This window comes from Hippopotamus amphibius, chromosome 16 (genome assembly GCF_030028045.1).
Source record: "Hippopotamus amphibius kiboko isolate mHipAmp2 chromosome 16, mHipAmp2.hap2, whole genome shotgun sequence".
In the NCBI taxonomy this organism is placed as follows: domain Eukaryota; kingdom Metazoa; phylum Chordata; class Mammalia; order Artiodactyla; family Hippopotamidae; genus Hippopotamus; species Hippopotamus amphibius.
This window is the reverse complement of record NC_080201.1, coordinates 29279957-29351745: the sequence shown is the minus strand read 5'-3', so window position 1 is coordinate 29351745 and position 71789 is coordinate 29279957. Positions and strand designations below refer to the sequence as shown.

The following is a 71789-nucleotide window of genomic DNA, read 5'->3' as shown; positions in this document are numbered from 1 at the left end:
ACCCAGCCCACCATAGCCCTTGTGCTCTGCCAGAAGTTTGTAAGTGTGCACCTCATTTTATTTCCTGGGAAGGGAGGCGTGGGGCGAGAAAAACCTAACTTGTCACTTGATTGTGTCCAAATACAAGGGAATTCCTGGGCAAAGAGATTGCTGTGCTTCATAGATGGAATTGCTGTGCTCCAAATTGGGACCTAAAGAATGGATGGGGGGATAAAGGCCAGCAAAGGTGTGTGGAAGCTCAGCTATAAGTGTGCAGGATGGGGAGGGAGCCATCCCAGTGCACAGCATGGCTGGTATTGTCACAGTTGCTGGAGCACAACTTTGAGGCTTAGGGAGAGCTTTTATACCTTGACCTGTAGGAAACAGAATTCTTTCTTTAGAGTCATCCATAATCTATCATCTATATCTATCTACCTACCTACCTGCCTATCTATCATCTATCTACCTGGGCCCCTTTATAGGCATACCTCATATTATTGCACTTGACTTTATTGTGCTCTACAGATACTGCATTTTTTACAAGTTGAAAGTTTGTGGCAACCCTGTGTGGAGCAAATCTATCGGTGCTATTTTTCCAAAAGCATTTGCTCACTTTGTGTCTCCATGTCACATTTTGGTAATTCTCACAATATTTCAGAATTTCTTCATTATTATATCTGTTTTGGTGATCCGTGATCAGTGATCTTTGATCTGTTGTAATTGTCTTGGGGCACCAGGAAACATGCTCATATAAGATGGGGAACTTAATAAATGCTATATGTGTTCTGACTATTCCATTGATGGACCCCCATTCCCCTCTGTCTCTCCCTCTCCTCAGGCCTCCCTATTCCCTGAGACAAAACAATGTTGAAATTTAGCCAATTAATAACCCTACAACGGCCTCTCAGTATCCAAGTGAAAGGAAGAGTTGCACATCTCTTATTTAAATCAAAACCTAGAAATGAGTAAGCTTACTGAGGAAGGCATGTTGAAGGCTGAGACAGGGTGAAAGCTAGGCCTCTTGTGCCAACCATTAGCCACACTGTGAATGCAAAGGAAAAGTTCTTGAAGGCAGTTGAAAGTGCTGCTCCACTGAACACACAAAGGATGAGAAAGCAAAACAGCCTATTGCTGATATCAAGAAAGTTTTAGGGGTCAGATAGAAGATCAAACCAGCCACAACATTCCTTTAAGCCAAAATCTACTCTAGCACAAGGCCCTGACTTCTTTTAATTCTGCAATGGCTGACAGAGGTGAGGAAGCTGCAGAAGAAATGTTTGAAGCTAGCAGAGCTTGGTTCATGAGGTTTAAGGAAAGAAGCTGTCACCATAACATAGAAGTACAAGGTGATACAGCAAGTGCCAAAGTAGAAATTGCAGCAAATCATCCAGATTATCTAGCTCAAATCGTTAGTGAAGGTGGCTACACTAAACAAGAAATTTTCAATGTAGATTAAGCAGCCTTATATTGGAAGAAGATGCCATCTAGGATTTTCATAGCTAGAGAGGAGAAGTCAATGTGTGGCTTCAAAGCCTCAAAGGAAGGGCTGACTCTCTTGTTAGGGGCTAATGCAGCTGGTGATTTTCAGCTGAAGTGAATGTTCATTCACTATTCTGAAAATCCCAGGGCCCTTAGGGATTATTCTAAATCTACTCTGTCTGTGCTCTATAAATACAACAACAAAGCCTGGATGACAACACATTTATTTGCAACATAGTTTGCTGAAAATTTTAAGCCCACTGTTCAGATCTACAGCTCAGGAAAAGAAGATTCCTTTCAAAATATTACTGCTTATTGACAGTGCACCTGGTCACCCAAAAGCTCTGACGGAGATGTACAAGATTGATATTATTTTCATGCTGCTAACACAACATTCATTCTGCAGCCCATGGATCAAGGACTCATTTCAACTTTCAAGTCTTGTTATTGAAGAAATACATTTCATAAGGCTGTAGCCACCACAGATAGTGATTCCTCTGATGGATCTGGGCATAGCAAATTGAAAGCCTTGTGGAAAGGATTCATCATTCTAGATGCCATTAAGAACATTCATGATTCATGGGAAGAGGTCCAAATATCAACATTAACAAGAGTTTAGAAGAAGTTGATTCCAGGTCTCATGGATGCCTTTAAGGGTTCAAGGCTTCCGTGGAGGAAGTAACTGCAGATGTGATGGAAATAACAAGAGAGCTAGAGTTAGAAGTAAAGACTGAAGACCTGACTGAATTGCTGCCATGTCATGGTAAAACTTAAGAGATGAGGAGTAGCTTCTTGTGATGAGCAAAGAAAGTGACTTCTTGAGATGGAATCTACTCCTGCTGAAGGTGTTATGAAGGTTTTTAAAATGACAGCAAGGATTTAGTATATTACATAAACTTAATTGTAAATCAGCAGTAGGGTTTGTGAGAAAATTAACTCTTTTGGCTGCGTTAGGTCTATGTTGCTGCGCGTGGGCTTTCTCTAGTTGTGGTGAGCAGGGTCTACTCTTCGTTTTAGTGGGTGGGCTTCTCATTGCAGTGGCTTCTCTTGTTTCTGAGCATGAACTCTAGGCGTGTGGGCTTCAGTAGTTGTGGCTCTCTGGCTCTAGAAGTCAGGCTCAATAGTTGTGGCACATGGGCTTAGTTCCTCCGAGGCATGTGGGATCTTCCCGGACCAGGGATTGAAGCCATGTCCCCTGCATTGGCAGGCTGATTCTTAACCACTGCACTACCAGGGAAGTCCCTTAACTCCAATTTTGAAAGAAGTCCTACTGTGGGTAAAATGCCATCAAACAACATTGCATGCTGCATAGAAATCGTTCATGAAAGGAAGAGTCAATTGATGCAGAGACTTCATGGTTGTCTTATCTTTTAAAATTTCCACAGTCAACCCAAGGTTCAGCAACCACCACCCTGATCAGTCAGCAGCCATTAACTTCGAGGCAAAACTCTCTACCAGCCAAAAGATTATGACTTGCTGAAGGCTCAGATGACGCTTAGTGTTTTTGTAGCAACAAAGTATTTTTAAATTAAGGTGTGTACATTGGTCTTTTTAGACATAATGCCATTGAACACTTAATAGACTACTGTAGGATGTAAATATAACTTTTATATGTACTGGGAAACGAAAAAATTCAGAAATTGCCCGTCTGCTCACTTTCAGTCTCTGTGCATCTTTAGATCTAAAGTGAGTCTCTTTCTCTTCTTGTCTTTCTTCAACCCATATATGAATGTTATTCTACTTGCTGTTGTCCTCTACGTCCCTTAAGTTGTCTTCACTTTTTAAACTTATCTTCTTTTTTCTCTTTGCTGCTCTGTTTGGGAGAGTTCCACTGCCCTGTCTTCCAAATCACTGATTCTTTTCAATGCTTCCTCTAGTCTGTGGTTGAACCCCCCCAGTGTATTTTTCAGTTCAGTTATTGTATTCTGCACCTCTGTGATTTGTTTGGTACTTTCTTACATTTTCTCTTTGTTGAAGCTCTGCTGTGTTCATCCATTCGTCTCCAAAGTTTGGTGAGTGTCTTCATGACTATTACTTTTAAATTTTTATCAGGTAAATTACCTATCTCTGTTTTATTAAGGTTTTTTCTGGAGGTTTAGCTTGCTCCTTCATTTGGAAAATATTCCTCTGTTTCTTCATCTTGCTTGGCTCTCTGTGTTTGTTTCTATGTACGAGGCAAAACAGCTCTCCCTCCCAGTCTTGAAGGAGCAGACCTGAGTAGGAGATGAAACTTATTATTTAACCTTGACCTAGCTCTTGGTCATCTCTTAATCATTTGTGATTATATAAGCAGCCTGTGTTTTTATTGATAGGTGACAGTTTTTTAGGGTGTCAAGAACTTTCTGATTTTTTCAAACCATGAGACCCAGAAATATACTACCCCTTGCCACCAGAGTGAACCAGGGGGTTATCCCCACCAATGGGGTATCCCCATTATGGCTGCGTGTGTCTGCTGGCTTTGGTGGGGCCACAGGAGCAATGCAGGGGCAGGGTACTTGCCAGCCAGGTTTGGTGAGACTGTGGGAACAGCACAGGTGCAGGGCACACACACAGCTGGCTTTGGTGGAGCTGCAGAAGTGGTACAGGGGTGGGGCACTTTCTTGGCCAGCTTTGGTTGAGCCAAGGAAGAGTCTCAGGTGTTGGACATGCCCCCTGTTGCTCGCAGGTCAGAGGGAGATTATTAAAAATGTGGCTGCCAAGCTGATGCTAGGAAGGTAGAAGGAGAAGCAAAAAGCGTACCTACCAGTGCCTATGTCCCCAGAGAGTGTCCCAACAGGTTTCTGCCCCTCCGGCACATGCTTTAGGATTAGCAAAGAAATCTTCTTCACATATGGTCTAGGCATTTTTCAAACTGCTGCTTTTGTGCTCAGTCTCAGGGCAAATGAGTCCGTGTATGAGCTCTTAAGGAGATAAATTTCCATTCCCTATAGTCCTATGATTCTCCTGAATATAAGCCCTGTTGGTTTTCAAAACCAGGCATCCTCGGGGGTGTATCTCCAGTGCAGGTCCCAAGGGTTAGCGTGCCTGATGTGGGGCACAAACCCTTCACTCCTCAGGGATAAGCAGTGCATTTGTGAGATCCCTCCTGCTTGTCGGTCACCATACTGGGAGTGCGGTTTGGGAAAGACTGCGACTGCCTCTACTATCCATCTCAATGTGGTGGGGCTGATCTAAAACCATTAGTGTATATTTACCTTTACCAGTGAGATTTTTCTTTTTTAATTTTCATATGTCTAGCTCTGGTCTTTTCTGCTTAGAGAAGTCCCTTCAGCATTTATTGTAAAGCCAGGTTTCTGGTGCTGAACTCTTTTAGTTTTTGCTTATCTATAAAACTCTTTATCTTGCCTTCAAACCTGAATGATAGCCTTGCCATATAGAGTATTCCTGATTATAGCCTTTTCTCCTTTCACGACATTACATATATCATGGCGCTTCCTTTTGGCATGCAGACATTCTGTTGAAAAGTCAGCTGATAGCCGTATGGGAATTTCCTCGTTCATAATTAGATACTTTACCCTTGCTGCTTTTAATGGCTGTCTTTATGATTAACTTTTGCAGTTTAATTACACCTTGTCTTGGTGTGGACCTCTTTGGTTTGATCTTGTTTAGGACTCTCAGTGCTTCCTGGATCTGGATGTCTGTTTCCCGTGAGGAAAGTTTTCAGCTATCATTTCTTCAACTAAGTTTTCTGCCCCTTTCTCTCTCTCTTCTCCTTCTAGGACCCCTATACTGCAAATGTTAGTGTACTTGATGCTGCCCCAGAGGTCTTTTAAACTATCCTAATTTTTAAAAATTCTTTTTTTTCCCTGTTGCACTTTGATGATCCCCCTACTCTGTCCTGCAGTTCACTGATTTGTTCCTCTGTATCATCTATTCCACTGCTGATTCCTTCTAGTGTATTTTTAATTTCATTTATTGTATTCCTCAGCTCTACTTTTCTTTGTATGTTCTAACTCTTTGTTGTACTTCTCACTGTGTTCTTCCACTCTTCCCCTGAGTTTGTTGAGCATCTTTATATTCATTCCCTTAAACTCTCTATTAAGTAGATTGCATATCACCACTTTGCTTAGTTCTTCTTCTAGGGTTTTATCTTGTTCCTTCATCGTAACATATTTTCCTGTTGCCTCATTTTGCCTAACTCTGTTTTTATGATTGTGTTTTAGATAGGTCAGTTACATTTCCCAATCTTGGAGAAGTGGCCTCACGTAGGGGTTGTCCTACGGGGCCCAGCAGCACACTCCCCTCTGGTCACCAGCATCGTAGGCTCTAGTGGTACCACATATGTGGCCGCATGGGTCCTTCTATTTTGGCAGGGCAGACTACTGTGGGCCCACTGGTAGGTAGGGCAGGTCCCTGGCCCAGGTGGCTGCCAGTGTGTCTGAGGGCAGAGCAGTCCCAGGGCTGGTCCCAGCCCATTAATGGCATGGCCATGTGCCAGTGTGGTTGGCTGCTGAGGCTGGGTGTTTTTATGGCTGGTGCTGGCCTGTTGGTGGGTAGGGCTGGGTGCTGGGCCTGCTGATGGGCAGGCCTGTGTCCCAGGGTGGCTGGCTGCTCAGCCTAGGGGGTCCTGGGACTTGTGCCAACTAGCTAGGGGACAGTTAAGACCCAGTGCTAATAGACCAAAGGGAGGGCTCCAGAATGGCACTTGCCAGCACCAGTGTCCTTGTGGTAGAACAAGCGCCCATAAATGGCTGCTGCTATAATCTCGTTCTCTGGGGGGAGTCCCTGTTGCCTCCTGCTTGTTCAGGAGGCTCTCCAAGATCAGCTAGTGGGGTCACATCCAAGTTCCTTTCAAATTACTGCCTCTGTGCTGGGTCTAGGAGTATGTGGTATTTTATGTGCACCCTTTCCCACAGCCCTCCAGCTCTCCTGTATGCTGGCCTTCAAAGCCAGAGATTGTGGGGGCTGGTCTTCCTGGTGCAGATTCCCCAGGTCGGGGAGCTTGATACAGGGCTTAGACTCCTCGCTCCTTGAGGAGAACCCCTGCAACTGTCTGTCCTCTTATATTGTTGTGTTTCCTTCTTTGTATCTTAGTCATGGAAAACTTTTTCTGCAGGTCTTCAGGTCATTCTCATTGATAGTTGCTCTATTTGGTGTGCCTGTTGGAGGAAGTGATCTCAGGGTCTTCCTACTCTGACATCTTAGCCACTCCCTTACAAAATTGTTTTCTGAAAATAAGTTACTCATTGGGAACAGCATAACACTAATGGTCAGCTAGTGGACAGGACAACCTTGTCCACCGTCATGACCACTAGGTAGGTGACCAGGCGTTGTCTTCATCAAGGGTCACCTTTACTACAGCCACTTCCTTGAACTTCAGGAAGCTTTTCCTTTTGACATCCAAATCTCTGGACAGAAATCACATTATGTTGATGCTGCCAAGGTCCTTCTGATGCTCTGTTGTGATCAGGTGATTGGATTCCCCAGGTTCAATCCAGTTCTAGGACTGGCAGAAGCAGGACACATGTGGGGAACTTTGGCCTGGGTGGATCTTGGAGGGAAGAGCTGCACTCTCGATGTGCATAAGTTGGGGATATCTGCATCCTGTGCTTTCACAGCTACCTGGCACCTCTAATGCAGAGGGTTGTTCTGCTGCCTCCATTCTGCATCCATTTTTGGGGGCCCCCTCCTCCCCATGGATCAACTTTCCCTCTATCTGCCCTAAAAGCAGCAGTCATTGTTCTGTCATGCTTCAGCTTCCAGAGTGCTATTGCCATCATCTCATCTTCCATTTTGTTTGGACACATGGTCTTGTGCCTTTACAGACTTTATTTTGCTGTCCTTTTAGAGAAACCTGTGGGGAGAGGGAAATAAATGCAAGTTTTGACCCTTCTTCTTTAATAGCAAGTGCAAAACTGCTTTTTTAATGAACATTTAAAAACAATATTGTATATGTTTCTACATTTTTAACTGGTACATAGCATCCCATAGTAAAAATACTTAATAAATTATTTAACCATTTACTATCCTTGGTCACAGGTTATCTCTTACTTTTTACTACATCAGTATCATTGAGGTGAACAATCTGATACAGACATCTTAGGGCTCATTAAGAATTATTCCTCAACAGAAAATAGCTAGGGCAATGAAGATACCCTTTGCAAGCATTTGGATAGATTTTGCCAAATTGTCCCAAGAAAGGCTATTCTAATTTATCTCCTAAATCAGTGGTGAAAGTTACTGTTTTTTCTACGCTCTTGCCGATACTTGGCACAACCACTAAAATAGTAGGGAGGTGATTCCTTGTCAATTTGATAGGTACAGTTTGAGTATCTGGTTTTAATTTGCACATCGTGATGTTCATGCTTGTTGTATATTGAAATGACATTTTATATGTGTGTAGCTTGAAAGGTACTTGAAACCTGGGTGGTGGGTTGGGGGAACCGTGCACTTAGCCTTCCACAAACATTTGTGCCCATCCCTCAATGTGCCCCCAACCTGCTTCCATAGAAAGACACATAAGCACAGAACAGACAATGATTCAGGGGATCTCAGTCGATTACAATTTCCCATGGCTCCTGTGACCTTTCAGAGTGAGAAGTGAGAGCTCACATCAATAGGCCCTGGGATTTGGCAAAACTTTTTGCCATGTAGCATTTTGGAGACGCTTATGTCATTATTCTTGCTGAGCCCTGTGGTAGCCTCAAAGGCCAAGCTTTCACCTGCAGAGAACTTAGCCATCTTTAGAAAGGAGAGCTTACCTTCCACCCTCCCAGTGAGTGTTTGGGTGATTCCTTCTCAGAGAAACCCTCTTGGGCTCTCCAGTGGCTTACCTGCTTCTGCCAGATTCTGCTTTTGGAAACACCCTTGTTATCTTGTCATTTCCATTGCAATGACTCCCCATTGTCACTTCAGGGTGGAACCAGTTCTCCTTAGCTTGGCACTCATGCCCTCTGTCCTTAATTCACCTTTCAGCCCCTGCTGACCTCCCCAAGAAGCCTTCAAAACCACCTTGCACTGCTGCTAATGTCCTTACTTCTCTGTCCTCCAAATTCTGCTCGCCTCTTAATGCCCAGTATGATCAGAAGCCATGGACAGATTTGGGCATTTGTATATATTTATGTCTATATATATGTGTGTGTGTGTGTACATATATATATATATACAATTCCAGGGTAAGAAAATAGTTCTCTAGTTGGAGGTCACTGTATTCACCCAGATGTCTATTTAAAAAAATCTGTAATAATAATTTGAACTTTTTCAGAATATAAATCAATCTTAACTTTTCTGAGTCTAAATTTTTACGTCTTTCTCATTCACCCTTTTTCCTTTTTTACTCTTAAAAGGCTGAAGGAAAGCTTTACAGAGCAGTCCTAGCAATTAGGAACTGACTAGATTCACATTCAGGCTACTGTAATTTAAATTAAAGAAATAGAAAAACTCAGTGTTTACCAAAGTGTAGTACTTATTCCCAGAGTTATGTAAGGTCATTTTAGATGCTGTGCAAACAAACTTTAAAGGTTTAATATAATGGTTACATATTTATTTTGCAATGAATTAGGGAAAAAAATCTTAAACATCAAATCCGTGATTTTTTTTTTGTAGTATTTTCTTTTTTGCTTGTTTATTTATTTATTTATTTATTTATTTATTTATTTATTTATTTTAAGCTCTTTATTGGAATATAATTGCTTTACACTCTTGTAGCAGATTTTGAGATATACCAGAGTGAATCAGCTGTATTTATACATATATTCCCATATACCCTTCCTCCCGTGACCCCCTCTCACCCTCCCTATCCTGGCCCTCTAAGGCATCACCCATCATTGAGTTGATCTCCCTTTGTTATACAGCAGCTTCCCACTAGCTATCTATTTTACAATTGGTAGTGTATATTTGTCAATGCTACTCTTTCATTTCATCCCAGCTTCCCCTTCGCACCCCCCCGTCGCCACAGCCCTGTGTCCTCCAGTCCATTCTGCGCTTCTGCATCTTTACTCTTAACCTGTCACTGGGTTCATTAGTACCATTTTTTTAGATTCCATATATATGAGTTAGCATACAGTATTTATTTTTCTCTTTCTGGCTTACTTTGCTCTGTATGACAGTCTCTAGGTCTATCCACCTCATTACATATAGCTCAATTTCATTCCTTTTTATGGCTAAGTAATATTCCATTGTATATATGTGCCACATCTGCTTTATCCATTCATCTGTTGATGGGCATTTAGGTTGCTTCCATGTCCTGGCTAATGTAAATAGTGCTGCAATGAACATTATGGTACATGTATCTTTTTGGATTATGGTATATGCTACAAGGCTACAGTGATCAACACAGTATGGTACTGGCACAAAAATAGAAAGGTAGATCAATGGAACAGAATAGAGAACTCAGAGGTAAACCTAAGCACATATGGGCACCTTATCTTTGACAAAGGAGGCACGAATATACAATGGAAAAAAGACAGCCTCTTCAATAAGTGGTGCTGGGGAAATTGGGTAGCTACATGCAAAAGGACGAAATTAGAACACTTCCTAACACCATACACAAAAATAAACTCAAAATGGATTAAAGACCTAAATGTAAGACCAGACACTATAAAACTCCTAGAGGAAAACATAGGCAGAACACTCTATGACATACATCAAAGCAAGATCCTTTTTGGCCCACCTCCTAGGATAATGGAAATAAAATCAAGAATAAACAAATGGGACCTCATGAAACTTAAAAGCTTTTGCACAGCAAAAGAAACCATAAACAAGACAAGAAGATAACCCTCAGAATGGGAGAAAATACTTGCCCACAAAGCAATTAACAAAGGATTAATCTCCAAAATATATAAGCAGCTCATGCAGCTTAATATCAAAAAAGCAAAGAACCCAATCCACAAATGGGTGTAAGACCTAGATAGACATTTCTCCAAAGAAGACGTGCAGATGGCGAACAAACACATGAAAAGATGCTCAACATCTCTAATCATTATAGAAATGCAAGTCAAAGCCTCAATGAGGTATCACCTAACACCAGTCAGAATGGCCATCATCAAAAAATCTAGCAACAATAAATGCTGGAGAGTGTGTGGAGAAAAGGGAACTCTCCTGCACTGTTGGTGGGAATGTAAGCTGGTACAGCCACTATGGAAAACAGTTTGGAGGTTCCTTAAAAATGAAATTACCATATGATCCAGTAAATCCATGATGTAATGGCTATTATTTGTGGCAAGAATTGCTAGCTGTCCATTAAAATCCATCCTACTTTCTTTGGTGCACAATCAGACCACATTTCCCAGCCTTCAATTAGACTGACCATGTGCCTAAGTTCTTTCTAGTAGAACCTGAGTGGAAGTGAGGACTGTCGCATCCAGCCCTGGCCCAACTTTCCCCGATGTTCACTCCTTCCTGCTCCTCCCCATTCCAGCTGGACTAGATGTAACACCTACAACAACTTAGAAACGATGAATTAAAGATGGCAAAGCCACCATGATCTAGATCAGGGGTCAGCAAACTGTAGCCCATGATCCAAATCTGGCCCACCACCTGTTTTTAAAGTAAAGTTTTGTTGAAACACAGCCATGCCCATTTGCCTAAGTATTGTCCATGCTGCTTTTGCTACAACAGCAGAGATGAGTAGTTCCTTGGAGAACATATAACCTGCAAAACCTAAAATATTTGCTCTCTGGTCCTTTATAGCACGTCTGCTAACCCCATGGTTTGCTCCCTGAAGGACAGTCACCTTGTTGACCTGAACAGCACCAAGTTCTTAATGTAACAAGAAATAAGCCACTAAATTCTGAGCCTATTTGCAACCATAGTTTACCCGACTCTCACAACACATTTTCACTCAACAGGAGCTAAACTAGGCAGTCCCATGTGATTGCCTGATGGAGATGGCATGAACACCAGTTTTTTTGTGCCATGTTGGGTGACCACCTGTGCCCGTGGTGAGTGACTCTCTCCCCACTGGAAATCACCTCCAGGCCAAAATTTCCACAGGTATTCTGCCTTAGTCAGTCCTAGGACCAGATTGACCCCAGGGTGTCTAGCAGTACACTTACAACAGAGTATGAAAGGCATTGAGAGGTGTGAACATAATGTGATTCCTGCCCAGGGACTTGAGTATCAGAAGGAAGAAGGTCCCTGAAGCTCAAGGAAATGGCTACAGTAATGACGACCCTTGATGAAGCCAGTGCCTGGTCACCTGACAGGTGGTCATAAGGTGGACAAGTTTGTCCCTACCCTTATATTACTAACTGACCATCAATGTCCACTGTTCCCACTGAGTGTTTATTTTCAGGTGTACACTTTTGTAAATCAATTAGAACTTATTCACTTTTTATTTTTACCATTATTTTAATTTTTAAAAATATAACATATTTTCCATGTTTACTTTTAATACATAGTAAGTTATACAGGTCTTCCCTTTATGGAAATGGTATAAAAAAATTTTTTGAATGAGTCTGTTAAAGTAAAAAGAATTAATCTATGTAAAGAAAACTGGTAATAGTGGTACAGATGGTATACTGATATGGCAAAAAAAACCCATGATGTTATTATGAGACTAACTGAGGTTCCAGAAACACTGCATATGTCTAGGCTGCATTGGAAAATGCCATATAATTCTAGATTCACAGAATGTTGATCCAGGGTAGGTGGTGCATGAGAGATCACCCCACCCATAGCCACCCCGCCTCTCACCACTCCCTTTCTGGAACAGGCAGCTGAATGTCACCCAGTGGGGTTGCCAGGTTTCTGGTCTCCCAGGGCAGTGTTCTTCATCATGAAGGCTTTGCCTGATTAATCCCATGATTAATGGACAAAGCCCAGTAAAGGGCCCAGTAGGACACAAGCTCATACTTGTCCAGTGCTTGTTTTAGTATGTGCTCTCCATACATCTTTTGAATAAATTGACGGAGATGGAAAGGTTTGGGGGTAGCTAATTTGGAGCCCCCACGGGTGTCTTCTCTCCTAAGACCTGCCCAACTGCTTAGGAGTTAAGGTTAGCTCCTAGGATGTTACTTTCCAGATCATTTAGTTTCACATGGAAAACCTTAGAGAGTTCCCCAAAGGAAAAGTGACAATCCCAATCAACTGCCACAAACCTAGGGGCTGTATTATTTATAGCTAATGTGATGCCAGAAGATTATACACATTGAGTGAAACTGAGGTTCGGTAGACTTCAGCCTCACCCACTTCTGCAGAGTCATCATGAGCCAGGCATGGGTGTCCAGACTGCAGCCATTCACAGCGAGTCTGGGAGTGGCTGCCTCTGTTTTGAAAGTATGGGTGTCACAAGTGGGTATGTGATCGAACAGTGAGATTAGGAGAATAATTCATCCCTTCTTTTTATATTTTGCTAAGACAGCATCCTGCAAGCTTCATAGGCTAAGAACTAGGGCTGTGTTCCTAGGTAAAAGGCCAGATGGCTAGGGTAAAAGGCAGCATAGTTATTGCTTGACAGGTGTGTGAGTTGTGTCTTTGTGAGTGTAACTTCGTGTGTGTGTGGTGTGGTAAGTGATTAGAAACAGTTTTGTTTTCTGCTGAGGAGGACCACCTGATTGTCCCATGTGGGTAGAAATAAGGGTGCTCTTTATTCCTTCCCAGATAAAAGTAAGGGAAGAATCCCAGGCCAAGTCAAACTCCATAGAAGCAATCTTCTCTGAGGGCTGACTCCAATGCTATCACAAAGACCCCATCCCTAATGCAGGGCTCCCCCTTCACTGGCCTGCCATAGTGGCTACAATGAGTGAAAATGGGCATCCTTTCTAGAATTTTGGTCTCCAGAAGGTACATTTCAGCTATAACCTATGCCCTTAGCCAAGAACTCATAACCTTTTCTTGTGGTTGTCTTGTGTTTTATACCTGCTCTTTGCTAAACACTCTCTGATATCCGTATTGGTCTGGCCTGGACAAAAGCAGATTTGCTAAATGAAACTATGAAAGCAATGTGAGTATAGAGAAGGTACAGCTGCCTCTTTCTGTGCTGGGCTGGATAAAATTTTAAAATGAAACTATAAAGTCTCTTTGCATCTGTCTGTATGTTTATTGTGTAAATATGTATGTTGTAGATGTGTGTGTATTTTCTACCTCTAGGTGGTATTTCCCAAATTAATTTGTAAAAAGAGCTCTATTTAATTGGTTTGTATGATCTAAAATAATCTTTAGTAAATAAAAGCTAGCTTAAGTTTGTTGGGTTTGTTAGTAACATATCTTGTGCCACGCTGAGAAGTTTACTATGAAAAATTATGTTTCTAAAAAGTATATTAAGTGTAATTTTAAATTTTTAAGTATGCTGAATGAGTTCTAATATCAAAAGGAAGCTGGTACAAAATTAAAGTTTGGTTTTGTCATTGTTAAAAGGACAGTTTTGTTGGACTGTTCTTCATAAGAGATTGTGAAAGGTTTATCTTTAGCTTTTAAAATAATCTGCCTAGAAAACAAAGATCTTGAGACATTAAAAGAATCACCTATGTTCCCATGTTGTTTTTGATTACTTAAGTAAAACTAGTCCTCTCAGTAGTAAAAAGAGCTAAGTTTTGTTCAAAATATATCACCTTCTGGGGGGGGGGGAGTCAAGGAAGGGAGGGAATACGGGGATATGTATATAAAAACAGCTGATTGAACTTGGTATACCCCCCAAAAAATAATAAATAAATAAATAAAATTAAAAATATATATATATCACCTTCTATATTTACCTGAGAATTCTTTGTCACTCTGGTTAAGTGGATAACTGAGTATTGTTTCACAGTGACATGTGAGCCTATTTGAGTGTTTAAACCTTTTGTTATTTTTGACAAACTTCCCCCAAATCAAAGTCTAAAGGAAATCTTTTGACCTCAAACTAATTTTGGGATTTTCTGGAGGGTTCTTGAAACACCTTAAAAAATTTATGCTCTCAGCACTATTTACAATAGCCAGGACATAGAAGCAACCTAAATGCCCATCAATAAATGAATGGATAAAGAAGATGTGGCATATATATACACAATGGAATATTACTCAGCTATAAAAAGGAATGAGATGGAGCTATATGTAATGAGGTGGATAGACCTAGAGTCTGTCATACAGAGTGAAGTAAGTCAGAAAGAGAAAGACAAATATTGTATGCTAACTCACATATACGGAATCTAAAAATGGTACTGATGAACTCAGTGACAAGACAAGAACAAGGATGCAGATGCAGAGAATGGACCGGAGAACTCGAGGTTTGGGGGGGCAGGGGGTGAAGGGGAAGCTGAGATGAAGTGAGAGAGTAGCATAGACATATATATACTACCAACTGTAAAATAGATAGCCAGTGGGAAGTTGCTATATAACAAAGGGAGTTCAACTCGAGGATGGATGATGCCTTAGAGGACTGGGACGGGGAGGGTGGGGGGGAGTTGAGGGAGGGAGGGAATATGGGGATATGTGTATAAAAACAGATGATTGAACTTGGTGTACCCCCCAAAAAATAATAAATAAATAAATGAATAAATAAATAAAATGAAAAAAAAATTATGCTCTCTCCTCATAAAAAGAAAGATGTTAAACTAATTAGGTTTATTTAATATATTAAGTTACATGGGAAGGATTGTCAGAAAAGAAGTAATACTAAGCTCTTTAATGTTGTATTTATTTTGGTATGTGTTATAAGCATTCCAGAAATTGCATGAAATTTCTAAAAATCTGAGATGTCCTAGTATGGTATCATTTATAATTCCAGTTATTATCTTAAACTGTTGTCTGTGTCACAGAAATAACTATATTTCCATATTGATTGCATTGTAATGAACTCTAATCAGATCTTTAACCATGGTTATTTTAAGTCTTTTGTCATTTACAGATAGTTATTGTTTTACTCTGTTGCTTTTGCAAAAGCGTTCCTACAAAAGCATTTCATATTCAGAGAAATTCATAGAAAGGATTCTTTTTTTAAAATATTTTTTAAATTAATTAATTAATTTTTTTGCAGATAATTTATTTATTATTTTTTGGGGGGGTACACCAAGTTCAATCATCTGTTTTTATACACATATCCCCATATTCCCTCCCTCCCTCGACTCCCCCCCACCCTCCCCGTCCCAGTCCTCTAAGGCATCATCCATCCTCGAGTTGAAATCCTTTTCTTATACAGCAACTTCCCACTGGCTATCTGTTTTACAGTTGGCAGTATATATATGTCTATGCTACTCTCTCACTTCATCTCAGCTTCCCCTTCAACCCCTGCCCCCCCAAACCTCGAGTTCTCCAGTCCATTCTCTGCATCTGCATCCTTGTTCTTGTCTTGTCACTGAGTTCATCAGTACCATTTTTAGATTCCGTATATGTGAGTTAGCATACAATATTTGTCTTTCTCTTTCTGACTTACTTCACTCTGTATGACAGACTCTAGGTCTATCCACCTCATTACATATAGCTCCATCTCATTCCTTTTTATAGCTGAGTAATATTCCATTGTATATATATATATGCCACATCTTCTTTATCCGTTCATTTGTTGATGGGCATTTAGGTTGCTTCCATGTCCTGGCTATTGTAAATAGTGCTGCAATAAACATTATGGTACATGTTTCTTTTCAGATTATGGTTTGCTTTGGGTATATGCCCAGTAGTGGGATTACTGGATCATATGGTAGTTCTAGTTGTAGTTTTTTAAGGAACCTCCAAACTGTTTTCCATAGTGGCTGTACCAACTTACATTCCCACCAACAGTGCAGGAGGGTTCCCTTTTCTCCACACCATCTCCAACATTTGTTGTTTCCAGATTTTGTGATGATGGCCATTCTGATCGGTGTGAGGTGATACCGTACTTGTGGCTTTGACTTGCATTTCTCTGATGATTAGTGATGTTGAGCATCTTTTCATGTGTTTATTGGCCATCTATATGTCTTCTTTGGAGAAATGTCTATTTAAGTCTTCCGCCCATTTGTGGATTGGATTATTTGCTTTTTTGATATTAAGCTTCATGAGCTGTTTGTATATTTTGGAGGTTAATCCTTTGTCCGTTGTTTCATAGGCCACTATTTTTTCCCATTCTGAGGGTTGCCTTCTAGTCTTGTTTATGGTTTCCTTCGCTGTGCAAAAGCTTTTAAGTTTTATGAGGTCCCATTTGTTTATTCTTGATTTTATTTCCATGATTCTAGGAGGTGGGTCCAAAAGGATCTTGCTTTGGTGTATGTCATAGAGTGTTCTGCCTTTGTTTTCCTCTAGGAGTTTTATAGTGTCTGGCCTTACATGTAGGTCTTTCATCCATTTGGAGTTTATTTTTGTGTATGGTGTTAGAAAGTGTTCTAATTTCATTCTTTTACATGTAGCTGTCCAATTTTCCCAGTACCACTTATTGAAGAGGGTGTCTTTTTTCCATTGTATATTTGTGCCTCCTTTGTCAAAGATAAGGTGCCCATATGTGTTTGGGCTTACCTCTGAGTTCTCTATTCTATTCCATTGATCTTCCTTTCTGTTTTTGTGCCAGTACCATACTGTCTTGATCACTATGGCCTTGTAGTATAGTTTGAAGTCAGGAAGCCTGATTCCACCAACTCCATTTTTCCTTCTCAAGATTGCTTTGACTATTCTAGGTCTTTTGCGTTTCCATACAAATCGTAAGATTTCTTGCTCTAGTTCTGTGAAAAATGCCATTGGTAATTTGACCAGGATTGCACTGAATCTGTAAATTGCTTTGGGTAATACAGTCATTTTCACTATGTTGATTCTTCCAATCCAGGAACATGGTATGTCCCTCCATCTGTTTGTGTCATCTTTGATTTCTTTCATCAATGTCTTAAAGTTTCCTGCATACAGATCTTTTGCCTCCTTAGGCAGGTTTATTCCTAGGTATTTTATTCTTTTTGTTGCAGTGGTGAGTAGGAGAGTTTCCTTAATTTCTCTTTCTGCTCTTCCGTTGTTAGTGTATAGGAATGCAAGAGATTTCTGTGCATTAATTTTGTATCCTGCTACTTTACTAAACTCATCAATTAGTGTTAGCAGTTTTCTGGTAGAGTCTTTAGGGTTTTCTATATATAATATCATTTCATCTGCAAAGAGTGACAATTTGACTTCTTTTCCAATTTGGATTCCTTTTATTTCTTTTTCTTCTCTGATTGCTGTGGCTAAAACTTCCAAAACTATGTTGAATAATAATGGTGAGATTGGACACCCTTGTCTTGTTCCTGTTCTTAGAGGGAATTCTTTCAGTTTCTCCCCATTTAGAATGATGTTGGCTTTTGGTTTGTCATATATGGCTTTTATGATGTTGAGGTAATTTCCTTCTATGCCCATTTTCTGGAGAGCTTTTATCATAAATGGATGTTGAATTTTGTCAAAAGCTTTTTCTGCATCTATTGAGATGATCATATGGTTTTTATCCTTCAAGTTGTTGATATGATGTATCACGTTGATTGATTTGCATATATTGAAGAATCCTTCCATCCCAGGGATAAACCCCACTTGATCATGATGTATGGTTTTTTTAATGTGCTGTTGGATTCTGTTAGCTAGTATTTTGTTGAGGATTTTTGCATCTATATTCATCAGTTATATTGGTCTGTAATTTTCTTTTTTTGTGACATCTTTGCCTGGTTTTGGTATCAGGATGATGGTGGCCTCATAGAATGAGTTTGGGAGTGTTCCGCCTTCTGCAATATTTTGGAAGAGTTTGAGAAGGATAGGTGTCAGCTCTTCTCTAAATGTTTGATAGAATTCGCCCGTGAATCCATCTGGCCCTGGGTTTTTGTTTGTTGGGAGATTTTTAATCACTGCCTCAACTTTCATACTTGTGATTGGTCTGTTCATAGTTTCTATTTCTTCCTGGTTCAGTCTTGGAAGATTGTATTTTTCTAAGAATGTATCCATTTCTTCCAGGTTATCCAATTGATTGGCATATAGTTGCTTGTAGTAGTCTCTCATGATCTTTTGTATTTCTGTGTTGTTCGTTGTTATTTCTCCTTTTTCATTTCCAAGTCTGTTGATTTGCATCTTCTCCCTTTTTTTCTTGATGAGTCTGGCTAATGGTTTATCAATTTTGTTAATCTGCTCAAAGAACCAGCTTCTAGTTTTATTAATTTTTGCTATTGCTTCCTTCCTTTCTTTTTCATTTATTTCTCCTCTGATCTTTATGATTTCTTTCTTTCTGCTCACTTTGGGGTTTCTTTGTTCTTCTTTTTCTAATTGTTTGAGGTGTAAGGTTAGGTTGTTTATTCGATATTTTCTTGTTTCGTAAGGTAGGACTGTATTGCTATAAACTTCCCTCTTAGAACTGCTTTTCCTGTGTCCCATAGGTTTTGGGTTGTTGTGTTTTCATTGTCATCTGTTTCTAGATATTTTTTGCTTTCCTCTTTGATTTCTTTAATGATTTCTTGGTTGTTTAACAGTGAATTGCTTAGCCTCCATGTGTTTGTATTTTTTGCAGTTTTTTTCCTGTAATTGATATCTAGTCTCATGGCGTTGTGGTCTGAGAAGATGCTTGATATGATTTCAGTTTTCTTGAATTTGCCAAGGTTTGATTTGTGACCCAAGATGTGATCTATCCTGGAATATGTTCCGTGTGCACTTGAAAAGAAAGCATATTCTGTCGTTTTTGGATGGAATGTCCTATAAATATCAATTAAGTCAAGATGGTCTAATGTGTCATTTAAAGCTTGTGTGTCTTTATTTTCTGTTTGGATGATCTGTCCATTGATGAAAGTGGGGTGTTCAAGTCTCCCACTATTATTGTGTTACTGTCAATGTCCCCTTTTATGGCTGCTAGCATTTGCCTTATGTATTGATGTGCTCATATGTTGGGTTCATAGATATTTACCATTGTGATGTGTTCTTGGATGGATCCCTTGATCATTATGTAGTGTCCTTCCTTGTCTCTTGTAATAGTCTTTACTTTAAAGTCTAATTTGTCTGATATGAGTATTGCTACTCCAGCTTTCTTTTGACTTCCATTTGCATGGAATATCCTTTTCCATCCCTTTACTTTCAGTCTATATGTATCCCTTGGTCTGAAGTGGGTTTCTTGTAGGCAGCATATAGAAGGGTCTTGTTTTTGTATCCATTCAGCCAGTCTGTGTCTTTTGGTTGGAGCATTTAATCCATTTACATTTAAGGTGATTATTGACATGTGTGTTTCTATTACCATTTTCTTAATTGTTTTGGGTTTGTGTTTGTAGGTGTTTTCCTTATCTTGTGTTTCCTACACTTGTTGTAAGGCTGGTTTGGTGGTGCTGAATTCTCTTAACTTTTGCTTGTCTGTAAAGCTTTTGATTTCTCCATCAAATCTGAATGAGATTCTTGCTGGGTGGAGTATTCTTGGCTTCAGGTTTTTCTCTTTCAGGACTTTCAGTATATCCTGCCATTCCTTTCTGGCCTGCAGGGTTTCTGTAGAAAGGTCAGCTGTTATCCTTATGGGTTTTCCTTTATATGTTATTTGTTGCTTTTCTCTTGCTGCTTTTAATATTTTTTCTTTGTGTTTAATTGTCATTAGTTTGATTAATATGTGCCTCAGTGTATTTCTCCTTGGGTTTATTCTGTATGGGACTCTCTGTGCTTCTTGGACTTGATGAATTATTTCCTTTCCCATGTTGGGGAAGTTTTCCACTAGAACCTCTTCAAATATTTTCTCAGACCCTTTCTTGTTTTCTTCTTCTTCTGGGATGCCTATAATTCGAATGTTGGTACGCTTAATGTTATCACTGAGGTCTCTGAGACTGTCTTCTAATCTTTTTATTCTTTTTTCTTTTTCCTGCTCTGTGGCAGTTATTTCCCCCATTCTATCTTCCAACTCACTTATTCGTTCTTCTGCCTCAGTCATTCTGTTGGTTATAGCATCTAGAGTATTTTTAATTTCAGTTATTTTGTTATCCATTGCTGTTTGTTTTTCTGAGTTCTTATGAACTGTTTCTTGTACTTTATTTTGTTATCGAGATTTTGTATCATTTTTACTATCATGACTCTGAATTCTTTTTCAGGCATTTTTCCTATTTCCTCTTCATTTATTTGGTCTTGTGGGTTTTTTTCCTGCTCCTTTGCCTACATGGTGTTTCTTTGTTTCCTCATGATAGTCCAAACTTTTGGGGTTGCTTGTCCCAGTGATAGAGGTGTTTATAGAAGACTGTCCAAGCCTCAGACTAATGTCCGAGTGTTGGGTTAAACAAATACTAAGTCTAGGAAACACATACATGTATAAGACTCATAATTACTGAATCCATTAGGACTTAAGACTCTGGAAAGACCTGACAGAAGAACCCCAGTATGCTATCAGATATTCAAAGAGAAACCCTACAGAAATTAACAACCAAAACAGAACAAAACAGAAACAAAAGCAAAAACAAACAAACAAATAACACCTTACACATACAAACACTAATCTAGGGAGATTTTGTAAGCTAGGATCAAATATAAAAAAGAGCTAGGGTACCACCAGACAGAATGAAGATTCTCAGAATGAAATTAGACAATTGTACTAAGAACTAAGATAAAGACAAAAACCTAATATTAAATACCAAGGCAGTGCGTCATCTGGAGAATAGAGCAAGGAGTCTGAGCAGATCAATAGTGTTGCTTATAAGTATGTTAAGATAAAATAAACTAAAAATGGTTGGAAGACAGGGAAACAGAAGAGCGTAATGTGATTGGAAATATGCAAATAAGAAAGGAATAGAATTGTATAAAAGATAGGGATGAAAGGAAGGTATGAGAGATATATTGTCCATACTACCAAAAACTTATCTAGAAATAGAAGTATATAAAAAGGCAAAAAAATAAAAATAGAATAAAAAATAGAATTTAAAAAATATATTATAAAACTTGTAGATCCCTTAGGACTAAGATCGTAATTAATAAAGGAAAAAAAAAAAAATCCAGAACTGATCTCAGAATGGACCAGTTCAATAGAATTGATACTAATATTTCTGTTTCCTTAGAGTCTCAGCTGTAGGTGTCCTTCTTCTCGCCTTGGGTTTTTTGTATTATTCTGTGACCAGCAGAGCTTCCTTTATTATTGGTCTGTAAGCGTTGGTGTGTGGGGAGGGAGAGGGTACAATAGTGGCTCCTTCCCCTGGGAGTGAGTGAGCAGTGGCACACTGTTGTTTCAGTCAGGCTTGGAGGTGCCTGTTGCAGAGGGACACCAGTGGCTCAGGTGTAAACAGAAAGTCTCAGAGTTGGGCCTCTCTCAGGTTCCCGCCCCCCGCCCCCTGCAGCCTCCCTGCTGCCTGCATTCCAAGGGGTTTTAATCTAGCCCCGCCCAAGTGCCTGAGGGTATTTGTTATCCCTGAGCACCTTAGGTGGCCCACAGGGCGTCTCTTCACTGCCCGCTGCCAGCACCAAAAGAGAGAGAGAGAGGCTATGCCTATGGCCCCTCCCTGCCACCAGCGAGCCTGCAGCATCCAGCTGTCATCATGGTCAGGCAGCTCTCAGGGGCAGGCACTCCTCGCCGCGGACCTCTTCCCTCCTGTCCTCTCGATCCGTCACCTTTCTGGCAACAATTTTTCTCACCCTGAACCAGCTCTCTGGTTCCCACACTCCCACTCCCGGACCCACTGTTCAGCTGTGAATCGAGGTCTTGGTCCGGGAACGCTGAGCTACGCTGCGAACCCTCCGTATGTTTCTCACTCCCTCCCATCTGCCACAGCTTTGCAGTTTCACCCTCTTTGATCCATCGTAGGTGCCTCCCTACCGGTTATGTCGGGATCCTTGTGGTCCTTTCTGGTGTCCGAGGCCATCTGCTGGTGTTCAGTTGGTTCTCTGTGGGAATTACTGCGTCTTTTGGTGCATTCCCAATGCATCTGTGGAGGGGGATAGCATTCCATGTCCCTCTACTTTGCCGCCATCTTTCTCCGCTGATTAATTAATTTTATTGGCTGTGTTGGGTCTTTTTTTTTTGGCTGTGCACGGGCTTTCTTTTAGTTGTGGTGAGTGGGGGCTACTCTTCATTGTGGTGCATGGGCTCCTCATTGCCGCAGCTTCTCTTGTTGCAGAGCACAGGCTCTAGGTGTGTGGGCTTCAGTAGTTGCAGCACATGGGCTCAATAGTTGTGGCTCACAGGCTCTAAAGCATAGGCTCAATAATTGTGGCACACAGGCTTAGTTGCTCCACAGCATGTGGGATCTTCCTGGAGCAGGGATCGAACCCGTGTTCCCTGCATTGGCAGGCGGATTCTTAACCACTGCGCCACCTAGGAAGCCCAGGAAGGATTCTGACAGATACTCTAGAATACAGATTCCTGATAACTTCCAGATCATAAAACAAAACTGACTAAGAATTTGCAGAACTCTAAGGAAAAACTACATTCATAAAATTGCTACAAAAGATCAAGATCAACGAGAGTTAATTACAGGGACTTCCCTGGTAGTGCAGTGGATAACAATCTGCCTGCCAATGCAGGAGACACAGGTTCAATCCCTGGTCTGGGAAGATCCCACATGATCCCTGGTCTGGGAAGATCCCACATGCCGTGGAGCAGCTAAAGTGGTACACCACAACTACTGAGCCTGCACTCTAGAGCCGGGGAGTCACAACTATTGAGCCTGTGTGCCACAACCATTGAAGCCCACGCACCTGGAGCCCAAGCTCCACAACAAGAAAAGCCACTGCAATGAGAAGCCTGTGCACCACAAAGAAGAATAGCTCCGACTCACCACAACTAGAGAAAGCCCATTTGCAGCAACCAAGACCCAATGCAACCAATCAATAAATAAATATATTTCAAAGCATAAGAATGAATTACATAAGACTAGATGATTTGATAAAGATCATTGTAATTTTTGGTGATGACTTTTTGTTTGAAACGTTGCTGGTTCTCTTTTGTTTTTCCAGATTTATGGAAACATGTTTTCTCTCTCTTGAAGCTATTAATTTAAATTGTTATTACCTTTGTGAACAAAGATGAAACACTTACTTTTTCTCCCTATCCAATCCCTTCAAAATTCAGAAACTCTAGAGTATTCTTTTCATGGCAGTATAGTTTGTTGTTTTCATAAGTTCAATAAGAATCTGTTCTCCTTGTAACAGAACACAATACCATTAGATATATTATCAAAGTTTTTTAAAGTAATTTACTTATTTATTTTGGCTGTGCCAGGTCTTCATTGTGGCATGCAGGATCTTTAGTTGTGACACACGGGCTTCTTAGTTGCAGCATGTGGACTCTTAGCTGTGGGATGCATGTGGTATCTAGTTCCCTGACCAGGAATGAAACCCGGGCCCCCTGCCTTGGGAGCACAGAGGCTTACACACTGGACTACCAGGGAAATCTCATATTGCCAAAGTTTTGATGAGAATTCCATATTTAAAAGCGATGTATAAAGGCTCAAAATGACCAGACAACTTTAAGGAGTTACTTGAAATAATTGGCCTGGTACCTTGCTTGCAGTTCCCAGCAACCTTACCAGGTGAGTAAGGCAGGTAACTTCCTGGCAGACCCAGGAACCTCAAGAAGAGCAGAATGTATGCAAACTATAGGTATTCCAGGTAAAAACTGATGGTGAATTCTTGGCTTGGCTTCTTGGCCTTAGAGGCTTTTTAAGAGTTCGGTCTGATTCCTTATGAAAAGTGCCAAAGAAGCAGTCTCAAAAAGAACTTATATGGTCCACAACTATTCTTGCAGCACGTATGTAAGTGATCAAGCCAAATTCAATACAAACAAATTAAGTTTTCCTGTGATTATCCTTGGAAAAAAGAAATGGGGATGGTTGTAGAGAGAAAAATTATTTTTGCATAATCATGATAATTGCCTTTGGAGTTTTGCTATATACCCGCTAATCGGAGTGGATCCTGAAGCCTTCTAGTTTCCTCAAATATCTAGCCACGAATCTCCAAACTAATGCTTCCAGTTGTCTCCCTCCCTTCTGATTTAGAATCACTAAGAACAAAGACTGCCCTTGGATCTCCTTGAAAGGTACTATACCAGGTCTTCCTCCTACGACCCAGATGGCAGCCAAACTTCAGGAACCTGAACCTTACCTATATATCTCACAGCTAAAACAGGCTCCACCTGTCACCTGGTCCTGTTCAAATGCTGGAGGGCACCAAATCACATTGACTAGGGAGAGAAGCAGCTGACACCAAGGCTTCCGACAAAGATGTTGGATTGAAACTTCTTACTTTAACTAAGTATGAAACTTTTATTTCTTCTCTTTCTTTCCTTTACTCTGGCATTGGCTTGGAAAGATGATGCCTTTGTCCATATCTCCAAGACCATTGCTGGGGGGTGGGGGGGGAAGTTTCCAGATTGCTGGATATGTCATTTAAAAAACTCTTATCTGTCCATAATGCCAGGGTCACCCTCATCCATTTCCTTATCTCTGGTTAACAACCCCAAACTTGGGAAACCTTATGTCCAGGCTTTGTGCAAAAAAAGTACATGAGGAAAAGGTAACCAGAATAAAACTAACTCCTGTGTGGTCTACAGACCCTTTTACTGGTCTCCATGGCTGTCACCTTTCCAATCCTGACCAAGATTTAAGTGGGAATTACCAGGAGGCATTCAGTTTTCAAGGTTTGCTTCCTTTGAAGGAAGGCCCCTATTTCCCTGGATAAGAGTACATGTAAATGAGGCTATGATCAGGAACCTCTCCTTAACTCCTGATAGTATAATAGAATCTGCTGCTAAAGCAATAGCTGCCCAAGAAAAATCCTCAGACTCTCTGGCCAAAGTTGTTTTTGATACAGGATAGCCCTTGATTATCTTTTCGCTGAGCAAGGAGGTATCTGTGCTTTGGCCAACACCACTTGCTGCACTTGGATTAACGTTTCTGGGGACATAACATAGTTACCTAAGATCAGTTATATGAGATCACTGAGCAAGCCACTTGGCTTAAAAAGGTGATTTCTTCAACAAGTCTTTCTTGGACTTACTTGATTTTGATTGGTTTGGGTCTTGGGGACCATGTCTCTAGAATGCACTTCAAACATTGAGACTTACCCTGCTAATTTCAGCCATAATCATTTCCATGGTGCACTGTACCTTCTCAAAGGCTTTAAATACATGTTCCCAGCTGCCAACGGCCAAGCAAGTGGTCTCACTAAGACTGAAATGTCAGAAAAGAAGGAAAGAGAATAATGATGTAGGTATTATGAACCTGAAGCCAAGACCTGTGACTGTCACGGTCTTAGACAAAAACATGATGAGCCATGGATACCACACAAAGGATCCACATGCAGTCACTTGTGCTAAGCCCTTGTCACCAAATGAAGATTTAGCACCTCACCTAATGGCAGTTTCCACCTTCCCCAGCACTGCAATCTTAACCAGTTGGTCTGGAATTTCCTGGTCAGCACTAGTGAGATGATATGCCTAATAGACCCTTTTGTCCCCTCAAAGAAGGTGACCCTGCCAGAAACCATCATTTTTGTTTATGACTTCCTTCTCTGCCTTGCCTTTAAAAACTTTTCTGCTTGCTAGATGGGATGCCTCTTTGTTCATGAATCATTTGCAAAGCCAATCAGATCTTCAAATTTATGAAGTGGAACTTTGTTTTTTAACATGGGATACTATACATGATGGGATTTTTAAAATATTTACTTTAATGAAATATAATCCACATACCATAAAATTCACCTTTTTAAAGTGTACAATTTAGTGGTCTTAGTATATTCACAAAATTGTCTACCCATCACCACTATCCAATCCCAGAAATTTTTCATCACACCTAAAAGAAACCTCATACCCATTAGGAGTCATTCCTTATTCCCCTCGTCCCCAGCCCGGAGAAACCTCTAATCTACTTCCTGTCTCTATGGATTTGCTTATTGTGAACATCTCATAAATAGAATCATACAATATCTGGCCTTTTGTGTCTGGCTTTTTCCATTAGCATGCTGTTGTTAAGATTCCTCCACATTGTAGCAAGTATCCACATTTCATTTGTTTTTATGCCTGAATAATATTCCAGTGTGTGGTTAGAGGTCTTTGTCCATTCATCAGTTGATAGGCATTTTGATTCTTTCCACTTTCAACTTCTTTGAAGAATGCTATTTGAGTACAAGTTTTTGTATGGACATGTTTTCAGTTATCTTGGGTACATGCTTATTGAATGAGATTGCTGTGAAATAGTGACTCTAAGTTTAATTTTTTTTCTAAGTATAATTTTTGACAAATTTCCAAACTGTCCTGAAGCATCTGTAACTATTTTATAACCTGTTTTTTTTCCCCTTCACAATGGATCATGACTGTATTCCCTTGTCCACACATAGAGGTGTGTGTCACTAGTTTGAGTGAATGCATGGTATTGTCTTAGCCAGCTAAGTATCAATGTCACAGTGTGTTTGGAGAATTCTCTTTTGTTGGACATTTATGATTCAATGAAACAGGCTCTGAGCCTCTTCCTTGCGTCCCCATCAGGTAAATGCCACTCTCCCAGGTATACCCAGAGCACTTTATTTTCCTTTATTTTGGTGTTTTCACATTGCATAGCAAGCCACCCCTTCCCCCATCTATCTTATCTATTACATGGTGAGCTCCTCTGGGCACTAGAACGTGTCTTAAATTTATCTTTGTACCTATACTACCTAGCATAGAGTCAGGCATTTGGTAAATGTTTGAAGAATGAAAAAATAAAGGGAATAATGAATAAATGGAAGGATGGATTGTTAGTGCCAAGGACTATGAAGAGATGGAGTTCCTTTACTGTGAGAACATTTTGTCCAAAGATCCCTGCCTGGAGAGGCAATGAATTCCCTGACCCTGGAGGTGAGCCACAGGAGGCTGAGTTCATTGGCAGGAATACTGAAAAGTTAATCTAGGCATCAAAAGGGAAACGGGATGAAATTTAAGATGCTTCCAAAGTGGAAAGCGTGGAACTCTTTGAAATAGATCAGGGAAGCTAAGAGATCTGCCCTAAGTTCTCCAACTGGGCAGCTGTGGGGCTAGGAGTCACTCTGAAAGTTTTCAAGTTGTTCTGAGGACCTCGGACCAAAGGCATCTAAAGGCACCTGTCTGCTTGCGTCTGCCTTGGGTAGCTCACAGCGCACCAAGGTTAGAGTTCAAGAAGGGAGAACCACTTATGAAAGGAGTTGTTGAATGAGTAGGTGGCTATCTGTAATCAGAGAGTTTAATCCAGGCTCTTTTGATAAAAGCTGGTAAAGTCTGGGGGAGTGGGGCTTGAAGGGGCTTGGAGGCCCCAACAGCCACCCATTGCATCTTTGGAAGAGGCGGAGCTATTCTATTGTCTCATCATCAGGCTATTGGGCAGCGGGGGCGTGGCTGGGGGGTGGAGCTGGTGAGGGCGGGAGCTGGGGGAGCAGACTCATAAGGCCCTCTGTGGGCACAGATACCTGCTGGCTGGGAAGTTGCTGTCCTTCCACGATGTGGCTTCTCCCTCTGGTCCTGACTGCTCTCGCCACTTCCACAGCTTGGGGTGAGTCCTTCTGAAATGCAAATAGCTGGGGCATCCTTGGAAATCCTCCTGAGGGACAAGGTGGAGGAGATGCATACAGGGCAAAGGAGTGACAGGCCGGGTTCTGCCGCAGCGCCCACTGTCAGGACTCTGAGTCTCTGCCCAGCCAGCCCAGGTGACAGGAGACAGAGGGGAGGGTAAACACTCGGAGACACAGCTGCACGGGCTATGCTACATGCAGGAGGGCAACCAGCTAACCTCATGCCTCGCCACTGAGGATTTTGGTGAGTTCTGTGTAATTTCCCCATGATTATTAGTCCAGTTATGGCCAAAAGTGTGTTAGCAGAATATTAATATCCACTGTGGAGTCAGTGTGTGGGTTCGCATCCAGCTCAGCACTTAGTCGCTATGTGTTCTTAGACAAGGGATGTCCCTTTTCTGTGCCTTGGTTTTGCATTTCTAGGATGGGGGTGACAACTGTATCTACCTCACTGGGCTGTTGTAAGGTTGAAATGGGTTGTTGTTTCTAAAGAGTGTCTGGAATGGAGAAAGTGAAAAAGGATTCATAAATAAAAGGGTTGTTTTAAAATACAGCATATTAACAGAAAATTTGAGGTGTGGTAAGGCCACAGATCAGGAGCCAAGTGCCACTGAAATGATAGTTTGTTACTCTTGGTTCCCCAGAGGAGGGGGCGTGACATCACCATGGTGGGCCACAAGGTGAAGCACCAGGTATGTCATGAGGCAGAGGAAGAAAGGAGGAATTTGGGACAGGAAACTTTATCTTGTTTATGGGGGCATGGGTTGGGTGGGAGGCAAAGGTAGAGGTGAAGCAGTAACAGCAAAGTTTGCGATTGGCAAACTCACCAATTGCATTGAGCTCTGGGGCTTAGGGAGTTCCCACAGTTGTTAGTTACTTGAGCTGGAGTGATTAGGGCAGGATGATAATGGCCAGATGTGGAGGGCCCAATAAAGAAGGTGCTTTGGGTTCAGGCTCTGGCATGCTTGAAGGGGAAGTTCATTCCTATCTCTAACTGGAAAATTGGCTAACTCTGGGAAGAGCAGTCCCTCCAGAATCAGCAAGGCCCCAGATGTCAGAGCATTAGAATACAGAACATAAAAGACATGGTTAATACAACTGTGCGGCAAGGGACCTCAGAATGCATCTGTGCCATTTTTAGATGGAGAAACTGAGACTTAGAGAGGGAAGTGCACATGCCCAAGGTCAACTGCAAAATCATGCTCTGAATTTTATCTCTACCTCTTGAGTCCAGTGCCTCTGCTCTGGCCATCGGTGCTCTGACAGCCCAGGCTCCACTGGGTTTTCTCTTCCTCCTGGTGCTACGACAGTGTAAAAGGCCTGGCACTGAGGGTAAGAGCAGAGTAATAACCAAATTAGGAGCTGATTATTCCCTTACTGCTGGTTGCCCCCTGGCAGGGCCATGGCAATTCCACATTTAGAAGGTCCATACTAGCTGTGTCCATTTCCTCAGTTACCTCATCTGTAAAATGGCCATATTCATGTCTACCTAGCAAGGCTTTTGTGAAGATTAGTTTAAAGGAACTGGAATGCCCACTGGCACATAGCAAGTGCTCAATATGCAAACGTTACCTATAACACAAGTGGTAACTGCTGCTGTTACCACTATTGCCTATGCCTCTCAGCCCATCGCCCACTTTTTCACCCTCGCCAATTGGATATATGTCCATGTCATCTCTCTTGTAAGTTATCAGTACATTTGTCTATTAAGACCAAATCTGGGTTATTCTTTTCTGTTCTGGTCATATACTTTGAGGGAGAATAAGACATTTTGTCTGTATCTAAAGGGGAAGAACTGGGAAGATGAGAGGCTAGAAGTCGTTAGGATGCTTAAATAAACTGAAGCTTTTGAGGAAGGACAAGAGAAGACTTGAGGGATGGGCATAAACATGGGTCTCTAAGGCTACCTGCCACGGGAAGGTGAAGGATGGTCCCAGAGCACGTAGGACCAGGAGTGACGTGGCAGCTGCAGGGAGATGCACTTCAGCTCAGTGAGAAAGAACTGTCTGCTCCACAAGAATGGGACATGGAATCTCGCTCCCACTGGAGGACCCTGCTCAGAGCCAGCAGAAGGAGCCTCTTCAAGATGATTGTGTCCCTCTCTCTTACTCCGGGACAGTTTGCTGCTGCTCATTTACCCACTAAATAAAACCTGAATCGTTGGCCTGGCATTTGAGACCCTCCCAGGCAGGAACCTGTCTCATCCAGGATTATATGCTGCCCCCATTGCTCTTCCTGCCCCACGTGGGCCCCTCGCTCTTCCTCAGGCAGGCCTTGCGCTTTGCTGTCTCAGAGCCTCACCTCTGCCCAGTCTCATCTGTTTATAACTTAATACCCCCTCTTCTGCCTCCCCTGTTGTTCATCCTCTCATCTAGCTGCAGCTCAGAGTCAGGATCCAGTGGATGACTGTTTGCAGAGGCTCCTGAGTGTGGAAAATGAATGCCTTCATTCCCAGAGGCTCTTCTTTTTGCATTTATGTTATTTAATGCTATTGTACCTCCAATTCCAATTTGCTCCTTCCGATAGCCCTGTGAGTTAGGAAGGAGTGTTAGCTTCACTGTCCCTTATATAAGAAGAAACTGAGGCTTAGAAGGTTGAGGGGACATTCAAGATCATGTGGCAAAAGTAATAAAATCCACCCAAAATCCAGTTCAAACCTTTACCACTGGTGTGTCCTCATTTCCTCTCATTTCCTCAGCAGGGCGGCCACCCTCACCGCCTGTTGTGGACACCGCGCAGGGCAGAGTCCTGGGGAAATATGTCAGCTTAAAAAGAATTGCACAGCCTGTGGCCATTTTCCTGGGAGTCCCTTTTGCCAAGCCCCCTCTTGGATCCTTGAGGTTTGCTCCGCCGCAGCCTGCAGAACCGTGGATCTTCGTGAAGAATACTACCTCTTACCCTCCCATGTAAGTCAAGGTGTGGCTTTGGCATCTTTCGGTGGGGATGTTAGCCTCAAAGGGATGCACGAAGGAGCCAAGGCAATCCTCTGAGTGACTCATACTTTGTTCTGGAGTCCTCGAGATATTGTAGATCGTTGCAACCATTCCAGAACTCTCACAGCATTCTAGAGCCCTTTCTTCAACAAATATTTATGGAGCACCTCCTGTGTGCCAGGCGTGTTCTAGATTCCTGGGGTCCATTAGTGAACAGAACAACGATCCCACCCTCCTGCAGCTTGCCTTCTAGCAGGGAGAGACAGATACTGACAATATGCAAAGTAATAGATTATGTAATATGTCAGCATAGGATACGTGCTTTGGGATAAAGTAGAGTTGAACAGGTGAGGCGGATCAGAAGTAATGATTCTCTTTATTCTCGTCTTGAACTTTGCTGTATTTGGAGAGTGAGGTGGGCCAGGAGGAGTGTGGGTGGGGAGTCTTTGGGGTGTCGACCAGGCAAGTTCCTAACTCCCAGGTGTGACTGCTACCTAGTAAGGAGCAGAGCAATGGTTGGTGTGTCCTAGTCACTCTGACCCCGTTGGGCAAAGATGTCGAAGTCATCCCCCAGGACACCTGGGATATCTCCATGCATGGATTGAGACCTTTTTCATCTGAGCAAGGCATTTCTGGGAATTTCCAGGGCCCTGCCTCTTGCTCTTTTCTTTTCTTTTTCCTTTTTAATTCCTTTTCTTTTCCTTTCATCTCCTCTCCTCTCCTTTTCTTTCCTTTTTTTTTTCTTCTCTACTTTGCCATCCTCCCTCCCCATCTTCCTTTTTTATTTTCTTTATGATATTCAGTTTTTATTACCTGATTGCAAGTGTCATACATACTTATTACAGAAAAGTGAGGAAGAACAGGTAAGTAAAGGTAAGAAAATGAGAATCATATTCTTGTACCACCTAGAGAGAACTGCTATTCATGTTTTAGATTCTGTTTTTCTAGTCTCTTATCTAGTGCATATTTTATCCCTTAAAGCATAATCAGATAAGATTCTGCATGCAATGCCAATGTTTATTTCCTTTTTCCCACACCAGCAAGCAATTCTCTGGCACCAGCTGGGTGTCCTACAATTCAGCTCAATTCTGACACTAAGCACCTGGAGGCAGCATCAGATTATATGGGTTAGAGGCTCAGTCTCACAATACTGCCCTCTGCTTCAGATGAAATCTCAAGTCCTAGTTGTTACCTATACTTCTGATCAAAAGGCTATAATCAGAGGTTCCCATGACCCCCTCCTTGGGTTCCATTAATTTGCTAGAGCAGCTCATAGAGCTCAGGATGCTGGTTTACTCACTAGATTACTGGTTTAGCAGGAAGAATAGTAAAGGATGTGAATCACCAGCCAGATGAGGAGACAGAGGCTGAGGTACAAACAAAGGAGCTTCTGTGCTTGTGGAGTTTTGCCCCCAGCACGGGGCACTGTGAAGAGTTCTGGTACACTAACAAAGAGGCTCTGTGGACTCTAGCCTTTTGGGTTCATGTGGAGGCTTCATTACATGGGCGGGATTGATGAAATCATTGGCCATTGGTGATGGATTCAACCTCTGGCCCCTTTCCCTTCCCCAGAGGTCAGGAGGGTGGATCTGCAAGTTCCAACCCTGGAATCATATGTGATTCTCCTGGTAACCAGCTCCCATCCTTAGGTGAGGTCCAAAATCACCTCATTAACACAAAAAAAAGGCAGATTTATCACTCTCATCACATAGGAAATTCCAAGGGTTTTAGGAGCTCTTTTCTGGGAATGGGATGAAGACCAAAAATATATTTTTTATTATATCACAATATCATATCACACGATACAGATACTTTGCATGCCTGCTTTGCTCATTTTTAAATGTATCGAGAACATTGTTGGATGTCATTACATACCACAGTCTGACAGTATATTACACTGGGTATTGAATAGTAATTTCTTTACTCACTCTCTTATTAGGGATCTTAAGCTGTGCTTGATGATTTTGATAATATAATTAGCACCGTGGTGAACATCCTGTAGCCAAATCATTGTGCACATTCTAGGTATTTTGGGATGAGTTCTAAGAAATGACATTTCTGAGGAAAAGAGTATCACCTTTTGTTAAATTTCCTGCCAGAAAGGTTCCAGCTACACTCCTTCCATTAATATATGAAACCTTTCATTCACCAGACCCTTGCCAGTGCTTGGAATTATTAAAAAATGGTTTTGGGTAGTGGATGGGCAAAATACTACTTAACAGCATAATTATGTATACAATTTTAAAGTTTATTCTGCATTTCTCTGAATACTAGTCATGTTGAACTCTTTTTCCCTTTTTTAATTTTTGAATTTCTCCTTTATGAATATTATGCCCCTTGTCTTTTGATCTGGGGAAAGTTCCCCCAGGATGGAAATCCAGAGGTTATCTTTGGGGCTCTGACTCTGCCACTTGACAGCTGCGTCACCCAAGCAGCTCAGTGCTTCAGTTACCTCATCAGCAGTCTGTGGGCAATCATACTTGCTTTCTGGAAATCTGGAAATGTTGCTTTAATGTCCTCAGAAACATAAGCACTACATAGTATGGCTCTTCCTGACTGTGTGACCTTGGACAGCTTTCGTAACCTCTCTGTGCCTCAGTTTTCTCAAATGTAAAATGGGGATAATAGTAGAACCTATATCATAGGTTAAGATTAAATATTAGCAATTATCTCTGTTGGATCTTTAAGATCCATTATTTGGGCAACAGATAACACTTGACCAAATGGGTTGATGATAGAATCTTAGCATGTCAGTGCTACAAGACCCTTATAGAAATCAGTGCCCTCAGCAGTTAGACATGGCAGACTGGGGCCCAGAGCAGAGAAGGAATTCACCCAAGGTCACCCAGCACATAAGTGGCTGAGGCAGGACTAGAACAAAGTTCTCCTAATGTTGCACCACAAAGATTTTGTCCTTGATCTGTTGCATGCCTTAAATGTCTGTCAACAGAGTGACTTCTCATGGTTTTTGGAAGTTGCCTGTGGACTGCAACACCTGGTTTACCTGGTGGAGGAACATGGGTACCCTGCACTCACTGTGCAGAGCCCAGCAGAGAGCCAGCGGTGACCAGGGCCTGCAGGCAATGATCCACGCCTGTTACCAAGTCCAAGATCACTCTGCTCGACACACGACAGGCCAATGTATGGGAGATGAGGTGCTGAGGCAAGGAATATGACTTTATTTGGAAAACTGGGAGACCGAGAAGGTGCAGACTAGTGTCTCCAAAAAAACCATCTTATCAGGGTCTGGATGCCAGTTTCTTTTATAGAATCAGAGAGGGAGAGGCTGTGAGGAAGTAAAGTGAAAGGGCCATCAGTCTTGCAAGACATCTCCAGGAATGACCAGCCTCAGTGAGGGGGTATGTTAATTTCTTTTCTGCAGCCTTTCACACAGGTGGGCAGGGCAGATTGTCTGCCTGTGAGCTGAAGAGAGGCACTTTAGTTTAACATTCAGGCAGGGGGCAGTGTTCCCTGAGGCAGGCCATCATGTATGATTATAATAACAAAAGCAGCGAAAAGCAAAGGTTAAAGTCAAAGAAACAGATCCAACATGGAGTCTGATTTAGCTCTTCCCTGTTACCCTGCCAGACGTGTAAGCAGCATCCTCTTCTTGACACAAGGCATCCAGAAGGCTCCTGGAAGGGGAGGTGCCAGGCCTCCTTCTCACTATTCACTCTCCCGGGAGACCTTAGTGAGTCCCAGAGCCCTCCATCCTGACCCCATCCCCACCCCCACCCCCACCCCCACTCCAGGCAGCCTCTGATACATTCCAGTGTCTGGAATCTGGTAAGAACAAGTCTACTTACAGGCTTAATTCTCCCAGTCCAAGACCTGGCCTGACTGCAGGAGACATCTCTTTGGTCAACTGTGATTGAAACTCAAGAATTATTCTCCTTGTCCCTCCCAGGTGCTCCCAAGACCCAGTGCAAGGGCAGATGCTCTCTGAGCTGTTTACCAACAGAAAGGAGAATATTAATCTCAAGTTTTCTGAAGACTGTCTTTACCTAAATATTTACACTCCTGCTGACTTGAGGAAGAGAAGCAGGCTGCCGGTAAGCAGTGGGAACCACTGGTCAAGGCTGGTGTAGACTGGAAGGGGGTGAAGGCAGTGTTGGGTGAGGGTGTCTTGGAACAAGTCTGTTCCAGGGGCCCCAGGGCTTGCTTTACCACCACAGCCAAACCCGACATCAGGGAACACAGGTTTTCCATACGTCACTTTCCCCTAAGTTAGAGTAGGGCCTCTGGAGGAATTTGCTTTACATCTGTAATGCACATTTTAATTTTTCTAAGATCTCTCATGCTAACCAATGGACCAGAAGGATTACTCTTAATTGCTGGATTAGCAATCTGATACCCAGAGTGGAGAAGATGTAATTTCCAATCTAGTCAGAGCTGGAAGAAATTTTGGAGATAAGCCAACAACCGAGCTTCCCATTTATAGATAAACTGAAGCCTAGTGAGGGGAAGGCGAGGTCACAGAATAGGGTTGGCAGGACTAGACCCCGGGTCTCCTGATCTTCAAATCACACTCTTTGACACACATGAGCAAGTGGAGCCTGTGTGTGGCCTCTCCTCAGCACACAAAGGCCTTCTCTGACAACTTTCAGTGTCTCTGTGTCACAGGTTGGGGGGGGGGAGCCTGGAGCAACAAAGAGGCACTTTCCTTTGCTTTTGCCAACCATCAAGATTTTATTGTAGCTAATTTCACTTCCTAATTGTATTTGGCGCAAGCCGATGACCCAGTGAGTCAGCATTTCCAGAATAAATGGAAACCCAGAGATGGAGCAGCCTTCCACACTCAGGCTGGAGGGTGGGGACTTGTCTGCTGGAAAAGGAGGGGTCAGTGGGGTAGAGACAGAAGGGGCGTGAGCACCCAGCCATCTCCCAGGAATACCCCCGGCATGGTGCCCAGATGTGGAGGAAGGCGTCTGGGAGCTTGTGACTAGAAGCTGGCCCTGCACGTGCTTGGCTCAAAGAGGTGGGGACAGTTGTTAATTGATCCATTCGTACATTCATTCACTCCCCTATTATGTACCCAGCGCCCCCACACGCATAGCTAGGATTGGGGGTTAGGAGAAAGGAGGAACGCAGAAGCATGACCACACAGCCCCTGCCTTTGAGGATCTTACCATCTGGGCTGCACAGAGCTGGACTAGCTTCTTCAGCAGCAGCTCACTGCTGACAGGCCCTTGGCTCAGCTTGGACTCAGAGATGACTGCAAACTCAGGCCCTGTGCCTGGAGGTAGGCAGGGATCAGAGGTGCAGGAGGAGCTGGGGCTCGAGGAACCTGAGGCTGGAGAGCCTCTACTATGGACACAGGCTCTGGAACCGCAGGGTCTGGGTGTAAATCCTGGTTCTGCCTTTTGCTTGCTGAGAGACCTGGCTCTGTGTCCTCAAATCAGGGGTGATCACACACAAGTGTTCAGTGATGAATATCAAGGTTTATGTTAGTGTCTGGCACAGCACACGAGGCAAGTATTCCTGATGCATTCATTACAGTTTAAGGGAAGAAATCCCTCCTGCCTCCACAGCCAACCTACTGTGCCATGGCCATAGGATGCTGTGTGCTGGGTGGCTCAACATATGGACTCTGGGGCCAGACTGCCTGTGTTCAAGTCCTGCCTCCACTGCCTATTATCTCTGTGACCTCAGAGTGGTTGTGTCTCAGTTTTCCTGTCTCTAAAATGGGACAACAGTAGTCCCTGTCTCATGTATGATTTCTTTTTAAATATTTACAATAATTCTTGGCACATAATTCATGTATGAGTTCTTTAATTTTTTTAATTACCAAAATGATTACAATATTATTTTAGCCATTCTCACTTTCTATGTGAACTCAGGGTTTTTGCCAGTTTCAAGTGCTGGCCCCATGGGTAGGTGTGCCAATCTGGGTTTAGGCTGGGTTTGAGTCCCAGCACATGGGTTCAAGTCCCAATCTGAGGTGTACAGTTTCAGTACCACGTGGGACATGTGTTTCTTGACATGATCATTCATTCACATGACATGAGAAGGTTAATTCCCCATACGAAAGGTAACTAACATGAAACTGAAATAAGCTTCTAACCAAGGGCTGCTGCATGCAGAGTGTGCTGAGCTGCATCAGGGGTCCAGGAATGAGGATGGTGGGAGTGCTGGGGAGAAGACAACGCTCTTAGCTTTGTCTGTTCCCATGATGATGTTCTCAGTATGAAGAGGGTTGGGAAGAGGTGTCACTGGGGTGGGGGAGACAGGCAGGGGCAGCCTTGAGTGGGGTGGTGGCCTGGGCCACAGCTGGGAGAACAGGTAGGTGACCTAACCAGACATCCTGTTGAGATCTTCCCCAGCTCTGCTTCCTATAACCTGTATGGTTGCATCCTCCCCGTCCAGGTGATGGTGTGGATCCACGGAGGAAGTCTGGTGGTGGGCGGGGCGTCAACCTATGATGGGCTGGCCCTCTCTGCCCATGAAAACGTGGTGGTGGTGACCATTCAGTACCGCCTGGGCATCTGGGGATTCTTCAGGTAAGACACTGGTCTCTCCTCATGGCACATTGGCACATGACCCTCAATATGGGGCTTCTAGGACTCAGCTCCCGTCTTGCAAGCCCTCAAGGGGATCCCCACTAAGACATACAAGTCCCCTCATAACTGGGCTCCACCTACCTTCTTATTCCCCAGCCACCCTGATCCACTTACTTCTGAGCTTTTTTGCATGTAAAATGCCTAATCTGCCTGAAAACTCCTATTATTCTTGCAAAGCCCAGCCCAAATGTTACCTTGTCTGAAATACTCATCTCTTTTTCACCTGTGCTGCCCAGCATGTTGCATTAGCTCTAAGGTGACAGTTCACATGTAGCATAGCAGTTAGAGGCTTACACATCTTACCTCATGGACAAGTAGGAAAGGAGCAGACTCATGTGGTGGCTCAGGGAGGTCTTGTAGGTGAAGGAACGGGTGGCTGGAACCGGGAGCTTGTAAGGAGCATCTGACTCCAGTAGACACACCTACTGGGAGGAATGTTTGGCCCACTCACCCCATTTCTGTTTTGGGATTTGGCACATGCATGAGTGAAGGTGTGAGTCTCCTCCATGGAGCCTCCATGGAAACAGGAACCAGATTTCCTGCAGGCAGTTGCTGAGCCTTTTCTGAATGTACCAGCCCCAGGACCTCTTACCCTGAGATGGCTGGTGGGTGGGCTGGGGAGGGCTGGTCACCTCACTGGAAAGACCTACGGGCTGGAGGAGGGCTGTCCCAGGAGAGTCATGTCCCAGGATGTGTCACTTTCACGGAGCCTCCTCAGCTCTTTCCCCCACGGCCCATGCCTGCTCCCAGTTACAGTATAACTGCGCACACTCTCCCCGCTTCCTCTCCTCCAGTCTCTCCTGTACCACGTCAGTCAGGGTTTCATCCCCACCAGACAGCAGACTGCTCTGGGCCCGGTCAGCAGTGACCCAAAAGCTCTTGGCCCAACCTTGGCAGCATCCACACGTGATCCCTCGGATCTTTGTGAAAAGCTTCCTTCTCTTGGCTCCTGGCCACCTCCTGCCTCATGGCTGCTCCCTCTCGGCCCCTCCCCGACCCTGCCCCTCCCCATCTCAGCCTCTGTGTGCATCTTCTTCTCTGTCCCCCTGGTTCCCTGAGGGACCTCAGGGGGCGCTTCCAAGTGCTCTATGTTTAGCCCAGTTCTCCTTTGAAGCCCACAGGTACATCATTAACTACCTCCTGCCATCCCCACTAGACGTCTGAGGGCACCTCTCCCTCCCACAGACAAGCTTAACCCTTGACTCACGATGCCCCTCCCCCCAAACACTTCTCCTTTCCCCACAGGGCTTCCTGCTCAGCTGTTGGCAGCTCCACCCTTCCAGTTACTCAGGATAAAAGCCTTGTGGTCACCTGAATTCTTTTTTTTTCACACCACACATCCAGTCACAGGCAAATCCTCTTGGCTCCGCAGTAGCCAGAGTGATCATTTAAGACATAAATGGTATCATGCCATCCGTGCAATGGCTTCCCAACTTTTTTTTTTTAATAATGTGTTTTGTTTGTTTCTTTGTTTTTTTAATTAATTAATTAATTTATTTATTTAATTGGCTGTGTTGGGTCTTTTTTTGCTGTGCGCAGGGTTTCTTTGGTTGCGGTGAGTGGGGGCTCCTCCTCATTGTGCTGCTCGGGCTCCTCATTGCCGTGGCTTTTCTTGTTGCGGAGCACAGGCTCTAGGCGCTTGGGCTTCAGAAGTTGCAGCATAAAAGTTGTGGCTCACAGACTCTAAAGCGCCGGCTCAATAGTTGTGGCGCACGGGCTTAGTTACTCCGCAGCATGTGGGATCTTCCTGGAGCAGGGATCGAACCTGTGTCCCCTGCATTGGCAGACGGATTCTTAACCACTGCGCCACCTAGGAAGCCCCTTCCCAACTTACCTATGTCATTGACATTCTTTCCAAAACCCTCAGGGCCCTATGTGGCTGTATGTCCTAGACTCACACTTTTGTTCACTAGACCCCAGGGCCTTTGCACATTCTGTTTCTTATGCCTGGAATTCCCTTCTTTGGATATTTGCAAGGTTCATGTGCTCATAGTAGATGCTCAATAAATAGATGCAGGATGGATGTGTAGAGTCCTAGAGCAGAACAATGCTACAGGAGGGGAGGCAGGCAAAGACCCCAGTGTCAGGGCTGTGGAAGCCCAGTCTTTTCCTGAAGGCTCATCTGGACCCCCAGCCCCACCTGTGGTCCTGAGGGCCCTGCTGTGACATCTCTGTTCTCAACCCCACCCTGTTCTCTTTCAGCACAGGGGATGAACACTGCCGGGGGAACTGGGGTTACCTGGACCAGTTGGCCGCACTGCACTGGGTCCAGAAGAACATTGCCCACTTTGGAGGGGATCCCAGCTCTGTAACCATCTTTGGAGAGTCAGCAGGAGGGCAAAGTGTCTCTATTCTTGTAAGTATTCCTGGCCCTGATCTAGCTACTGATGGGGACCCCTTGCAGACCAGCCAGTCTAGCATGGGACCTTTATTTATAAGACCTGGATTCAAGGCTGACCTTACTCTGTGCAGCCTCAGACGGTGGAAAGTTAATGGCCAAACTTTCCTTGACCCCCAGGAAGCTCAGAGCTCAGCTTAGCATCCTGGGGCCGTATCTCCAGTACAGCTGCAACAGAGACTTCTTCCTGTCTTCTGTTGAGCTCTTACTCTCCTTCCTAATCATTTTGCCGTTAGCACTCTCCTCACTTCTCTTGGGAAGTAGGGGTGGGTGTAAATTATGAATATGAAAAGGCAACCATGAAGTTGGTAGAGTGTCATTCTTTGACTTGAAGCCAGATCTACAGTTCTTGGAGACAGCAGCACTGAGAACAGATCAGCAGCCTCCTCTGAGGTGATGTGATGGCTTGTTTGTGCCCAAGAAGGAGGGCAGCAGTCTCTGGGACTGAGGGATGGAGTGGGGCTGGGGGAAGTGGGGGAGAGTAAGAGGGGGCATGGAAGGGGGGATGGGGCAGGGGATACGGGACACAGACACAACCTGGGAGTCTGGTGTGGGGAACGGGAATAGGGAGACACTGAGGGAAGCAAAGATGGAAAACCAGGTTAGACGGTGCTGGGAGCTGTGCAAACCTCCAGCTACCTCACTGTTGAGCAGAGGGTTAGCACTCTGACTATCTTTTTAAAACCTATGTTGGATTCATAGTTGAATATTCAGAGGAAAATGCTTTTATATTTTATAAAATGGAGAAAAAAGAAAAGCATAGATAAAACTCCAAAATAAAAATTCATCCACAGACCCATTAGCCAGGGCTTCTCACCATGGACAGTTTCATTTTCCTAGTCTTTTTTTCCATGAATCACTCTATCTATCTATCTATCTATCTATCTATCTATCTATCTATCTATCTATCTATATCTATCTCTCTATTTCTCTATCTAGATATCTGTATCTATGAATTTTTAAACAAAAAACTTCCTTATTATTATAACATAAATATTTCCCTAACCATTGGCTATTCTTTCATATTTTTTGTGTGTATCCTTGATTATAGTATAGCATCGTTTATAATATTTCATTGTAAGAATGAAAAATACCTATTTACCCAGTGTCATGTATTAGAACCTTGTGTTATTTCCAATTTTTATTGTTATAAGTAACATGAACATTTTGGAGATTTTTGTGTGCCTTCAGGATCATTTTCCTTAAAATAAATCCTAAGTAATGGAAATGGGGAATCAGAACTCTGTGTTTAAAGCGATGCTAGGAATTGCTGAGCAGCCTTTCAGATGCTTCGATTGTTATAATTAGTGTGTGCCTCACTCTGTACTCCTGGCTCCCTCTAGCTGAGGTTTTCTTGAAGAAGCTGGACTCTACAGTCAGCCTAGGAAACAGGCCAGGCCAAGCAAGGACCCGCCATGACCACTGAGCCCCATGGTCTCCAGGGGAACAGCCCAGGACAGGGCTGTGGGTGGATAGCTTTTGAAGACCCCTCCACGTGAATATAAACTCCCTTTCTTGCCACTCTCCTCCCAGGTGTTATCTCCCCTGGCTAAGAATCTCTTCCACCGGGCCATCTCTGAGAGTGGCGTGATCCCCATTTCTAGTCTGATTAAGAAGGACATGAAGGCTGCAACTAAGGTAGGTCTCACACTGGACTGTCCCCACACCCTTTGCTCTGCTCTCCTGGAGTGGTCAGGGGCCTTTCTTACTGTGGGTTCCAGCTGACATCCTCAAAGAATCACAGTAGTGGAAAATGGCTGAGTGGGGAGGGCAAGGACACACTTTCCCCACCTGCCAGTTCTATTGCTGAGCAAACTGGGGCAGAGAGCAGAAGCACTTGCCAAGGTCGGCGAGTGATCAGGGAAGAGCTGGGACTCAAGGTCATGACTCTGGATTGCCAGCCCCATGCATGGTCCACTGAACCCATTTCCCAAAGTGTTCCAGGTGGGGTGCTAGGCTGGACAGTGGGCAATGAACTGTCATCCTGACCTTCCTCTCTCAGGGTCTGAGATCTGATGAACTCACTGGCACCATGTGGGCCTGGAGTGGATTCTCCCTGGGGGCTTGGGACTGGGGTGGGCTCCTCAAAAATTCATTCAGATTGATTCATTCATTCACTCAACAAATAGTTTTGATATAATCTGCCATCTAGCAACCTCATGAAGCTTCTATTATAATTTAGGAGAGAAATTAGTAATTATATAATTGCACAACTTATAAAATGTCAACTGTGACAACAGCAATAGAGGACAGGTACCAGATGTCATAACAGAATCCAAAAGGATCACTTAGTTCTGTGTGTGGGGGAGGTTATCAGGAAAGGCTTCATGAAAAAAAATGATCAACGAGTTGAGATGAGAAGGATGAGCAGTAAATTACTTGCTAAGAAAAGAATATCCAGGAAGACAGAACAGCCTGTGCAAATGTCCTGTGGCAGGAGCAGGTATCTCAAGTGAGAGAGAGAGTGAGAAAGGCTGATGTGGCTAGAGCAGAAAGAGTAGATGGACCCTGGAATGAGTGGAGGAGGAGGCCATTGGCAGGGCCATGCTGCTCACCTGGTGAGCACTTTGTCTTTATTTGGAGAGTATTAGGACACCAAGGAAGGGTGAGCCACAGAGAGGCTCTGCTGAGGAGTGTATATTGGAGTCAGTGATGTGGAGCGTTTTGGTCAGGCTGTGAGAGCTGGTTTGGTGGAGGGGTGGGGGCAGCAGCCAGACTTAAAGGGACTGGAGGGGAGGAGATAAGACACCAAGAATTTTAAAAATTGTTGAGAATGTTTTTCAGAACTCTTGATTATAAACAACAGAAGCCCATTTGACTTGAAGAAGGAGGAATTTTTTTACAGGAAACAAAGTTGGCAGATAGGGGCTGGATTTTGCTATTAAACAGGACCAGAAATTGGCAGAATGAAGGGAATCTAAACCTCTTGTTCTTACTCTTTCTCTCTCTTTCTCTCTCTCCGCCCCTACTGCTGCCTGTGCCATTTCATTTCTTCAACAAATATCTACTGAGCATTGACTTTGTGTCAGACACTGGGCCAGGCTCTGGGCAGCCCATGCACACTCTCCATGGTCCCACCATCATGGAGCCTGACTTCTCTCCTTCTGCATCTTCCCCTCTGGCTGCACTTTACAAATGTCTTGGCTGAGGCCAAAAGACTAGTAAGTGGGAGCCAAGATTTGAAAGCAAACAGTGTGATTCTGGATTCCACACTTTTAAGCTCCATTCCATGCTGCCACTCTTTAGACATTCAGTTTTGAGAATATAGTGCCCATTTTAACAGACATAAAGTAACAGAGCAAAGGTTGTATTAAATTGGCATGACTGGGACCCAGGACCCACACCTGCTGGTCTGGAGTATTTTTTGCTACCATGTTCTATAGAAATTGAGGTTGGAACAGAACACCTCGTTGTTGATGGAGGGAAGAGACGTGGCTCTTGAATTCTGCTGTCACCTGTGATCTCTGCAGCAAATTGCCGTCCTTGCTGGGTGTAAAACTACCACCTCGGCTGTCCTAGTTCACTGCCTGCGCCAGAAGACAGAGGACGAGCTCTTGGAGATAACGCTGAAGATGGTGAGTACATCCACTCTTGTGGCTACATGAGCCCCCCACCCTGTAAACATGGCCCCAGGCTTCATCACTTCAGCTGTTCCCTTGCCCTGAAAAAATGACCCGGGACAGTTTCTTGCCTCCTGGGAGCAGTGTCAGGCTCTAGATCTGAATGGGGAACTTCTGTTTTTCTTTTACATGAAATATCTCAAACTTTAGCAAAGTCAAAAATAACATAATAATTCATAATCCTCTAGATCTATAAAAACTTACTGTTTCCATTCTTGTTTTTAGATATATTTTAAAGAAATTAAACATTACACATTTCAGGGAATTCCCTAGCAGTCCAGTGCTTAGGACTCCTCACTCTCACTGCTGAGGGCCCAGGTTTGATTCCTGGTCAGGGAACTAAAGTCCCACAACCACACAGCATGGCCAAAATGATAACGATAATAATAATAATAATAATAATAATAATAATAAAATAATTAAAAATTACATATTTCAGAGGAAACTACCATCCTGAATTTTAGGGATGGGGATATTAGAAACAAAGATTTTCAAAAAGGTTGTCACAATTTATCTTGGTTAATTTAGAAACCATTTCAATTATAAGCCAGTAGTGACCCAAGTTTCTAGATTTTTTTTTATTTTATTTTATTTTATTTTATTTTTTTGGGGGGTACACCAGGTTCAATCATCTGTTTTTATACACATATCCCCATATTCCCTCCCTTCCTTGACGCCCCCCCCTCGAGTCCCCCCCACCCTCCCTGCCCCAGTCCTCTAAGGCATCTTCCATCCTCGAGTTGGACTCCCTTTGTTATACAACAACTTCCCACTGACTATTTTACAGTTGGTAGTATATATATGTCTGTACTACTCTCCCGCTTCTTCTCAGTTTCCCCTTCACCCCCCGCCCCCTCCCATACCTCGAGTTCTCCAGTCCATTCCCTGTATCTGCTTCCCTGTTCTTGTCACTGAGTTCATCAGTACCATTTTTAGATTCCGTATATGTGAGTTAGCATACAATATTTGTCTTTCTCTTTCTGACTTACTTCACTCTGTATGACAGATTGTAGTTCTATCCACCTCATTACATATAGCTCCATCTCATCCCTTTTTATAGCTGAGTAATATTCCATTGTATATATATGCCACATCTTCTGTATCCATTCATTTGTTGATGGGCATTTAGGTTGCTTCCATGTCCTGGCTATTGTAAAGAGTGCTGCAATAAACATTATGGTACAAGTTTCTTTTGGGATTATGGTTTTCTTTGGGTATATGCCCAGGAGTGGGATTACTGGATCATATGGTAGTTCTATTTGTAGTTTTTTAAGGAACCTCCAAATTGTTTTCCATAGTGGCTGTACCAACTTACAGTCCCACCAACAGTGCAGGAGAGTTCCCTTTTCTCCACACCCTCTCCAACATTTGTTGTTTCCAGACTTTGTGATGATGGCCATTCTGATTGGTGTGAGGTGATACCTCATTGTGGCTTTGACTTGCATTTCTCTGATGATGAGTGATGTTGAGCATCTTTTCATGTGTTTGTTGGCCATCTGTATGTCTTCTTTGGAGAAATGTCTATTTAGGTCTTCTGCCCATTTGTGGATTGGGTTATTTGCTTTTTTGGTATGAAGCTGCATGAGCTGCTTGTATATTTTGGAGGTTAATCCTTTGTCCGTTGTTTCATAGGCAATTATTTTTTCCCATTCTGAGGGTTGCCTTTTAGTCTTGTTTATGGTTTCTTTTGCTGTGCAAAAGCTTTTAAGTTTCATGAGGTCCCATTCGTTTATTCTTGATTTTATTTCCATGATTCTAGGAGGTGGGTCAAAAAGGATGTTGCTTTGATGTATGTCAAAGAGTGTTCTGCCTATGTTTTCCTCTAGGAGTTTGATAGTGTCTGGCCTTATATGTAGGTCTTTAATCCATTTGGAGTTTATTTTTGTGTATGGTGTTAGGAAGTGTTCTAATTTCATTCTTTTACATGTTGCTGTCCAGTTTTCCCAGCACCACTTATTGAAGAGGCTGTCTTTTTTCCATTGTATACTCGTGCCTCCTTTGTCAAAGATAAGGTGCCCATATGTGTTTGGGCTTACTTGTGAGTTCTCTATTCTGTTCCATTGATCTTCCTTTCTATTTTTGTGCCAGTACCATACTGTCTTGATCACTATGGCCTTGTAGTATAGTTTGAAGTCAGGAAGCCTGATTCCACCAACTCCATTTTTCCTTCTCAAGATTGCTTTGGCTATTCGGGGTCTTTTGCGTTTCCATACAAATCGTAAGATTTCTTGCTCTAGTTCTGTGAAAAATGCCATTGGTAATCTGATCGGGATTGCGTTAAATCTGTAAATTGCTTTGGGTAGGACAGTCATTTTCACGATGTTGATTCTTCCAATCCAGGAACATGGTATATCCCTCCATCTGTTTATGTCATCTTTGATTTCTTTCATCAATGTCTTAAAGTTTTCTGCATACAGATCTTTTGCCTCCTTAGGCAGGTTTATTCCTAGGTATTTGATTCTTTTGGTTGCAATGGTGAATGGGAGAGTTTCCTTAATTTCTCTTTCTGCTCTTCCGTTGTTAGTGTATAGGAATGCAAGAGATTTCTGTGCATTAATTTTGTATCCTGCTACTTTACTAAACTCATCAATGAGTGCTAGCAGTTTTCTGGTAGAGTCTTTAGGGTTTTCTATATATAGTATCATGTCATCTGCAAAGAGTGATAATTTTACTTCTTCTTTTCCAATTTGGATTCCTTTAATTTCTTTTTCTTCTCTGATTGCTGTGGCTAACACTTCCAAAACTATGTTGAATAACAGTGGTGAGAGTGGACACCCTTGTCTTGTTCCTGTTCTTAGAGGGAATTCTTCCAGTTTTTCTCCATTGAGAACAATGTTGGCTTTTGGTTTGTCATATATGGCTTTTATGATGTTGAGGTAATTTCCTTCTATGCCCATTTTCTGGAGAGCTTTTATCATAAATGGATGTTGAACTTTGTCAAAAGCTTTTTCTGCATCTATTGAAATGATCATATGGTTTTTATCCTTCAATTTGTTGATATGATGTATCACGTTGATTGATTTGCGTATATTGAAGAATCCTTGCATCCCAGGGATAAACCCCACTTGATCGTGGTGTATGATTTTTTTAATGTGCTGTTGCAGTCTGTTAGCTAGTATTTTGTTGAGGATTTTTGCATCTATATTCATCAGTGATATTGGTCTGTAGTTTTCTTTTTTTGTGACATCTTTGCCTGGTTTTGGTATCAGGGTGATGGTAGCCTCATAGAATGAGTTTGGGAGTGCTCCGCCTTCTGCAATATTTTGGAAGAGTTTGAGAAGGATAGGTGTTAACTCTTCTCGAAATGTTTGATAGAATTCGCCTGTGAATCCATCTGGTCCTGGGCTTTTGTGTGTTGGGAGATTTTTAATCACTGCCTCAATTTCTGTACTTGTGATTGGTCTGTTCATGGTTTCTATTTCTTCCTGGTTCAGTCTTGGAAGATTGTATTTTTCTAAGAATGTATCCATTTCTTCCAGGTTATCCAATTGATTGGCATATAGTTGCTTGTAGTAGTCTCTCATGATCTTTTGTATTTCTGAGGTGTCCGTTGTGACTTCTCCTTTTTCATTTCTAATTCTGTTGATTTGCATCTTCTCCCTTTTTTTCTTGATGAGTCTGGCTAATGGTTTATCAATTTTGTTAATCTTCTCAAAGAACCAGCTTTTAGTTTTATTTATTTTTCTTATGGTTTCTTTCCTTTCTTTTTCATTTATTTCTGCTCTGATCTTTACGATTTCTTTCCTTCTGCTCCCTTTGGGGTTTCTTTGTTCTTCTTTCTCTAGTTGTTTGAGGTGTAAGGTTAGGTTGTTTATTCGATCATTTTCTTGTTTCTTAAGGTAGGACTGTATTGCTATAAACTTCCCTCTTAGAACTGCTTTTGCTGCGTCCCATAGGTTTTGGGTTGTTGTGTTTTCGTTGTCATTTGTTTCTAGATACTTTTTGATTTCCTCTTTGATTTCTGTAGTGATTCCTTGGTTGTTTAATAGTGAATTGTTTAGCCTCCATGTGTTTGTATTTTTTGCAGTTTTTTTCCTGTAATTGATATCTAGTCTCATGGCGTTGTGGTCTGAGAAGATGCTTGATATGATTTCAATTTTCTTGAATTTGCTGAGGTTTGATTTGTGACCCAAGATGTGATCTATCCTGGAAAATGTTCCGTGTGCACTTGAGAAGAACGTGTAGTCTGTCGTTTTTGGATGGAATGTCCTATAAATATCAATTAAGTCGAGATGGTCTAATGTGTCATTTAAAGCTTGTGTGTCTTTATTTATTTTCTGTTTGGATGATCTGTCCATTGATGTAAGTGGGGTGTTCAAGTCTCCCACTATTATTGTGTTACTGTCGATGTCCCCTTTTATAGCTGTTAGCATTTGCCTTATGTATTGAGGTGCTCCTATATTGGGGGCATAGATATTTACCATTGTGATATGTTCTTCTTGGATGGATCCCTTGATCATTATGTAGTGCCCTTTCTTGTCTCTTTTAATAGTCTTTACTTTCAAGTCTAATTTGTCTGATATGAGTATTGCTACTCCAGCTTTCTTTTGACTTCCATTTGCATGGAATATCTTTTTCCATCCCTTCACTTTCAGTCTATATGTATCCCTTGGTCTGAAGTGGGTTTCTTGTAGGCAGCATATAGAAGGGTCTTCTTTTTGTATCCATTCAGCCAGTCTGTGTCTTTTGGTTGGAGCATTTAATCCATTTACATTTAAAGTGATTATTGACATGTGTGTTCCAATTACCATTTTCTTAATTGTTTTGGGTTTGTATTTGTAGGTGTTTTCCTTTTCTTGTGTTTCCTACTTAGAGAATTTCCTTTAGCACTTGTTGTAAGGCTGGTTTGGTGGTGCTGAATTCTCTTAACTTTTGCTTGTCTGGAAAGCTTTTGATTTCTCCCTCAAATCTGAATGAGATTCTTGCTGGGTAAAGTATTCTTGGCTGTAGGTTTCTCTCTTTCAGGACTTTCAGTATATCCTGCCATTCCCTTCTGGCCTGCAGAGTTTCTGTGGAAAGGTCAGCTGTTATCCTGATGGGTTTTCCCTTATATGTTGTTTGTTGCTTTTCTCTTGCTGCTTTTAATATTTTTTCTTTGTGTTGAATTGTCGTTAGTTTGATTAATATGTGTCTCGGTGTATTTCTCCTTGGGTTTATTCTGTATGGGACTCTCTGTGCTTCTTGGACTTGGTTCATTATTTCCTTTCCCATGTTGGGGAAGTTTTCCACTAGAACCTCTTCAAATATTTTCTCAGACCCTTTCTTGTTTTCTTCTTCTTCTGGGATGCCTATAATTCGAATGTTGGTACGTTTAAGGTTATCACTGAGGTCTCTGAGGCTGTCTTCTAGTCTTTTTATTTTTTTATCTTTTTCCTGCTCTGTGGCGTTTATTTCTTCCATTCTATCTTCCAACTCACTTATTCGTTCTTCTGCCTCAGTCATTCTGCTGGTTAGAGCATCTAGAGTATTTTTAATTTCAGTTATTTTGTTATCCATTGCTGTTTGTTTTTCTGAGTTCTTATGAACTGTTTCTTGTACTTTCTCTAATTTGTTATCGAGATTTTGTATCATTTTTACTATCATTACTCTAAATTCTTTTTCAGGCATTTTTCCTATTTCCTCCTCATTTATTTGGTCTTGTGGGTTTTTTTCCTGCTCCTTTGCCTGCATGGTGTTTCTTTGTTTCCTCATGGTTGTCCAAGTTTTTGGGGTTGCTTGTCCTGGTGATAGAGGTGTTTATAGAAGACTGTCCAAGCCTCAGACTAATGTCCAAGTATTGGATTAGACGAATATTCAGTCTAGGAAACACATACATGTATAAGACACACAATTATTGAATCCGTTAGGACATAAGGCTCTAGAAAGACCTGACAGAACCCCAGTGTGCTATCAGATATTCAGAGAGAAACCCAGCAGAAATTGACAACTGAAACAGAACAAATCAGAGACAAAAGCAAAAGCAAACAAACAACAAATAACACCCTACACATACAAACATCAATCCAGGGAGATTTTGTAAGCTAGGATCAAATATAGAAATGAGCTGGAGTACCACCAGAGAGAATGGAGATTCTCAGAATGTAATTAGACAACTGTACTAAGAACTAAGATAAAGACAAAAGCCTAATATTAATACCAAGGCAGTGCATCATCTGGAGAATAGAGCAAGGAGTCTGAGCAGACCGATAGTGTTGCTTATAAGTATGTTAAGATAAAATACACTTAAAATGGCTGGAAGAAAGGGGAACAGAAGAGCGTAATGTGGTTGGAAATATGCAAAGAAAAAGAAAGGAATAGAAGTGTATAAAAGAAAGGGATGAAAGGAAAGTATGAAAGATATTTTGTCCGTACTACCAAAAACTTAGCTAGATATAGAAGTATTTTAAAAGGCAAAAAAAAAAAAAAAAGAGTAAAAAATATCCTTATAAAATTATGTTGTAAAACTTGTAGATCCCTTAGGGCTAAGATCGTATTTAATAAATCAAAAAAAAAAAAAAAAAATCCAGAACTGATCCCCGAATGGACCAGTTCAATAGGTATTGATACTACTATTTCTGTTTCCTTAGCGTCTCAGCTGTAAGTGTCCTTTTCCTTGCCTTGGGTTTTTTTTTTTGCGTTATTCTGTGACCAGCAGAGGTTCCTTTATTGTTCGTCTGTAAGCCTCGGTGTGTGGGGAGGGAGAGGGTGCAATAGTGGCTCCTTCTCCTGGGAGGGAGTGAGCAGTGGCGCACTGTTGCTTCAGTCAGGCTTGGAGGTGCCTGTTGCAGAGGGCGCTGGTGGCTCAGGCGTACACAGAAAGTCTTAGAGTTGGGCCTCTCTTGGGGTTTTTTCTTTTTGATGCTGGTTTTTTTTTTTTTTTTTTTCTCTCGGCAGCCTCCCTGCTGCTGGCGTTGCAAGGAGTTTTAATCTAGCCCCGCCCGAGCGCCTGAGGGTGCTTGTTATCCCTGAGCGCCTTATGTGGCCCGGCAGGGCGTCTCTCCGCTGCCTGTTGCAGAGGCGCAGAAAGAGAGAGAGAGGCTATGCGCGCGGCTCCTCCCCCCCCCGCCCGGGAGCCTGCAGCCTCCAGCCGCCATCATGGCCGGGCAGCTCTCAGGGATCGGCACTCCTCTCCGCGGACCTCCTCCCTCCTGTCCTCTCGGTCCGTCACCCTACCGGCAACAATGTTTCTCCCCCTGAACCAGCTCTCCGGTTCCCACGCTCCCGCTCCTGGACCCTCCGTTCAGCCGCGGATCGATGTCTCGGTCCGGGAACGCTGAGCTGCACTGCGGACCCTCCATATGTTTCTCACTCCCTCCCGTCTGCCACAGCTCCGCCGCTTCACCCTCTTTGAGCCCTCGTAGATGCCTCCCTACCGGCTATGTCAGGTTCTCCGCAGCCCTTTCCGGTGTCCGAGGCCGTCTGCTGGTGTTCAGCTGGTTCTCTGTGGGAATGACTGTGTCCTTCCGTGCATTCCCATTGCATCTGTGGAGAGGGATGCACTCCATGTCTCTCTACTTCGCCGCCATCTTTTTCTCCCCCAGTTTCTAGATTTTTAAAGACTCTGCCTCAGTTGTGTTTCTAGGAAAACTATACATCAACCCATTAATCCATCCAATCATCCATCTATTTATTCATCTATCTCATTATTCCTCTATCCATCCACCAATCCATCCACAACTTTTCATTCATCCATTATTAATTATCTATACATCATCCAGCCACCACTGTCTTCATTCTGTCATCCATCCCTCCAAAATCAGTGATCCATCCATCAATAGTCTGCTAGTTATCATCCATCTATCCACTCATGCATCTAATTCACCAGTACTCCATGTACTGACCAACTTCATCCATCCCCGTATCTGTGCTGGGGGTGGGGGGTGGGGGTGGACATGGTAATAGGGAGGGTGATGCAAAACATGAATCAGATACACAGTCCCTGCTCACAAGGAACTCTCCAAGGAGAGACACACCCATATACTTTGTGGGTTATGTGGCGGGAGTACAGAGAGGGGGAGCATTCGTTACACTAAGCAGGGATGCTTCACAGAGAAGGCGACACGTGAGGCTTCATGGATGACTGTGGCAGTGTGTCATCACAGAGAAGCTACCTCAGGACAGACACCCAGAAATACGGCATCTGGGCCGATGGAAACTATTCTGTCTGTGGGGGAGGGTTTGAAAGTGAGCCCAGAGTAGCCTGAGCACCTGGGCTGTCTGGACTCCTGAGGGTATTCCTGGATTGCCCAGAAACAAGCCTCTAGCACTGAACTCAGCTCTTTTTCCAGCATGGTCTTGGGACTTAGATCCTGATTTCTCAGGCTCACATAACACGGCCAACATGTTCAAAAACTGAAAGTGCAACTGCTTTTTAATATTTATTTACTTATTTTGGTTGCACCGGGTCTTAGTTGCGGCAGGTGGGCTCCTTAGTTGCAGGAGGTGTGCTCCTTAGTTGCAGCACGCAGGCTTCTTAGTCATGAAACGCAGGCTCCTGAGTTGCGGAATGCAAACTCTTAGTTGTGGCATGCATGTGGGATCTAGTTCCCTGACCAGCGATCCACCCGGGCCCCCTGCATTCGGAGTGTGGAGTCTTACCCACTGCACCACCAGGGAAGTCTGACCACTGCTTTCTGATGCCTGGAAAAAGGTAAATTTTATTTCAGCACTTCTCCATGTAGCACAGAAGATCCAGCTTATAGGGGGAGAATTGGTGACTTTGGGAAAACCCTGAGAACCTAAGCACTTATAATCCTTCTGAGATTTTGTGAGATCATGTAGAAATGCTTCCATGATATCCTCTCTCCCCAGTATGTGCGCGCACACACACCCCCCCCTGGATTAGGGGCTATAAGACAATGGAAGGACCCTTACTGGGACTTCCTGCATTACTGGTCAGGGCTTTTAGCTACAGTGTAACAATAAAATCAGCACAGTCTTGGTGAACTCACAAGAAAGAGAAGTGTGGGTGTGGTGAATTTCAGTGAGCTTGTATGAGTCAAAATTTTCTAATGCAAGAGGACAAAGCTCATCTCAAAGTGCCTTGAGAAGGAAAAGGAATATGTTGTAACAGAATTTTCAGGTAGCTAAGTGAAAGGTCCAGGAGTTGACTGCTTCAGGCATGTCTGGATTCAGAGGCACATATGCTATTGTTAAGAAGCTGTCTCTATCCCTCCGCTTTTTACCTCTCTGTGTTGGCTTCACTCACAGGCAGATTTGTCCCCTGGGGAGGTTAAAGACAACAACAGTACTCTCAACTTATATCCTATCTGCTTAGAAACCCTCTTTCCCAGTACTTCCAGCAAAAATTTTGGGTAAACGCTATTGACATGGGCACATGTCCATCCCTTAGATAATCCCTGTCTTCAGGGAGATGGTGCCCCTCATGTCACATATAGATGCCTGGAATTGTGGAGTGAGAGTGGGAAAGAGGGGGTCCCCCAAAGGAAAATTGGGGTGTTTTAGCCTGGAGGAACAAGAAGGGGAAATGGAGGGCAGGGCAGGCACAAACAGCAGTCCTCTCCAGAGCTCTCCTCCCCGTCCCATAGCTACACCTGTGCTCATGCCCAGGGGAGCCTGTGCCCTGCCCACTTCCTTTCAGACCAGCCAGGGGGGCACCAGGAGGGAGAACTTGATACCTTTGGCGCACAGCTCACAAAGGTCAGCTTTTCTCCCAGGAAGCCTTCTCACTCACAACCTCTGTCTTTGTCTTCACAGAAATTTTTCACTCTTGATTTGCTTGGAGACCCCAGAGAGGTAAGGACTTTTGGTTTCTTGACTATAGGTTTCAAGTCTTTAAGCTCCACTTACATATGAATGAAAGACTTCTCCCTTGTGAAATCATAGTAACTCCTTGCGTTTACCCTGTTGAGGCCCGGAAAGGCACAGAGTATTGCCTGGATGGCACAGAGAGGAGGATCAATCATATCACTAGAACCCATTCCCCCAACTCCCAGTGCGGTGCTCTCCATCATCAACTCTGTGTCCCCTGGACCTAACTACCCCTCACCTTGTTTACATTTCTAAAACTGCCCTGTTGGGAGAAGGCTGGGCTAGAAACTTCCACTGTGGGGAGTGGAGAGAACTGGGCAAGGGGCTCTTCAGGAGCCTGCATGAGGAACCCAAATCTTCTCCAGGGAAGCTGCAGGGGTGACTGGCGGGGCAAATCACACTATGTGCAGAGCTGTGAGGAAGGCAACCATGAATCTCAGTCCTGAGGACACCACCCTCCTCCCAGCCACGCAGGGAACTGCAACAGCAGCCTCCCATCTCCTTCCTCCCCTCCCACCTTCCAAAGCTTTGCCAGGTTCCCATGGCGTTACCTCTGCAACATCTTACATCCTGGCCTCTCTGCTCTCTCCCTGGGGAGAGTAACATTTACCTTAAAAGGTGTAGAGAGGATTAAATGAGATTCATTCAATCACTCAACAAAGATTTTTTTTTTTTGAAGTATAGTTGATTTACAATGTTGTGTTGATGTCTGGTGTACAGCAAAGTGAATCAGTTATACATACGTATACATATTCTTTTTCATACTCTTTTCCATTTTGGTTTATTATAGGATATTGAATATAGCTCCCTCTACTACACAGTAGGACCTCATTGTTTATCTATTTTATATGTAGGAGTTTTTATCTGCTAATCCCAAACTCCTAATTTATCCCTCCCCTATCCCCTTCCCCCTTTGGTAACTATAAGTTTGTTTTCTATGTCTGTGAGTCTGTTTCTATTTTGTAAATAAGTTCATTTGTGTCATATTTTAGATTCCACATATAAGTGATATCATACTGTATTTGTCTTTCTCTTTCTCACTTACTTCACATAGTATGATAATCTCTGGGTCCATGCATGTTGCTGCAAATGGCATTATTCCATTCTTTTCAATGGCTGAGTAATATTCCATTGTATGCCTATATATACCACATCTTCTTTATCCATTCCTCTGTCGCTGAGTATTTAGGTTGCTTCCATGTCTTGGCTATTGGAAATAGTGCTGCATGAACATTGAGGTGTGTGTATCTTTTTGAGTTAGAGTTTTCTCTGGATATATGCCCAGGAGTGGGATTGTGGGATCATATGGCAGCTCTATTTCTAGTTTTATAGGGAACTGTTCTCCATAGTGACTGTACCAATTTACATTCCCACCAACAGTGTAGGAGGGTTCTCTTTTCTCCACACCCTCTCCAGCACTTTTTATTTGTAGATTTCTTTAATGATGGCCATTCTGGCACTATAAAGTAGTGCCCCATTGTAGTTTTGGTTTGCATTTCTCTAATAATTAGCGATGTTGAGCATCTTTTCTTGTTCTTATTGGCCATTGTATGTCTTCTTTAGAGAAATGTCTATTTGGGTCTTCTGCCTTTTTATTTATTTATTTATTTTTGATTGGGTTGTTTGATTTTTTGTTATTGAGTTCTATGAGCTATTTGTATATTTTTTGAAATTAAGCCCTTGTTGGTCACATCATTTGCAAATATTTTCTCCCAGTCCGTAGGTTGTCTTTTTGTTTTGTTTATGGTTTCCTTTGCTGTGCAAAAGCTTATAAATTTGATTAGGTGCCATTTGTTCATTTTTCCTTTTATTTCTAATGAATTTGGAGATTGACCCAAGAAACCATTGTTTGGATTTATGTCACAGTATGTTTTGCCTATGTTCTCTTTTAGGGGTTTTATGGTGTCATATCTTGTATTTCAGTCTTTAAGCCATTTTGAGTTTATTTTTGTGTGTGGTGTGAGGGTGTGTTCCAATTTCATTGATTTACATGTGGCTGTTCATCTTTCCCAGCACCACTTGCTGAGGAGACTCTCTTTTCTACATTGTGTTTTCTTGACTCCTTTGTCGAAGATTAATTGACTGTAGGTGTGTGGGTTTATTTCTGGGATCTCTGTTCTGTTCCATTGATCTATAAGACTGTTTTTGTGCCAATATCACACTGTTTTGATTACTGTAGCTTTGTAGTATGATCTGAAGTCTGGGACTGTTATACTCCAGCTTTTTCCAACAAGATCTGTTCTTTGTCCAACAAAGATTTAATTAGCACTTTACTGTGTGCCAGGACCAGATTTATGAGCTGGGGATATAGCAGTGAAATAGGCCATGCAGAAACAATCGCCTGCCCCCTTTGGAGTGAGGGTGGCAGACAATAGACAAGCAAACATGTAGTATGTTTGATGATGGTGTGTTTGGTGAAAGGAAATGGGGATAATTTGCCAGTGGGTTGAATTTGCAGAGCAGGGTCAGGAACTAGCTGAATGTGAAGGTGACATTTGAGCCAATTCTGAAGGAGGGGAGAAAGCCAGCTGTCAGGAAACTGGAGGAAGAGTGTTCCAGGCAGAGGGAACAGCAAAGGATCTGAGACAGGAGGCCAGTGTGCTGGGATGAGGGGAGAGAACAGGCTTGAGGCTAAAAAGGGAGTAAAAGGTGGAGGTGATCCTTTAAAGGATTTGGATTTTGGTTCCAAGTGAGATGGGAAGTCTTGGGAGGGTTTTGAATAAAGGAGATTTTTCGAAGGGCACTTTGCTGTGGTGAGGTTGATGTAGGGAAGGGGCAGGGCAGCCACAGGGAGACCAGCCGGGGTGCCTCTGCACTGGAATAATCCAGTCCTGGGAACACGGCGGCTTGGACTAAGGATTTAGCAGAGGGGGTGGGGAAAAAGGGTTTGGGCCTGGATATATCTATATATATTTTATTGAACTATAGTTGATTTACAATATTGTGTTAGTTTCAGATGTAGAGCAGGTGATTCAGTTATATACATTTTCTTTTTCAGATTATTTTCCATTATAGGTAATTACGAGATATTGAATATCATTCTCTGTGCTATACAGTAAATCCTTGTTGTTTATCTATTTTGTATGTAGTAGTGTGTATCTGTTAATCCCAAACTCCTAATTTATCCCCCACACTTTCCCGTTTGGTAACCATAAGTCTATTTTCTATGTCTGTGAGTCTGTTTCTGTTCTGTAAAGAAATTCATTTGTATTATTTTTTTTGATTACATATATAAGCTATATCCTGTGGTATTTGTCTCTCTCTGTCTGACTTAGTATGATAACGTCTAGGTCCATGGATGTTGTTGAAGTAATAGCTGATGGGATGTGCTGCTTCACAGCATGTGGGGCGTGAGGAGAAGAGAAGTGAAGCAGGCCCCTGGGTTTTTTGTTTGTTTCTTTGTTTTTGCTTTTGGCCGTGCCATGCAGCCTGTGGGATCTGAGTTCCCTGCCTCAGAGATCAAACCCACAACCTGGGCAGTTAAAGCACAGAGTCCCAACTCCTGGACTGCCAGGGAATTCCCTCCCCTGGGTGTTTTGACCTGAGCAAAGTGATACATGAGGCCCACACAGAGCAGTCACTAGCACCCCCTCTGGACAGCAGCATTTACTGTCCCTCTCACCGTTGCTGGTATCAGTAGGTCCCCACTGGACGCTGCCCTGGACGCCCCCTTGATCAACTAGGACCCTCGTTGTCTCTCTACTGCCCCTCCGCATCCCACGTCCCACGGTGCTGCCAGAGTTCCCCTTGTGAACACAGGCCAGAGCATGCCACCCTCGTCTTGAAAGGCTGACCTTCCTTAGGAGAGAAATCCCCTCACTCATGGAGTTATTCATTCAAAAGGCACCTGCGTCCCTGCTGTGTGCAGGCGTGTGCAGAACACGTGCTGCAGCACATGACCGTGTCTCTAGTCCACGCCCCCGACATTCCTCCAAGCCCAGAGCCCCTGGGGCTTGAGGTTCCCAGGATTAGCACTGCAGTGACACCTCTGTCACTGCTCATGCTATCCCCGCTCTTTAGAAAACGGTTCATTCCCCAGAGCCCACTGCCGATGGTAGGCACCTCCTCTGGTGGCCTCCTGCGTCCTCCTTCCAGAACGAGTTGCTCCTCTTGCTGGCCGCCTGCAGCAGCCCTTTCTGAACTGCACAGCCTTTAGAAGTGAGCCGTAGCGGCACCCAGATCCTTCTCCCGTGTTGTCGGCCACAGTGGATTAGGATCCGGGCCCTTGTCTTGCTGGGTCAGAATCATGTGACAGAACCTCTCCTGTGGGCAGCCAGAGCTGGCCCGTCATTCACTGGTCCTTGCAGAGCAGAAGCAGGTCATGGGAGCCACAGGCTCTCAGAGCCTAGGAATTGTCCACTTCTACCTGCCATCCAGGAGGGGACTGTGCACTTGGGGCTGGTGTCCGTGTGTGGGATCTGTAGCAGCACTGCTAATGAATCAGGTCTAATGTTATTCAGCCCTTTCCAGGTTCCAGTCCCGTGCTCAGCGTTTTGCATGTGTTCAGCCATTTAATCCCCACACCAGCCCCTTTTATAGATGAGGCAGCTGAGGCACACACGGGTGAGACTTCTTTCCCAAGTTACCAGCTGGTAAATGACAGAGCCAGATTTCAAATCCAGAGAGTCTGGCTCCCAAATCCCCACTCTTAATGACCACTGTGACCAAACATGAAATGTAACTATACCCGAAACCAGCTTCCCAGGTGGTGACATGTGAGTCACTTGCTACTTAGTCTGTGGCCATGTCGTTACAGTAGTCCCCCAGTATCCTCAAGGAGTACGTTCTAAGACCCCCGGTGGATGCCCAAAAACTCAGAGTAGTGACCCCTATATACACATACATACCTATGATAAAGTCTAGTTCATAAATTAGGTACAATAAAAGGACATCCGATTGCTAGCCTCACTACTCTTGGGCTTTGGGGCCATTATTAAGTAAATAAGGGTCACCTGAACACAAGTACACAATACCCTGAGAGTTGATCCGGTAACTGAGAGGGCTACTAAGTGACTAAGGGGCAGGAGACCCTGGTGAAAAGAAGAGTCACGTCCCAGGTGGGATGGAGCGGGACAGCTGCAGATTTCATCTTGCTACTCGCTAGGGACCGCAATTTTACAGTTATGAGTTGTTTCCATCTGGAATTTTTCATTTACTATTTTTGGAGCACGGTTGACCTCGAGTGGCTGAAACTGCAGAGAGTGAAACTGATAAGGAGGGACTACTGTATTTTTAATCAAAGGTAAACCTAAGATTAAGACATTTACAAATGCAACGTGAGCTCACTGCTTTTTCTTTCTTTGTGCTGTTCCCCCCTAACGGGGACTCAAGTCTCAGCTTGAGCGCCTTGAATGATGAGGGGCTCACCACCTCCTGAAGCAAACCTCTTATCAATCACAGCCCATGTTTAAACAGAGAGACTCACAGTTGATCATCTGTATTTATTTATTGGCTGCGTTTGGTCTTTGTTGCTGCGTGCAGTCTTTCTCTAGTTGCGGCAAGTGGGGGCTACTCTTCATTGTGGTACATGGGCTTCTTATTGCAGTGGCTTCTCTTTTTGTAGAGCACGAGCTCTAGGCACGCGGGCTTCAGTAGTTGCAGCATGTGGGCTCAGTAGTTGTCACTCGCGGGCTCTAGAGCGCAGTCTCAGTCATTGTGGCGCACCGGCTTAGTTTTCCACGGCATGTGGGATCTTCCCGGACCAGCGCTGGAACCCGTGTCCCCTGCATTGGCAGGCGGATTCTCAACCACTGCGCCACTAGGGAAGTCCCAGTTGATCCTCTTTAGTCATGAACTCTGTATTTGTGGATCCACCTGCTCACAGACATTTGTTTACAACCCCAAATTCAGTACTTGTAGCATTTTGTGGTCGCATGCACATGATACATACGTTTTCATCTGAGATCAAACAAGGAGATACTTTTTGTCTTTAGTTTCATCTTTCATACTATTAACATGTCTTTTTGTGGTCTACTTCGTGTCCCCTTTTGCATTCTTGAGTTTTGTGTTGGCAGTTCTGCTGTTTAAAATAGTCCCCAACATTAGTGCTGAAGGGCTGTCTAGTGTTCCTAAGTGAAGGCAGCCTGGGATGTGTCTACGTGTTGGAGAAGCTCCCCTCAGCATGGGGGACAGTGCTGCTGGCCAAGACGCCAGTGTTAATGAATCATCAATGCAGGGCATCCAGAAGAAAGAAGAGGAAATTTGATGATCTGTCTGTCAGGTTGCTTGGGAAAGTGCTAAAGTAACATCTGTAGTGTGTGACGAAGCCGTGGAGACGAGGGTATGTTTGTGATTTTATGAGATGAAGGTGGCTATAAAAGCATAGTGGACAGCACTGTCGTGAGGCTGACAGCCAAGGAATTTACAGTCACAATACCCAGGGAAGTGAAGATTTGCTCCCCATCACCTGACTACTGCTGGCCTCTGGTCAGAGTTCTGCCCTCTGGGGTCCACAGACTTAGCCCCATTTGTTAGGACCCTGTGTGGCCACTACCCACGGCACACAGGTCTGTGATGCTGGCCATGAGCTCAGACAGGTGGAGGGGGGGAGGTAGATGTGACCTAGAAGGGGAAGCACAGACACTATGCTGCCCTCTTCCCCAGAGCTATTCTTTCCTGCCCCCTGTGCTTGACGGAGTGCTGCTGCCAAAGATGCCTGAAGAGATTCTGGCTGAAAAGAAGTTCAACACCGTTCCCTACATCGTGGGAATCAACAAGCAAGAGTTTGGGTGGATTCTGCCAATGGTGAGAAAGTGCAGGCCTCTTACACTTACCTCCCTGGCCTGTCACATCACCCCTCCCATCTCTGGCCACAGGACCACTCCTTCTACTGACCCCCATCTGGGACCTTCATACATATTCATATTTCTATGGAAACCTTCTCCACGATGGCCCAGCTGTCATCTGGGTGGTGTGGCCTTGAGGACCCATGGCCCCACACACCCTCTGCTGTCCTCCCATCCAAGAATCATGAAATATCGGTGCCAGGAGGGCTGGTAGAGAGATTCATTGGGCAGATGAGAAACCCAAGGCCTAGGAAAGGGAAGGGACTTGGGAGTTAAAGAGTGAGGCCTGGGACCTGCAGCCTCTCCCCTTGGACTTGGTGCTTCATAGTTTCTCCAAAAATTCTGCCCACCCCCCAAGCTCGCCCCTGGCCCCCCTTCTACCCACCCCCCCGCACCCCAAGGTGCTCAGTCATCTAACTAGAAAGATTCAAAGGAGCCTGCTTCCTCCTGAGTTAAAAATGACTTCTAAAGCTAGGAAGGGCTTTACCTTATGCTAAAGATAAACAAAGCCTGACACTAGTTGAAGTGAAAACAGATTTGATTCAGTTACACCATAGCTTTAGGGAAAAGATCCATTGTGAACTGAACCCAAATCCTTGAAAGAAAAGGCTTGGAGCCTATTTAAGGCTGGTGGCGGGAGGAGGGTAATGTCCATGTGACTGGGCCACCTGGATTTGTTAGCTGGCATTTATCTGGAGAAGGAACAAACTTCTCCTGCCTTTATAACAGGAGGCTGTGGTGTAAGTAGAAGTAAGGTGCCCACTGAAGTTCAGCCTTTATCTTCCCACAGGGACTGGGGGAGAGAGAGCAAGAATTAGCCCCTGAATGTTTGCTTTTCATAGAGATGGCTCACTGGTCCTTGAGGAAACAGTTTTGGGTGGTAGATTTACATCTCAAAGGGCAGGCAAAGGTTTTATCATAACAATATTGCTAAAGTAGCTGCTCTAAGAAAGGATTCAGGGACCTACCTGCCTATCACCAGGTTTTGGCTGGAACAAACAGTAAATTTTCCTGGCAGCTCAGGGCTTTTTAAGGGGGCCTGGGGTCATCCTGGGGACGTGGCCTTCAGCTGCTTGTAGCTGTGCTAGAGTCTGGTCAAGTCTCTTAGTGCAGAGTTTTGATGGAATCATTGTGTGCAGAATTCTGCAGTTCTTCAGAATGATTTCAGAGGTGATACCGAAGGACCAAAGCCATAACAGGATTTGGCGCTTTCTCAGTTATCTGACACAGGTGGGGTATTTATGAGGTCTGTGTCCTCTGCCCCAGAGCCCTCCACTTCAACACTAGGCTGGCTGACACCTTCCCTCTCTGTCTCAATGATCATTGTGGGGACTCTAGCCTGATTGTGTGTGCACACACACACACACACACATATATATATAAAGACTGGGACAGTGTCCCTTAACAATTACATTATCCTCTTTGTACTCCTAGACTTCTGGATATAAAACTCCATTTGATTCATTGATTTTGCCCAACTCATCAAAGACTAATGCCCATCAAGACATGACAAAGTGACCTTCGGCCTGCATTGGTTTGGTCTGTTGGTCACTGGTTTTTCCTGCCATTACCTGACGACTGACAATTGCTTAACCTTTGCTTTAACAGATAATGGGCTACCCACTCTCTGAAGGCAAGCTGGACCAGAAGACAGCTACATCACTCGTGTGGAAGTCCTACCCCATCCTTGTAAGAGTCTAGGAGTCATAGGAACTGGCTGAGCCCTAAGGAGGGGCAGAGGCTTGTCCCACATTGCAGAGCAATTAAATGGCAGAATGAAGACTGGGCTGGAGGCTTCTGCTACCATTCTTATGCCTTTCCACCTCACCGCCTGGGGTGGGCAGAAGTGGTTGCACAGGGCTTGAGAGGGTCACCATTGATGCAAGCCTTCCTCCCTGGTTGGAGAAGCCATGCTGTTCACTAGGGCTTGCTGGTCACTTTCACTCTTGATCTATTTCAGAACATCCCTGAGGAACTGGTTCCAGTGGTTACTGACAAGTATTTAGGAGGGACAGACGACCCTGCCAAAAAGAAAGACCTGTTCCTGGACTTGATTGCAGATGGCATATTTGGTGTCCCATCTGTGAATGTGGCCCGTCGCCACAGAGGTGAGTCACAGACACTGGACAGGAGAAGGACACTGACCGCACCAGCTTCTCACTGTATTCTCTCCTAACCCTCAGCTTAGAAAGATATGTGGAAACTCCAAGGTCCATTCCATATGACCTGGGGTGGGACACTGTCCTATTTTGGTTTCTACCAGAAGCAGACTTCAAGAAAAGGATGTAAATACAAATACTTTATTTGGGTGGTGATCCCAGAAAACACCAGTAAAGGAGTGGAGAAGTGACATGAATGGAGAAAAGCCAGTCCACTCTGCACTGTCAAGCAAGTATCCACCATGGGCATTGGAACTGGGGGGCCTTGGGGAAGACATGTCTCAGGGTTATCTATTCCAAGAGAGTGGCAAGAGAGCTGGGGTATTTATCCTCCAACTTTGATGAGTCATTGGTTGAAGTCTGTTCAGGAGGGCAGTTAATTTCCTGGTGCTTTGACCTGCTGCACACATGGGCAGAGTGGTCTCTGGCTGTCAAAGACCTCAGGCAAAGAGCTACAGATGCAGGAGGTGGAACTCAGGCTGGCGTGCCTGGAAGCAGGGATGGGAGAGGCACTGACAGCATCTGCCACAGGGCTCCTCACCTGAATTGAAGTGGTCTGTGGGGCTAGAGGGGAAATCTTGGATATAGGTCTTGGAAGGCCCAGGGTCAGAGCTAGCTGCAAACTAGTTTGTTAACCAGTGGAGCTGGGGGTAGAGTGAGGGCAAGCAAGGGTCAGGAGTGTTGTCTTCTACCAAGAAACCTGAAAGGAGTGAGCAGGGGAGGTGTGGGACAGGTGATCTGGAGAATGATGTCTGTAGCTGGCCTCATTCCATCCCAGTGTGTGCTGGGTCTGTCACAGGACCTTTCAACCTATCCCAAGCCTGTGTGTGTGTTGAGGGGGTGGGGGGCAGGTGGTGAGCTCAGGGATGGATGAGCTCACCCAGACAGGAGGTGTCTCTTTGGGGTGCCTTGTTGAGGTCCTCAAACGACCCTTCATTTTCTAGGATCTATCCTTCACCTAGTGTACAAGGAAGCAAATGGTTCTCTGATCCAGACCACTTTCTCTATCTGTGCTAGAAGGGTTTTAGAATTTGGGACTTTGTAAACCTAATAAAAAGTAGTTACAGCTGACCTACCATGTCCCCCAAATTCCGTACAGTCATGTACAGATGCTGGTTACCAATTCCTCCTCCCTAAGGTCCTGGTGAAACTCTTCAGCCAGGGGCTACCAGGGTCAAATCTGTTCTTTCAGAAACTTGGTCTTGTCTCTTGATACGAGTGGTTTCCTCTTCTTCATTGTCTGGTGGCCCAGCCATCTCCTGGACTTGTGTTTTATCTGAATCTCATAACTGAGTTCGGTGTCTTTTTCACCTGGACTTCCCAGATTTTATCAACATTATTCTTTCCTTTTTAAATTTTTATACTTGTCTTACTTTTTTTTTAAAAAGGAACTTTTCTGAATATAAAATTAATATCTTACGGTTGTAGAACATTTTGAAAATATGGAAACACTTAAAGAAGAAACTAGATATCATTCATAATTCCTCCACCTGGAAGTATCTGCTATAAATTTTTGACATTTTCTTCTATTAATCTTTCCATGTCTTACATGAAATTTAAGTATTAATTTTATATTATATTTATGTTCACCAAATCGTATATTGTAAGCGTTTTCTCAATGTCAACAAAACTCATAAAAACATCCATTATTTCATGGAATAATGCATTAAAATGTACTTTGGTATCCTGTCCTGTTGGAGGTGTAGGCAGGCTGCCCGTACCTGGATGCTACAGAAACAATATGCTCAGCCTCGTGTGCGTAAATCTGTAACTAAATCTCTGATGATTTTCTTAGGATGGTTATTAGAGGTTTAATTGTAGGCTGGGCTGTAGGAGCATTTTCAAGTTCTTGATACATATTATGAAATTACTTTCCAGTGTATTGGAGTGTGAGTTTCTTAATTCTCTCAGTTGAGATACTCAGATTAAAAAATTAAAATAATGCTGCCAATTTCATAAGCCCCTCCTAACCAAAAAAATAAAGAACATCACAGTTTTGAGTATTTTTGATTGGTAGCTCTTTCCTTCCCTCTGGTTTTCTTATTCTTCCTAAATGTTATTATTCAAGTCTGTTCCTCAGTTTCTTTTGAAGACTTGTATTGTGGTTGTAGGAAATATTTAATAAAGAAATATTACTTTTTTCTTAAGTAATGAATATTACTTACTTCATTAATTAATATTACTTGCTTTTAATTAATATTACTTATTAATTAATTAGTTAAATATTTGAGATTTAATAAATCTCAAATATTTAATAAATCTCAGGGGTTTAAGGCAGAAAGTTTAACAAAAGAAAAAGGAGACTATCTTTTGGGCAACACTAAAAATAAGTTCTCTCATTCACAAAAGTACTTTCCTCTCTGATTGGGTTCTAAGTTCTTTTCTAAAACTTTGGAGTGGCAGAGCCAAGGATAAAACCCCTCCTTATAGCAATTTCTGCTTGACCTTGAAGCAACTGTTTGATAGGTGGATTATGGGACCACAGAAGGACTGCTTCTTCCAAAAAACACCTCTTGCTAAACCAAAGAGCAATGACGGGGGTTGAGGGAGGAAATTAAATACATTATTCTACATCCTCCTGTCGGGATCGCATATATTGTCAGACTATGTTGTTGGCAAATATTAAATGATGTGAAGCAATTATTGTAGTCGTATGAAATAACATATACAATATTATCCTAATTTTATATACATAAGTGGGATAAGTGCTAAAATGTTAACAGAGGTTTCTCTGAGCTGTGGGATTATATGTGGTCTATTTCTTCTTATTCCTTTTTTCTGCATTTTCCAAATGTGATACTGTCCCCAAGAAGGGAAAAAGTTGTGATATTTCCCCGCCAGTCTGACTTGGGGCCTGACCCCTCCCCGTTAGAATCACTGGCTCTGGGCGCAGTGATCAAAGCCCAGAACTCCCCAGGCAGGTGGCCCACGCATTAGCCATGAAGGAGCAAGATGGGCAAATGTGCTTACGCCTCAGCAGGAAAACTGACATCTTCTTGGGGCTTAGAGAGGGGGTGGTGAGAGCAGGGGCAGGAGAGAGGAAGAGAGAGGAACTTTCCCTTCCTTAGCCCCTTCTCCCTCTGCCGTGACCTTAGCACTCCCCGAGAAAGCAGGAAGCAATACATGTGAGATGGCAGAGAAAAAAGAAATGCTGAATTGCAGTTTCCTGAGACACAAGGAATAGATTGTCCCCTTTCTGCACAGGCTTGTATTTAAATATCGACACTTTCAGACCAGCAGCTTGGATTTCCTTCACTCTTCTTGGAACACATGTGAAAAACACTGGAAATGCTCAAAAATGGGCATAATAGAAGACACCTGTCAGGCTGCAGTATTCTCCAAGGGAATGAAGACTAGCCTGTTAGCAGTGAAACACAGTAGTGTAAAGTGTGTGCATATAGACGTCCTGGTGTGTGAATGCATCGGAAGGGGCTGATGTGAGTGACCCAGTGCCCCCTACAGTTATTTTGGATAGATCTACCCGAGATTTCAACATTCATTCATTCATTTGTTCATTCAGTCTTCACTTATTCATTTAATAAATACGCAGCTCAAATCCCATTCTACCGCCCCCACTATGTACCCTTAAGCAAGTCACGAAACTTTTCCCAAACTCTTTTTCTCTATTGTGCTGATAACCAAGGGCTTCCTGCAGGGACACACAAGATCTGGCACACAGTTGGTTCTCACAATGGGCAGCTGCTATTAATATTGTTGTTGTTTACTCAGGACCAGGCATGCCCCCAATTTCCTGATTGATCACAGCCTCCTGGAGACCCTGATACCATCCGGGTGTGCGTCTGCTGAAATGACCTGTGCATGAATCCATGTCTTCCAGATGCCGGGGTTCCCACCTACGTGTATGAGTTTCAGTATCGCCCAAGCTTCTCATCAGAGATGAAACCCAAGACGGTGATAGGGGACCACGGGGATGAGCTCTTCTCGGTCTTCGGGGCTCCATTTTTGCAAGGTGATGGCCTTTGGTGACTACAAACTTGGACTTAGGAGATCTAGGTGCAAGTCTTGATTTGGTGGCCTTGGGCAAATTCCTCCTTCTCTGTAGGTCTTAGTTTCCTGAATTCAGCATAACAGGGTTGAAGGACAAGGGTCCCAACCTCTCTCTTGCTCTAACGTGCATGATGGAGAACGTGTATCCTTGTGCCCTCATCCATGGTCACTCTAAGAATCCCGACCTGGGCATCATCAAGACAGGAGGCAGGTCACCTGCAGGGCCCTGCTCAGGGCTAGAATGCCACCACTCACTTTCCACTCACAAGAGCATATTAAAATATACATGAGAGTAAGGTTAGAATTGCTCTTAACCTTGAATCAGGACTAATATGTGTCTATCCAACTATCTATCTATCTTTAAAATTCACATCTTTTAATATTTTAATATATTTAGGAGTATACTGTATTAAAGAAAGTCTTTTCACAGATGTCTTCAATGTCTTAACCATCAGCAGTTACAGGCAACTTGTGTGTGACACACTCCAAGGCTGTTCATGACACCCAGAGCCTCTGGGCATTTCCTAGTTGGGTGCCTCTTTGGGAACCTTGCAGCTTGGTTATTTTTCAGATTCTGTGAAAATGTGTGTGGGTGAAGGAAATTGAGAAAAGACCCAAAGGAGAGCATCCTGGGAGGTGGAGTTACTGCGGCAGAAACCCTGGGGTGTGGCCCTGCGACCCTGAGAGGGGAGGGGCAGACAGGTGGGCACAGAAGACCAAGGCAGCCAGTGTATGGATGGACTGCAGCCCTTCACTGAGCCCAACCTAGGTCAGTAACTGTCAAGCTTAAAGTGCACACGAATCACCCAAGATCTTCTTAAAATGCAGGCTTTAACTCAGTAGGTCTGGAGTTAAGGGCTCCATTTCTGAATTTCTAACAAGTTCTCAAGTGCTGCTGCAGCCCCTGAACCACACTTTGAGTAGCACTAGCTTTGTCTCCTCCCCACAGATGGTGCCTCAGAAGAGGAGACCAATCTCAGCAAGATGGTGATGAGATTTTGGGCCAACTTTGCTCGGAATGGGTGAGCTGGGGGCAGAGATGGAGCAGGGTGGGGAAGGGGCAGGGCGTGTCTGCTGGGCAGGGGGAGCTTCCAATATGTGATGGTCAAACTCCACACGCTGTGACCTTGACATGAGAGCTTTGTCAGTGGACAGGCTGCCTCCTGTTTCTGGAGGCATAGGAGCCTTTGGCAGAGATGAAGCCAGGGTTCCCTGACAATCTCACAGGGTTGTTGGGACCACACAGTAGCTTTGGGGAATTTCTATTTGATTCTGTTCCCAGGAACCCCAATGGAAAGGGGCTTCCCCATTGGCCAGTGTATGACCAGAAAGAAGGGTACCTTCAGATTGGCGTCACCACCAAGGCAGCCAAGAAGTTGAAAGATGAAGAAGTGGCTTTCTGGAATGAGCTCCTGTCCAAGGAGGCAGCAAAGAAGGCACACCAGTTAAAACATGTTGAGCTGTGAACGGGAGGCCCAGCTGGGGACCCCAGACAGGGGTGTTCTATAGAAGGTGTTTATGGGCCAAAGAGGCATCTTATGTGAAGGCTGGGGAATTATCTGATGGGGGTGGAGGAAGTCACGGAGGGGGATTTTCTGTTTCTGTGGCCTCAATTTTGGAAATACATGTTCTTTTGGAGACCACGTCAGTGTCTTTGTCTGGGGTTGGAATTAAGTCATCCACATTAGCGAGAGAAGGATGAAAGAGGGCACCATTGGCAGGAAGGTGACTCAGGCAGTTCTGGCTTGGCCTCTGGACAGGAAGAGTTCAGCAGGCTGGGCCCTGGCAGGGGCTGAGGGGTACACTGCACCTGCTCCATGTCTCTGGGCCATCAGCAACTCCAGTGAGAGGACGCGGGGGGACCAGAGTGCAGTGTCCCTCTCCTCCATGTGGAGGACACTGTAGATGTGGTGGTAGCACAGACTGAGGATGTACCTGGTGTGGCAAAGGGGGGCTTTCCATGGTGACACTGTGGCACTGCTGTGTGGCCCTTACTGTGCCTTCCACAGGTCTACAATTCTTTCTTCAACTTACACAGTATCCTCGCAGGTCTCTCTGAGGCCATCTCTTCCAACATCTCCTCTGAGACTTTTCTACAGCTTGGACCACAGCACATCCAAGCAGTGACCACCTTAGAGTGAGTCCCTAAAGTGTCACCTGAAAACTCTCTCTTTCTGAATCCATGGGGTGACTTTTGGCTTTTCCTGGGATATAGAAAACTCTAAGAGTGTTACTCCCACCCTTTCTGCAAGAAAAATCCAAATTATTCCCAGTATCTTGTCTTTTTCTGACTCATTCAAAGAGGTTGCACAGCAAACAATTACCCTGGCATCTCAGGGAAGACAGGCACTTTGGAGGAGAGATGGGATGTGAACACTGGCTTACCATCTGCCAACAGGTGGAAGATGGAGTCACCATATGTTTGAGTAGAATTACTCTAAAAATTCAAGTCAAGTGCTAAAGGCCAACTGTGGGCAAGTATGGGAGTATGAAGTCCTCGGGAGCCATGGACCCACAGGAGAGTTTACACATGGTACAGGCCCTTCTCCATGGACCTCCTTCAGGGACCCATGAGAAACATTGGGAACAGGTAGTAAGACCAGAGCCTGCTCAGGGGTGCAGCCTTGAAACCCTGCTCAGGCACTTTTCCCCTAAGAAACAAAATCCCTTAACCACTGGGAAATGGCATCAAACCCATTCCCCTTTTGGCCCTGAGGAAGACCTATTGAAGCTGAGGGAAAGCAAAATTTTAAAACCCTCTGCTACTGGGAGAGGGACAGGAAACCATCCTGGGTCTCAATCATTAAAAGTCTCTTACTGCAGGGAAGGGGAGAAATCCCCATCTCCGTGACCCAGGGACAGGGGCCTGCCTAAGGTTGAGACTGGACCAGGACAGGAGAAACCACCCCTGGATTCCACCCCCACGTTATCAAGCCCCAAGGACTGAGCAGCAGAAATCCACCACTGGGGAAGGGAGAACGTATAGAGAGACTCTCCCTGAGGGGCAGGTGCACAGGGCAGGCCCAAAGCTGAGGGTGAAACAGGAACACTGAGTAAAACCTTTCAGCAAGCCCTCACCCTCAGCACAAGGTAGTACCAAAAGAATTTGAAGCAGGTGGTGCACTTAGGAAAACCATAGCAACAACAAAACCCAAGCTCTGCTCAACTCCTAAGTTACTTCAACTCCCCCAACACATAGTCGTGTGTGTGCACACACACAGACACACACACACCCCCCAGTCTAGTAGAAGAAGAGGTATGTCCATCCCCTGTCATAAACACTATTTACTTCAGTTTCTTCCCCCTACACAGGGTGTCAACATTTCATCTAAAATTAGACACACACACACACACAAATGGGAAAAAAAGGCACTAAAAGAGGCAAAGCAATCAATAGTATCAGATTCAGAGATAACCCAGGTGTTAGAACTATTGAAGTAAGAATCTAAAGAACTATATGAAAACATACAAGAACAGATGGGTAATTTCTGGAGAGAGACAGAAGCTATAAGAAAGAAGCAAATGGAAATGTTAGACATTAAAAAGAGTAGTGAGATATGAACAATATCTCCAATGGGAACAGAATTGTGGTTGCCAAGCAAGAGGGGTGGGGGAGGTAAGGATTGAGCGTTTGGATTAGCAGATGCAAACTAGTATATATAGGGTGGATAAACAACAAGGTCCTAGTGTACAGCACAGGGAACTACATTCAGTATCCTGTGACAAACCATGATGGGGAAAGGAATATGAAAAAGAATGTATATGTATGTATAACTGAATCACTTTGCTGTACAGCAGAAATTCACACAACACTGTACATCAACTGTACTGCAATAAAATTTTTAAAAATAAATAAAAATAAAAAAGGTCTGTCCAAAAAAAAAAAAAAGAATACCTCCAGTGGGCTTCCAGTAGACTTGAGGCAGCTGAGGAGAGAATGAGTAAGGTTTAAGAGAGGTCCATATAAATCACCAGCTTAAATAAGAAGAAAAAGTAGTGAAGAAAAACAAACAGTACAGAGGATCCAAGGGATGTGTGCCAGCATGTCATGGTCCAACATATGTGTACCTGGAATCCCAGAAGGAGAAGAGAGAAAAAAAGGGTAGAAAAGATTTGAAAAGAAAATAGCTGAGAATTCTCCAAAATAATGAAAGGCAAAAATCTAAGAAGATCAGATAGTCAGGCCGTGATGGGATCTATTTTCTGTTTTCTCACACAATTAAGTGTTGTGGCATCACTAAGTGATTCCTTCCTGGACAGGGGCCGGGCTACAGAAATTAGAGACCCAGGGAGCCTGTCTCACTTCACCAGAAAAGCAAGACTTTGTTGTTTGTTTAATCCAGGATGTCTCAACCTCAGCACTATTTCAGGTCAGATAATTCTTTGTTGTGGGAGCCGTCCTGTGTATTGTAGGATGTTTAGCAGCATCCTGGCCTCCACCTACCCTATGCCAGCACTCCCCTAGTGTGACAAGCAAACATATTTTCAGATATTGCCTAATGTCCCCTGGGGTGAAAAATAACACCCAATTGAGAACTGATTCATTTATCTAGCAAATCCCTGGAGATGGGTTGAGGGGGAGGGAATCGTAGATAACTACATTTTTGTTGTTGTTCTTTTATAAATTTATTTATTATTTTTTTATTTACTGGGTGCATTGTGTCTTCATCGCTGCGCACGGGCTTTCTGTAGTTGTGGAGAGCAGCGGCTACTCTTCACTGCGGGGCATGGGCTTCTCACTGTGGTGGCTTCTCTTGCTGCAGAGCACGGGTTCTAGGTACTCCAGCTTCAGTAGTTGTGGAGTGTGAGCTCAATAATTGTGGCTTATAGGCTCTAGAGCACAGGCTCAGTAGTTGTGGCACAGGGGCTTAGTTGCTCCACAGCATGTGGGATCTTCCCGGAGCAGGGCTCAAACCTGTGTCTCCTGTATTGGCAGGCGGATTCTTAACCACTGTGCCACCAGGGAAGCCCGGAAGCTACATTTTTAAAAAAATTAGCAACATAATTCAAAAAGACACATGCACTCCAATGTTCATTGCAACACTATTTACAATAGCCAGGACATGGAAGCAACCTAAATGTCCATCAACAGATGAATGGATAAAAAAGATGTGGTACATATATACAATGGAATATTACTCAGCTGTAAAAAGCAATGAAACTGGGACATTTGTAGAGACATGGATGGACCTAGAGACTGTCATACAGGGTGAAGTGAATCAGAAAGAGAAAAACAAATATCAAATATTAACACATATATGTGGAATATAGAAAAATGGTACAGATCAACCGGTTTGCAAGGCAGAAATAGAGACACAGTTGTAGAGAACAAACATGGACAGCAAGTGGGGAAAGCGGGGAGGGTTGGGGGGGAATGAATTGGGAGATTGGGATACCAAATAGTGCACTCTAAATGTATGCAGTTTATTTTAACTGTATCTCAATAAAAGTTCTTAAAAAAAAAATTAGCAACATAATTTAGCTATGGCTACTCAGAATTTGAAGTATTCCCTTTCCCCGTGTCATAGATCTCAGCTCTTTTGTTCATGTCTGCAAGCCTGAGGCCTTTATAGTTTAAAAAGGGATTGACTTTTATTGGATGTCTACTGCCACTTGGTGGTAATTTCATTCATTGCAAGCTGTGTGTGGGAAATCCCTGTTTATTTTTACGAGTCAACCAACCAGCATATCAAAGGATAAGACAATCAGACTTGCTTTGCTCAGATCCTAGAAAGTAGTTCCAAGCTCACAGCTGCAGACAGGCCCTTGGGAAAACAGTCTGCAGTTTGCATGAACTGGTATAAGCAGTGACCCTCCTTTTTTTCTAGGGACTTAGTT

At 43.6% G+C, this 71789-nt stretch overlaps 1 protein-coding gene across 2 annotated transcripts; it reads left to right on the top strand.

Moving 5' to 3' along the window:
* The first annotated feature begins 27667 nt into the window (after positions 1-27667).
* Positions 27668-67417, top strand: LOC130838480 (liver carboxylesterase-like). Of its 2 annotated transcripts, none has more exons than XM_057711634.1 (14): positions 27668-27719; positions 30440-30644; positions 34579-34723; positions 37038-37171; positions 39434-39587; positions 41163-41267; positions 43100-43204; positions 52946-52984; positions 59603-59743; positions 61393-61473; positions 61745-61892; positions 65782-65913; positions 66901-66973; positions 67234-67417. In XM_057711634.1, the coding sequence occupies exons 1-14, from the start codon at positions 27668-27670 to the stop codon at positions 67415-67417; spliced, it is 1698 nt and encodes a 565-aa protein (XP_057567617.1). The 2 variants fall into 2 exon arrangements, with proteins under 2 accessions (XP_057567617.1, XP_057567616.1); XM_057711633.1 differs by having other exon boundaries at positions 30437-30644.
* The last annotated feature ends 4372 nt before the right edge of the window (positions 67418-71789 follow it).

Excerpts from the sequence above, each read along its gene's own strand:
- LOC130838480 (XM_057711633.1), top strand. The coding sequence starts at position 27,668 with ATGTGGCTTCTCCCTCTGGTCCTGACTGCTCTCGCCACTTCCACAGCT. Across the intron at positions 41,268-43,099 it reads ACATGAAGGCTGCAACTAAG|CAAATTGCCGTCCTTGCTGG; the intron begins GTAGGTCTCACA and ends TGATCTCTGCAG. Across the intron at positions 61,474-61,744 it reads GGAAGTCCTACCCCATCCTT|AACATCCCTGAGGAACTGGT; the intron begins GTAAGAGTCTAG and ends GATCTATTTCAG.